The following is a 70,286-nucleotide window of genomic DNA, read 5'->3' as shown; positions in this document are numbered from 1 at the left end:
TCTTCTCTGTCAAACAAAATTGGTTTTTCTTTTTCTGAATCTTCTTTCGACGTTTTGCTGGTTTCATCGTCGGAGTTTCGTGGTGCTAAGTGTTTTTCATCGTTTTGTTTCATAGATTTATTATAGATTATTATCTTTAAAAAATTAAAAAACTTAAAATTATTTAGTGAATTATATTGCTGTAATTTAATATCAAATTTTAGTTAACAATTAAATTTAAACTCAGTAAGAAACAATTCATTGAAAATAATTATCGCTATAAATTTTAAAAAGATAAGTGTGCATATATTTTACTTTCTAAATACTAGTTAAAATATATTATTTAAGAACTTGATAACAGCAACTTCGTCGAATTTTCACAAGTCGAATGTTTAGTGTTGTCAACGCAAGCTATACAAAATTATGCAAATTTTTTCAACATAAAATTGTATGATTCTATGCACATGCCTGTGGACCAAATTCTTTCCAAATAAAAGAGGATTAACTGTATGAATACATTGAAACATCACTTTTAAATGACTTTAATCAACAAATAGCTTGTTTTTCAACATGTTTAAGTGAAAGAATTGTGAAAAACAAGCAAAAACTAAGAAAATTAGTGAAAATTCATTTTTTTGCACTTTTAAGTGAAAATGAACTATAAAATGCTTAATAAAACAATTTTTGAACATTTAAATGAACTAAAAATACACAATTACTGCTCATGTTGGCCATGGCCTGCTTTCTAGCATGTTTTTGGGTTGGGTTGAAAAATTGAAAATATCACGCTGACGTGCTAATTTGACCATTTTTTAAACTGGCCCATCAAACCAGGCTGATTCTTAATAAAACTCTTTTAAACTGTTATTGTGTAAATTTTCATCAAGCATCTTTTTAGTCAACCTTTCATTTTATAATTTCACAGTTTTTACAACTTCTTTGATTTTTCATTTTCTGTCCGCATATCATCAAATTTCGGCTCTGATTTCTCAGTTTCAGGCTGTTCACTGACATGTAAGCCAGGGTTCCGCGCAATTTCCCGCTGCGCTCGTCTCTAACGTGCTCTCCGTCTTTCGCGTAGAATGTTGAATGCCCGAAGTCAATCAGGTAGATCGTGTTTTGATCGAATAATCCTGTCATGAGGTTCTCAGATTTGATGTCGTTGTGAACGATGCCACAGCTGTGGACGTGATTCAGTATTTTCAACACTTGCAAGGCTACCTTCACCGTGGTCTTCAACGAAAACTTTTCCTTTCTCGTCTCTTCTCTTTTATCAAACAGGTCCTTTCCGAGTTTTTCCAAAACAAAACTCTGCCTTTCCTCATGAACAAATCTCGGACCGATCTTTGGAATGCCGCGAACGTTTTCCTGTTGGAGAATTTTCAGGAACTCGTACTCCCGCAAAATGTATTTGTCTTTGCTTTCAGCTAATGAAGTCTTGACAACGACATTTTTGTTTTTATAAGTGGCGTTGCACACGCAGCCGCACCCTCATTCTTGTAACAACTCTTTCACTACTAAATCTTCTCTGTCAAACAAAATTGGTTTTTCTTTTTCTGAATCTTCTTTCGACGTTTTGCTGGTTTCATCGTCGGAGTTTCGTGGTGCTAAGTGTTTTTCATCGTTTTGTTTCATAGATTTATTATAGATTATTATCTTTAAAAAATTAAAAAACTTAAAATTATTTAGTGAATTATATTGCTGTAATTTAATATCAAATTTTAGTTAACAATTAAATTTAAACTCAGTAAGAAACAATTCATTGAAAATAATTATCGCTATAAATTTTAAAAAGATAAGTGTGCATATATTTTACTTTCTAAATACTAGTTAAAATATATTATTTAAGAACTTGATAACAGCAACTTCGTCGAATTTTCACAAGTCGAATATTTAGTGTTGTCAACGCAAGCTATACAAAATTATGCAAATTTTTTCAACATAAAATTGTATGATTCTATGCACATGCCTGTGGACCAAATTTTTTCCAAATAAAAGAGGATTAACTGTATGAATACATTGAAACATCACTTTTAAATGACTTTAATCAACAAATAGCTTGTTTTTCAACATGTTTAAGTGAAAGAATTGTGAAAAACAAGCAAAAACTAAGAAAATTAGTGAAAATTCATTTTTTTGCACTTTTAAGTGAAAATGAACTATAAAATGCTTAATAAAACAATTTTTGAACATTTAAATGAACTAAAAATACACAATTACTGCTCATGTTGGCCATGGCCTGCTTTCTAGCATGTTTTTGGGTTGGGTTGAAAAATTGAAAATATCACGCTGACGTGCTAATTTGACCATTTTTTAAACTGGCCCATCAAACCAGGCTGATTCTTAATAAAACTCTTTTAAACTGTTATTGTGTAAATTTTCATCAAGCATCTTTTTAGTCAACCTTTCATTTTATAATTTCACAGTTTTTACAACTTCTTTGATTTTTCATTTTCTGTCCGCATATCATCAAATTTCGGCTCTGATTTCTCAGTTTCAGGCTGTTCACTGACATGTAAGCCAGGGTTCCGCGCAATTTCCCGCTGCGCTCGTCTCTAACGTGCTCTCCGTCTTTCGCGTAGAATGTTGAATGCCCGAAGTCAATCAGGTAGATCGTGTTTTGATCGAATAATCCTGTCATGAGGTTCTCAGATTTGATGTCGTTGTGAACGATGCCACAGCTGTGGACGTGATTCAGTATTTTCAACACTTGCAAGGCTACCTTCACCGTGGTCTTCAACGAAAACTTTTCCTTTCTCGTCTCTTCTCTTTTATCAAACAGGTCCTTTCCGAGTTTTTCCAAAACAAAACTCTGCCTTTCCTCATGAACAAATCTCGGACCGATCTTTGGAATGCCGCGAACGTTTTCCTGTTGGAGAATTTTCAGGAACTCGTACTCCCGCAAAATGTATTTGTCTTTGCTTTCAGCTAATGAAGTCTTGACAACGACATTTTTGTTTTTATAAGTGGCGTTGCACACGCAGCCGCACCCTCATTCTTGTAACAACTCTTTCACTACTAAATCTTCTCTGTCAAACAAAATTGGTTTTTCTTTTTCTGAATCTTCTTTCGACGTTTTGCTGGTTTCATCGTCGGAGTTTCGTGGTGCTAAGTGTTTTTCATCGTTTTGTTTCATAGATTTATTATAGATTATTATCTTTAAAAAATTAAAAAACTTAAAATTATTTAGTGAATTATATTGCTGTAATTTAATATCAAATTTTAGTTAACAATTAAATTTAAACTCAGTAAGAAACAATTCATTGAAAATAATTATCGCTATAAATTTTATAAAGATAAGTGTGCATATATTTTACTTTCTAAATACTAGTTAAAATATATTATTCAAGAACTTGATAACAGCAACTTCGTCGAATTTTCACAAGTCGAATGTTTAGTGTTGTCAACGCAAGCTACACAAAATTATGCAAATTTTTTCAACATAAAATTGTATGATTCTATGCACATGCCTGTGGACCAAATTTTTTCCAAATAAAAGAGGATTAACTGTATGAATACATTGAAACATCACTTTTAAATGACTTTAACCAACAAATAGCTTGTTTTTCAACATGTTTAAGTGAAAGAATTGTGAAAAACAAGCAAAAACTAAGAAAATTAGTGAAAATTCATTTTTTTGCACTTTTAAGTGAAAATGAACTATAAAATGCTTAATAAAACAATTTTTGAACATTTAAATGAACTAAAAATACACAATTACTGCTCATGTTGGCCATGGCCTGCTTTCTAGCATGTTTTTGGGTTGGGTTGAAAAATTGAAAATATCACGCTGACGTGCTAATTTGACCATTTTTTAAACTGGCCCATCAAACCAGGCTGATTCTTAATAAAACTCTTTTAAACTGTTATTGTGTAAATTTTCATCAAGCATCTTTTTAGTCAACCTTTCATTTTATAATTTCACAGTTTTTACAACTTCTTTGATTTTTCATTTTCTGTCCGCATATCATCAAATTTCGGCTCTGATTTCTCAGTTTCAGGCTGTTCACTGACATGTAAGCCAGGGTTCCGCGCAATTTCCCGCTGCGCTCGTCTCTAACGTGCTCTCCGTCTTTCGCGTAGAATGTTGAATGCCCGAAGTCAATCAGGTAGATCGTGTTTTGATCGAATAATCCTGTCATGAGGTTCTCAGATTTGATGTCGTTGTGAACGATGCCACAGCTGTGGACGTGATTCAGTATTTTCAACACTTGCAAGGCTACCTTCACCGTGGTCTTCAACGAAAACTTTTCCTTTCTCGTCTCTTCTCTTTTATCAAACAGGTCCTTTCCGAGTTTTTCCAAAACAAAACTCTGCCTTTCCTCATGAACAAATCTCGGACCGATCTTTGGAATGCCGCGAACGTTTTCCTGTTGGAGAATTTTCAGGAACTCGTACTCCCGCAAAATGTATTTGTCTTTGCTTTCAGCTAATGAAGTCTTGACAACGACATTTTTGTTTTTATAAGTGGCGTTGCACACGCAGCCGCACCCTCATTCTTGTAACAACTCTTTCACTACTAAATCTTCTCTGTCAAACAAAATTGGTTTTTCTTTTTCTGAATCTTCTTTCGACGTTTTGCTGGTTTCATCGTCGGAGTTTCGTGGTGCTAAGTGTTTTTCATCGTTTTGTTTCATAGATTTATTATAGATTATTATCTTTAAAAAATTAAAAAACTTAAAATTATTTAGTGAATTATATTGCTGTAATTTAATATCAAATTTTAGTTAACAATTAAATTTAAACTCAGTAAGAAACAATTCATTGAAAATAATTATCGCTATAAATTTTAAAAAGATAAGTGTGCATATATTTTACTTTCTAAATACTAGTTAAAATATATTATTTAAGAACTTGATAACAGCAACTTCGTCGAATTTTCACAAGTCGAATATTTAGTGTTGTCAACGCAAGCTATACAAAATTATGCAAATTTTTTCAACATAAAATTGTATGATTCTATGCACATGCCTGTGGACCAAATTTTTTCCAAATAAAAGAGGATTAACTGTATGAATACATTGAAACATCACTTTTAAATGACTTTAATCAACAAATAGCTTGTTTTTCAACATGTTTAAGTGAAAGAATTGTGAAAAACAAGCAAAAACTAAGAAAATTAGTGAAAATTCATTTTTTTGCACTTTTAAGTGAAAATGAACTATAAAATGCTTAATAAAACAATTTTTGAACATTTAAATGAACTAAAAATACACAATTACTGCTCATGTTGGCCATGGCCTGCTTTCTAGCATGTTTTTGGGTTGGGTTGAAAAATTGAAAATATCACGCTGACGTGCTAATTTGACCATTTTTTAAACTGGCCCATCAAACCAGGCTGATTCTTAATAAAACTCTTTTAAACTGTTATTGTGTAAATTTTCATCAAGCATCTTTTTAGTCAACCTTTCATTTTATAATTTCACAGTTTTTACAACTTCTTTGATTTTTCATTTTCTGTCCGCATATCATCAAATTTCGGCTCTGATTTCTCAGTTTCAGGCTGTTCACTGACATGTAAGCCAGGGTTCCGCGCAATTTCCCGCTGCGCTCGTCTCTAACGTGCTCTCCGTCTTTCGCGTAGAATGTTGAATGCCCGAAGTCAATCAGGTAGATCGTGTTTTGATCGAATAATCCTGTCATGAGGTTCTCAGATTTGATGTCGTTGTGAACGATGCCACAGCTGTGGACGTGATTCAGTATTTTCAACACTTGCAAGGCTACCTTCACCGTGGTCTTCAACGAAAACTTTTCCTTTCTCGTCTCTTCTCTTTTATCAAACAGGTCCTTTCCGAGTTTTTCCAAAACAAAACTCTGCCTTTCCTCATGAACAAATCTCGGACCGATCTTTGGAATGCCGCGAACGTTTTCCTGTTGGAGAATTTTCAGGAACTCGTACTCCCGCAAAATGTATTTGTCTTTGCTTTCAGCTAATGAAGTCTTGACAACGACATTTTTGTTTTTATAAGTGGCGTTGCACACGCAGCCGCACCCTCATTCTTGTAACAACTCTTTCACTACTAAATCTTCTCTGTCAAACAAAATTGGTTTTTCTTTTTCTGAATCTTCTTTCGACGTTTTGCTGGTTTCATCGTCGGAGTTTCGTGGTGCTAAGTGTTTTTCATCGTTTTGTTTCATAGATTTATTATAGATTATTATCTTTAAAAAATTAAAAAACTTAAAATTATTTAGTGAATTATATTGCTGTAATTTAATATCAAATTTTAGTTAACAATTAAATTTAAACTCAGTAAGAAACAATTCATTGAAAATAATTATCGCTATAAATTTTATAAAGATAAGTGTGCATATATTTTACTTTCTAAATACTAGTTAAAATATATTATTCAAGAACTTGATAACAGCAACTTCGTCGAATTTTCACAAGTCGAATGTTTAGTGTTGTCAACGCAAGCTACACAAAATTATGCAAATTTTTTCAACATAAAATTGTATGATTCTATGCACATGCCTGTGGACCAAATTTTTTCCAAATAAAAGAGGATTAACTGTATGAATACATTGAAACATCACTTTTAAATGACTTTAACCAACAAATAGCTTGTTTTTCAACATGTTTAAGTGAAAGAATTGTGAAAAACAAGCAAAAACTAAGAAAATTAGTGAAAATTCATTTTTTTGCACTTTTAAGTGAAAATGAACTATAAAATGCTTAATAAAACAATTTTTGAACATTTAAATGAACTAAAAATACACAATTACTGCTCATGTTGGCCATGGCCTGCTTTCTAGCATGTTTTTGGGTTGGGTTGAAAAATTGAAAATATCACGCTGACGTGCTAATTTGACCATTTTTTAAACTGGCCCATCCAACCAGGCTGATTCTTAATAAAACTCTTTTAAACTGTTGTTGTGTAAATTTTCATCAAGCATCTTTTTAGTCAACCTTTCATTTTATAATTTCACAGTTTTTACAACTTCTTTGATTTTTCATTTTCTGTCCGCATATCATCAAATTTCGGCTCGATTTCTCAGTTTCAGGCTGTTCACTGACATGTAAGCCAGGGTTCCGCGCAATTTCCCGCTGCGCTCGTCTCTAACGTGCTCTCCGTCTTTCACGTAGAATGTTGAATACCCGAAGTCAATCAGGTAGATCGTGTTTTGATCGAATAATCCTGTCATGAGGTTCTCAGATTTGATGTCGTTGTGAACGATGCCACAGCTGTGGACGTGATTCAGTATTTTCAACACTTGCAAGGCTACCTTCACCGTGGTCTTCAACGAAAACTTTTCCTTTCTCGTCTCTTCTCTTTTATCAAACAGGTCCTTTCCGAGTTTTTCCAAAACAAAACTCTGCCTTTCCTCATGAACAAATCTCGGACCGATCTTTGGAATGCCGCGAACGTTTTCCTGTTGGAGAATTTTCAGGAACTCGTACTCCCGCAAAATGTATTTGTCTTTGCTTTCAGCTAATGAAGTCTTGACAACGACATTTTTGTTTTTATAAGTGGCGTTGCACACGCAGCCGCACCCTCATTCTTGTAACAACTCTTTCACTACTAAATCTTCTCTGTCAAACAAAATTGGTTTTTCTTTTTCTGAATCTTCTTTCGACGTTTTGCTGGTTTCATCGTCGGAGTTTCGTGGTGCTAAGTGTTTTTCATCGTTTTGTTTCATAGATTTATTATAGATTATTATCTTTAAAAAATTAAAAAACTTAAAATTATTTAGTGAATTATATTGCTGTAATTTAATATCAAATTTTAGTTAACAATTAAATTTAAACTCAGTAAGAAACAATTCATTGAAAATAATTATCGCTATAAATTTTATAAAGATAAGTGTGCATATATTTTACTTTCTAAATACTAGTTAAAATATATTATTCAAGAACTTGATAACAGCAACTTCGTCGAATTTTCACAAGTCGAATGTTTAGTGTTGTCAACGCAAGCTACACAAAATTATGCAAATTTTTTCAACATGAAATTGTAAGATTCTATGCACATGCCTGTGGACCAAATTTTTTCCAAATAAAAGAGGATTAACTGTATAAATACATTGAAACATCACTTTTAAATGACTTTAACCAACAAATAGCTTGTTTTTCACCATGTTTAAGTGAAAGAATTGTGAAAAACAAGCAAAAACTAAGAAAATTGGTGAAAATTCATTTTTTTGCACTTTTAAGTGGAAAATGCACTATAAAATGCTTAATAAAACAATTTTTGAACATTTAAATGAACTAAAAATACACAATTTTTGCTCATGTTGGCCATGGCCTGCTTTCTAGCATGTTTTTGGGTTGGGTTGAAAAATTGAAAATATCACGCTGACGTGCTAATTTGACCATTTTTTAAACTGGCCCATCAAACCAGGCTGATTCTTAATAAAACTCTTTTAAACTGTTATTGTGTAAATTTTCATCAACCTTTCATTTGATAATTTCACAGTTTTTACAACTTCTTTGATTTTTCATTTTCTGTCCGCATATCATCAAATTTCGGCTTTGGTTTCTCAGTTTCAGGCTGTTCACTGACCTGAAAGCCAGGGTTCCGCTGTGCTCGTCTCCAACGTGCTCTCCGTCCTTCACGCAGAATGTTGAATACCCGAAGTCAATCAGGTGGATCGTGTTTTGATCGAATAATCCTGTCATGAGGTTCTCAGATTTGATGTCGTTGTGAACGATGCCACAGCTGTGGACGTGATTCAGTATTTTCAACACTTGCAAGGCTACCTTCACCGTGGTCTTCAACAAAAACTTGTTCTTTCTTGTATCTTCTCTTTTATCAAACAGGTCCTTTCCGAGTTTTTCCAAAACAAAACTCTGCCTTTCCTCATGAACAAATCTAGGACCGATCTTTGGAATGCCGCGAACGTTTTCCTGTTGGAGAATTTTAAGGAACTCGTACTCCTGCAAAATGTATTTGTCTTTGCTTTCAGCTAATGAAGTCTTGACCACGACAGGTTTGTTTTTAAAAGTGGCATTGTACACGCAGCCGCACCCTCATTCTTCTAACAACTCTTTCACTACTAAATCTTCTCTGTCAAACAAAATTGGTTTTTCCAATTCTTTTTCTGAATCTTCTTTCAACGATTTGCTGGTTTCTTCGTCGGAGTTTTGCGGTACTAAGTGTTTTTCTTTGTTTTGTTTCATAGCTTTATTATAGATTATTATCTTTAAAAAATTAAAAAACTTAAAGTCATTTAATGAATTATATTGCTGTAATTGAATATCAAACTTTAATTAACAATTAAATTTAAACTCAGTAAGAAACATTTTATTGAGAATAGCTATCGCTGTCTATTATATAAAGATAAGTGTGCATATATTTTACTTTCTAAATACTAGTTAAAATATATTATTTAAGAACTTGATAACAGCAGCTTCGTCGAATTTTCACAAGTCGAATATTTAGTGTTGTCAACGCAAGCTATACAAAATTATGCAAATTTTTTCAACATAAAATTGTAAGATTCTATGCACATGCCTGTGGACCAAATTTTTTCCAAATAAAAGAGGATTAACTGTATAAATACATTGAAACATCACTTTTAAATGACTTTAACCAACAAATAGCTTGTTTTTCACCATGTTTAAGTGAAAGAATTGTGAAAAACAAGCAAAAACTAAGAAAATTGGTGAAAATTCATTTTTTTGCACTTTTAAGTGGAAAATGCACTATAAAATGCTTAATAAAACAATTTTTGAACATTTAAATGAACTAAAAATACACAATTTTTGCTCATGTTGGCCATGGCCTGCTTTCTAGCATGTTTTTGGGTTGGGTTGAAAAATTGAAAATATCACGCTGACGTGCTAATTTGACCATTTTTTAAACTGGCCCATCAAACCAGGCTGATTCTTAATAAAACTCTTTTAAACTGTTATTGTGTAAATTTTCATCAACCTTTCATTTGATAATTTCACAGTTTTTACAACTTCTTTGATTTTTCATTTTCTGTCCGCATATCATCAAATTTCGGCTTTGGTTTCTCAGTTTCAGGCTGTTCACTGACCTGAAAGCCAGGGTTCCGCTGTGCTCGTCTCCAACGTGCTCTCCGTCCTTCACGCAGAATGTTGAATACCCGAAGTCAATCAGGTGGATCGTGTTTTGATCGAATAATCCTGTCATGAGGTTCTCAGATTTGATGTCGTTGTGAACGATGCCACAGCTGTGGACGTGATTCAGTATTTTCAACACTTGCAAGGCTACCTTCACCGTGGTCTTCAACAAAAACTTGTTCTTTCTTGTATCTTCTCTTTTATCAAACAGGTCCTTTCCGAGTTTTTCCAAAACAAAACTCTGCCTTTCCTCATGAACAAATCTAGGACCGATCTTTGGAATGCCGCGAACGTTTTCCTGTTGGAGAATTTTAAGGAACTCGTACTCCTGCAAAATGTATTTGTCTTTGCTTTCAGCTAATGAAGTCTTGACCACGACAGGTTTGTTTTTAAAAGTGGCATTGTACACGCAGCCGCACCCTCATTCTTCTAACAACTCTTTCACTACTAAATCTTCTCTGTCAAACAAAATTGGTTTTTCCAATTCTTTTTCTGAATCTTCTTTCAACGATTTGCTGGTTTCTTCGTCGGAGTTTTGCGGTACTAAGTGTTTTTCTTTGTTTTGTTTCATAGCTTTATTATAGATTATTATCTTTAAAAAATTAAAAAACTTAAAGTCATTTAATGAATTATATTGCTGTAATTGAATATCAAACTTTAATTAACAATTAAATTTAAACTCAGTAAGAAACATTTTATTGAGAATAGCTATCGCTGTCTATTATATAAAGATAAGTGTGCATATATTTTACTTTCTAAATACTAGTTAAAATATATTATTTAAGAACTTGATAACAGCAGCTTCGTCGAATTTTCACAAGTCGAATATTTAGTGTTGTCAACGCAAGCTATACAAAATTATGCAAATTTTTTCAACATAAAATTGTAAGATTCTATGCACATGCCTGTGGACCAAATTTTTTCCAAATAAAAGAGGATTAACTGTATAAATACATTGAAACATCACTTTTAAATGACTTTAACCAACAAATAGCTTGTTTTTCACCATGTTTAAGTGAAAGAATTGTGAAAAACAAGCAAAAACTAAGAAAATTGGTGAAAATTCATTTTTTTGCACTTTTAAGTGGAAAATGCACTATAAAATGCTTAATAAAACAATTTTTGAACATTTAAATGAACTAAAAATACACAATTTTTGCTCATGTTGGCCATGGCCTGCTTTCTAGCATGTTTTTGGGTTGGGTTGAAAAATTGAAAATATCACGCTGACGTGCTAATTTGACCATTTTTTAAACTGGCCCATCAAACCAGGCTGATTCTTAATAAAACTCTTTTAAACTGTTATTGTGTAAATTTTCATCAACCTTTCATTTGATAATTTCACAGTTTTTACAACTTCTTTGATTTTTCATTTTCTGTCCGCATATCATCAAATTTCGGCTTTGGTTTCTCAGTTTCAGGCTGTTCACTGACCTGAAAGCCAGGGTTCCGCTGTGCTCGTCTCCAACGTGCTCTCCGTCCTTCACGCAGAATGTTGAATACCCGAAGTCAATCAGGTGGATCGTGTTTTGATCGAATAATCCTGTCATGAGGTTCTCAGATTTGATGTCGTTGTGAACGATGCCACAGCTGTGGACGTGATTCAGTATTTTCAACACTTGCAAGGCTACCTTCACCGTGGTCTTCAACAAAAACTTGTTCTTTCTTGTATCTTCTCTTTTATCAAACAGGTCCTTTCCGAGTTTTTCCAAAACAAAACTCTGCCTTTCCTCATGAACAAATCTAGGACCGATCTTTGGAATGCCGCGAACGTTTTCCTGTTGGAGAATTTTAAGGAACTCGTACTCCTGCAAAATGTATTTGTCTTTGCTTTCAGCTAATGAAGTCTTGACCACGACAGGTTTGTTTTTAAAAGTGGCATTGTACACGCAGCCGCACCCTCATTCTTCTAACAACTCTTTCACTACTAAATCTTCTCTGTCAAACAAAATTGGTTTTTCCAATTCTTTTTCTGAATCTTCTTTCAACGATTTGCTGGTTTCTTCGTCGGAGTTTTGCGGTACTAAGTGTTTTTCTTTGTTTTGTTTCATAGCTTTATTATAGATTATTATCTTTAAAAAATTAAAAAACTTAAAGTCATTTAATGAATTATATTGCTGTAATTGAATATCAAACTTTAATTAACAATTAAATTTAAACTCAGTAAGAAACATTTTATTGAGAATAGCTATCGCTGTCTATTATATAAAGATAAGTGTGCATATATTTTACTTTCTAAATACTAGTTAAAATATATTATTTAAGAACTTGATAACAGCAGCTTCGTCGAATTTTCACAAGTCGAATATTTAGTGTTGTCAACGCAAGCTATACAAAATTATGCAAATTTTTTCAACATAAAATTGTAAGATTCTATGCACATGCCTGTGGACCAAATTTTTTCCAAATAAAAGAGGATTAACTGTATAAATACATTGAAACATCACTTTTAAATGACTTTAACCAACAAATAGCTTGTTTTTCACCATGTTTAAGTGAAAGAATTGTGAAAAACAAGCAAAAACTAAGAAAATTGGTGAAAATTCATTTTTTTGCACTTTTAAGTGGAAAATGCACTATAAAATGCTTAATAAAACAATTTTTGAACATTTAAATGAACTAAAAATACACAATTTTTGCTCATGTTGGCCATGGCCTGCTTTCTAGCATGTTTTTGGGTTGGGTTGAAAAATTGAAAATATCACGCTGACGTGCTAATTTGACCATTTTTTAAACTGGCCCATCAAACCAGGCTGATTCTTAATAAAACTCTTTTAAACTGTTATTGTGTAAATTTTCATCAACCTTTCATTTGATAATTTCACAGTTTTTACAACTTCTTTGATTTTTCATTTTCTGTCCGCATATCATCAAATTTCGGCTTTGGTTTCTCAGTTTCAGGCTGTTCACTGACCTGAAAGCCAGGGTTCCGCTGTGCTCGTCTCCAACGTGCTCTCCGTCCTTCACGCAGAATGTTGAATACCCGAAGTCAATCAGGTGGATCGTGTTTTGATCGAATAATCCTGTCATGAGGTTCTCAGATTTGATGTCGTTGTGAACGATGCCACAGCTGTGGACGTGATTCAGTATTTTCAACACTTGCAAGGCTACCTTCACCGTGGTCTTCAACAAAAACTTGTTCTTTCTTGTATCTTCTCTTTTATCAAACAGGTCCTTTCCGAGTTTTTCCAAAACAAAACTCTGCCTTTCCTCATGAACAAATCTAGGACCGATCTTTGGAATGCCGCGAACGTTTTCCTGTTGGAGAATTTTAAGGAACTCGTACTCCTGCAAAATGTATTTGTCTTTGCTTTCAGCTAATGAAGTCTTGACCACGACAGGTTTGTTTTTAAAAGTGGCATTGTACACGCAGCCGCACCCTCATTCTTCTAACAACTCTTTCACTACTAAATCTTCTCTGTCAAACAAAATTGGTTTTTCCAATTCTTTTTCTGAATCTTCTTTCAACGATTTGCTGGTTTCTTCGTCGGAGTTTTGCGGTACTAAGTGTTTTTCTTTGTTTTGTTTCATAGCTTTATTATAGATTATTATCTTTAAAAAATTAAAAAACTTAAAGTCATTTAATGAATTATATTGCTGTAATTGAATATCAAACTTTAATTAACAATTAAATTTAAACTCAGTAAGAAACATTTTATTGAGAATAGCTATCGCTGTCTATTATATAAAGATAAGTGTGCATATATTTTACTTTCTAAATACTAGTTAAAATATATTATTTAAGAACTTGATAACAGCAGCTTCGTCGAATTTTCACAAGTCGAATATTTAGTGTTGTCAACGCAAGCTATACAAAATTATGCAAATTTTTTCAACATAAAATTGTAAGATTCTATGCACATGCCTGTGGACCAAATTTTTTCCAAATAAAAGAGGATTAACTGTATAAATACATTGAAACATCACTTTTAAATGACTTTAACCAACAAATAGCTTGTTTTTCACCATGTTTAAGTGAAAGAATTGTGAAAAACAAGCAAAAACTAAGAAAATTAGTGAAAATTCATTTTTTTGCACTTTTAAGTGGAAAATGCACTATAAAATGCTTAATAAAACAATTTTTGAACATTTAAATGAACTAAAAATACACAATTTTTGCTCATGTTGGCCATGGCCTGCTTTCTAGCATGTTTTTGGGTTGGGTTGAAAAATTGAAAATATCACGCTGACGTGCTAATTTGACCATTTTTTAAACTGGCCCATCAAACCAGGCTGATTCTTAATAAAACTCTTTTAAACTGTTATTGTGTAAATTTTCATCAACCTTTCATTTGATAATTTCACAGTTTTTACAACTTCTTTGATTTTTCATTTTCTGTCCGCATATCATCAAATTTCGGCTTTGGTTTCTCAGTTTCAGGCTGTTCACTGACCTGAAAGCCAGGGTTCCGCTGTGCTCGTCTCCAACGTGCTCTCCGTCCTTCACGCAGAATGTTGAATACCCGAAGTCAATCAGGTGGATCGTGTTTTGATCGAATAATCCTGTCATGAGGTTCTCAGATTTGATGTCGTTGTGAACGATGCCACAGCTGTGGACGTGATTCAGTATTTTCAACACTTGCAAGGCTACCTTCACCGTGGTCTTCAACGAAAACTTTTCCTTTCTCGTCTCTTCTCTTTTTTCAAACAGGTCCTTTCCGAGTTTTTCCAAAACAAAACTCTGCCTTTCCTCATGAACAAATCTCGGACCGATCTTTGGAATGCCGCGAACGTTTTCCTGTTGGAGAATTTTCAGGAACTCGTACTCCTGCAAAATGTATTTGTCTTTGCTTTCAGCTGATGAAGTCTTGACCACGACATGTTTGTTTTTATAAGTGGCGTTGCACACGCAGCCGCACCCTCATTCTTGTAACAACTCTTTCACTACTAAATCTTCTCTGTAAAACAAAATTGGTTTTCCAATTCTTTTTCTGAATCTTCTTCCGACGTTTTGCTGGTTTCATCGTCGGAGTTTCGTGGTGCTAAGTGTTTTTCATCGTTTTGTTTCATAGATTTATTATAGATTATTATCTTTAAAAAATTAAAAAACTTAAAATTATTTAGTGAATTATATTGCTGTAATTGAATATCAAATTTTAATTAACAATTAATTTTAAACTCAGAAAGAAACATTTTATTGAGAAAAGCTATCGCTATCTATTATATAAAGATAAGTGTGCATATATTTTACTTTCTAAATACTAGTTAAAATATATTATTTAAGAACTTGATAACAGCAACTTCGTCGAATTTTCACAAGTCGAATGTTTAGTGTTGTCAACGCAAGCTATACAAAATTATGCAAATTTTTTCAACATAAAATTGTATGATTCTATGCACATGCCTGTGGACCAAATTTTTTCCAAATAAAAGAGGATTAACTGTATAAATACATTGAAACATTTTATTTTAAATGACTTTAACCAACAAATAGCTTGTTTTTCAACATGTTTAAGTGAAAGAATTGTGAAAAACAAGCAAAAACTAAGAAAATTAGTGAAAATTCATTTTTTTTGCACTTTTAAGTGGAAAATGCACTATAAAATGCTTAATAAAACAATTTTTGAACATTTAAATGAACTAAAAATACACAATAATTGCTCATGTTGGCCATGGCCTGCTTTCTAGCATGTTTTTGGGTTTGGTTGAAAAATTGAAAATATCACGCTGACGTGCTAATTTGACCATTTTTTAAACTGGCCCATCAAACCAGGCTGATTCTTAATAAAACTCTTTTAAACTGTCATTGTGTAAATTTTCATCAAGCATCTTTTTAGTCAACCTTTCATTTTATAATTTCACAGTTTTTACAACTTCCTTGATTTTTCATTTTCTGTCCGCATATCATCAAATTTCGGCTCTGATTTCTCAATTTCAGGCTGTTCACTGACTTGAATGCCAGGGTTTCGCGCGATTTACAGCTGTGCTCGTCTCTAACGTGCTCTCCGTCTTTCACGTAGAATGTTGAATGCCCGAAGTCAATCAGGTAGATCGTGTTTTGATCGAATAATCCTGTCATGAGGTTCTCAGATTTGACGTCGTTGTGAACGATGCCACAGCTGTGAACGTGATTCAGTATTTTCAACACTTGCAAGGCTACCTTCACCGTGGTCTTCAACGAAAACTTGTCCTTTCTCGTCTCTTCTCTTTTATCAAACAGGTCCTTTTCGAGTTTTTCGACAACAAAACTCTGTCTTTCTTCATGAACGAATCTAGGACCGATCTTTGGAATGCCGCGAACGTTTTCCTTTTGGAGAATTTTCAGGAACTCGTACTCCTGCAAAATATATTTGTCTTTGCTTTCAGCTGAAGAAGTCTTGACCACGACATGTTTGTTTTTAAAAGTGGCATTGTACACACAGCCGCACCCTCCTTCTTCTAACAACTCTTTCACTACTAAATCTTCTCTGTCAAACAAATTTGGTTTTTCCAATTCTTTTTCTGAATCTTCTTTCGACGTTTTGCTGGTTTCTTCGTCGGAGTTTCGTGGTGCTAAGTGTTTTTCATCGTTTCGTTTCATTGCTTTTATATAGAATTTTATCTTAAAAAAATTAAAAAACTTAAAATAATTTAGTGAATTATATTGCTGTAATTGAATATCAAACTTTAATTAACAATTAAATTTAAACTCAGTAAGAAACATTTTATTGAGAATAGCTATCGCTATCTATTATATAAAGATAAGTGTGCATATATTTTACTTTCTAAATACTAGTTAAAATATATTATTTAAGAACTTGATAACAGCAACTTGGTCGAATTTTCACAAGTCGAATGTTTAGTGTTGTCAACGCAAGCTATACAAAATTATGCAAATTTTTTCAACATAAAATTGTATGATTCTATGCACATGCCTGTGGACCAATTTTTTTCCAAATAAAAGAGGATTAACTGTATGAATACATTGAAACATCACTTTTAAATGACTTTAACCAACAAATAGCTTGTTTTTCACCATGTTTAAGTGAAAGAATTGTGAAAAACAAGCAAAAACTAAGAAAATTAGTGAAAATTCATTTTTTTGCACTTTTAAGTGGAAAATGCACTATAAAATGCTTAATAAAACAATTTTTGAACATTTAAATGAGCTAAAAATACACAATTATTGCTCATGTTGGCCATGGCCTGCTTTCTAGCATGTTTTTGGGTTTGGTTGAAAAATTGAAAATATCACGCTGACGTGCTAATTTGACCATTTTTTAAACTGGCCCATCAAACCAGGCTGATTCTTAATAAAACTCTTTTAAACTGTTATTAGTCAACCTTTCATTTTATAATTTCACAGTTTTTACAACTTCCTTGATTTTTCATTTTCTGTCCGCATATCATCAAATTTCGGCTCTGATTTCTCAATTTCAGGCTGTTCACTGACTTGAATGCCAGGGTTTCGCGCGATTTACAGCTGTGCTCGTCTCTAACGTGCTCTCCGTCTTTCACGTAGAATGTTGAATGCCCGAAGTCAATCAGGTAGATCGTGTTTTGATCGAATAATCCTGTCATGAGGTTCTCAGATTTGACGTCGTTGTGAACGATGCCACAGCTGTGAACGTGATTCAGTATTTTCAACACTTGCAAGGCTACCTTCACCGTGGTCTTCAACGAAAACTTGTCCTTTCTCGTCTCTTCTCTTTTATCAAACAGGTCCTTTTCGAGTTTTTCGACAACAAAACTCTGTCTTTCTTCATGAACGAATCTAGGACCGATCTTTGGAATGCCGCGAACGTTTTCCTTTTGGAGAATTTTCAGGAACTCGTACTCCTGCAAAATATATTTGTCTTTGCTTTCAGCTGAAGAAGTCTTGACCACGACATGTTTGTTTTTAAAAGTGGCATTGTACACACAGCCGCACCCTCCTTCTTCTAACAACTCTTTCACTACTAAATCTTCTCTGTCAAACAAATTTGGTTTTTCCAATTCTTTTTCTGAATCTTCTTTCGACGTTTTGCTGGTTTCTTCGTCGGAGTTTCGTGGTGCTAAGTGTTTTTCATCGTTTCGTTTCATTGCTTTTATATGGAATTTTATCTTAAAAAAATTAAAAAACTTAAAATAATTTAGTGAATTATATTGCTGTAATTGAATATCAAACTTTAATTAACAATTAAATTTAAACTCAGTAAGAAACATTTTATTGAGAATAGCTATCGCTATCTATTATATAAAGATAAGTGTGCATATATTTTACTTTCTAAATGCTAGTTAAAATATATTATTTAAGAACTTGATAACAGCAACTTCGTCGAATTTTCACAAGTCGAATGTTTAGTGTTGTCAACGCAAGCTATACAAAATTATGCAAATTTTTTCAACATAAAATTGTATGATTCTATGCACATGCCTGTGGACCAAATTTTTTCCAAATAAAAGAGGATTAACTGTATGAATACATTGAAACATCACTTTTAAATGACTTTAATCAACAAATAGCTTGTTTTTTAACATGTTTAAGTGAAAGAATTGTGAAAAACAAGCAAAAACTAAGAAAATTTGTGAAAGTTCATTTTTTTGCACTTTTAAGTGGAAAATGCACTATAATAAAACAATTTTTGAACATTTAAATGAACTAAAAATACACAATTATTGCTCATGTTGGCCATGGCCTGCTTTCTAGCATGTTTTTGGGTTGGGTTGAAAAATTGAAAACATCACGCTGACGTGCTAATTTGACCATTTTTTAAACTGGCCCATCAAACCAGGCTGATTCTTAATAAAACTCTTTTAAACTGTCATTGTGTAAATTTTCATCAAGCATCTTTTTAGTCAACCTTTCATTTTATAATTTCACAGTTTTTACAACTTCCTTAATTTTTCATTTTCTGTCCGCATATCATCAAATTTCAGTTTAAAATATAGAAGTTTAGTAATTCATTAGCTTTTCCAATAAATCCGACTATCGTTTTCGTTTTTGTTCAGTAATTTTTCAAACAATCCGCAGTACATATCGTAATCCGGCTTCTGATCAAACTTTATTGCTGTAATTGAATATTAACTTTTAATTAACAGTTAAATTTAAACTCAGTAAGAAACAATTCATTGACAATAATTTTCGCTATACATTTTATAAAGATAAGTGTGCGTATTTTGTTTTCAAAAAACTAGTAAAAATATGTTATACAAGAACTTTATATTACAGCAACTTTTATATTTTAAAACAATATGTTTATACTTCTTAGTATTATATCCGAAAATTTTATTGAAATATTAAAAATTTATATGATATAATTTATTGAGAATAGCTATCGCTATCTATTATATAAAGATAAGTGTGCATATATTTTACTTTCTAAATACTAGTTAAAATATATTATTTAAGAACTTGATAACAGCAACTTCGTCGAATTTTCACAAGTCGAATATTTAGTGTTGTCAACGCAAGCTATACAAAATTATGCAAATTTTTTCAACATAAAATTGTATGATTCTATGCACATGCCTGTGGACCAAATTTTTTCCAAATAAAAGAGGATTAACTGTATGAATACATTGAAACATCACTTTTAAATGACTTTAATCAACAAATAGCTTGTTTTTTAACATGTTTAAGTGAAAGAATTGTGAAAAACAAGCAAAAACTAAGAAAATTTGTGAAAGTTCATTTTTTTGCACTTTTAAGTGGAAAATGCACTATAATAAAACAATTTTTGAACATTTAAATGAACTAAAAATACACAATTATTGCTCATGTTGGCCATGGCCTGCTTTCTAGCATGTTTTTGGGTTTGTTTGAAAAATTGAAAACATCACGCTGACGTGCTAATTTGACCATTTTTTAAACTGGCCCATCAAACCAGGCTGATTCTTAATAAAACTCTTTTAAACTGTCATTGTGTAAATTTTCATCAAGCATCTTTTTAGTCAACCTTTCATTTTATAATTTCACAGTTTTTACAACTTCCTTAATTTTTCATTTTCTGTCCGCATATCATCAAATTTCAGTTTAAAATATAGAAGTTTAGTAATTCATTAGCTTTTCCAATAAATCCGACTATCGTTTTCGTTTTTGTTCAGTAATTTTTCAAACAATCCGCAGTACATATCGTAATCCGGCTTCTGATCAAACTTTATTGCTGTAATTGAATATTAACTTTTAATTAACAGTTAAATTTAAACTCAGTAAGAAACAATTCATTGACAATAATTTTCGCTATACATTTTATAAAGATAAGTGTGCGTATTTTGTTTTCAAAAAACTAGTAAAAATATGTTATACAAGAACTTTATATTACAGCAACTTTTATATTTTAAAACAATATGTTTATACTTCTTAGTATTATATCCGAAAATTTTATTGAAATATTAAAAATTTATATGATATAATTTATTGAGAATAGCTATCGCTATCTATTATATAAAGATAAGTGTGCATATATTTTACTTTCTAAATACTAGTTAAAATATATTATTTAAGAACTTGATAACAGCAACTTCGTCGAATTTTCACAAGTCGAATATTTAGTGTTGTCAACGCAAGCTATACAAAATTATGCAAATTTTTTCAACATAAAATTGTATGATTCTATGCACATGCCTGTGGACCAAATTTTTTTCAAATAAAAGAGGATTAACTGTATGAATACATTGAAACATCACTTTTAAATGACTTTAATCAACAAATAGCTTGTTTTTTAACATGTTTAAGTGAAAGAATTGTGAAAAACAAGCAAAAACTAAGAAAATTTGTGAAAGTTCATTTTTTTGCACTTTTAAGTGGAAAATGCACTATAATAAAACAATTTTTGAACATTTAAATGAACTAAAAATACACAATTATTGCTCATGTTGGCCATGGCCTGCTTTCTAGCATGTTTTTGGGTTTGTTTGAAAAATTGAAAACATCACGCTGACGTGCTAATTTGACCATTTTTTAAACTGGCCCATCAAACCAGGATGATTCTTAATAAAACTCTTTTAAACTGTCATTGTGTAAATTTTCATCAAGCATCTTTTTAGTCAACCTTTCATTTTATAATTTCACAGTTTTTACAACTTCCTTAATTTTTCATTTTCTGTCCGCATATCATCAAATTTCAGTTTAAAATATAGAAGTTTAGTAATTCATTAGCTTTTCCAATAAATCCGACTATCGTTTTCGTTTTTGTTCAGTAATTTTTCAAACAATCCGCAGTACATATCGTAATCCGGCTTCTGATCAAACTTTATTGCTGTAATTGAATATTAACTTTTAATTAACAGTTAAATTTAAACTCAGTAAGAAACAATTCATTGACAATAATTTTCGCTATACATTTTATAAAGATAAGTGTGCGTATTTTGTTTTCAAAAAACTAGTAAAAATATGTTATACAAGAACTTTATATTACAGCAACTTTTATATTTTAAAACAATATGTTTATACTTCTTAGTATTATATCCGAAAATTTTATTGAAATATTAAAAATTTATATGATATAATTTATTGAGAATAGCTATCGCTATCTATTATATAAAGATAAGTGTGCATATATTTTACTTTCTAAATACTAGTTAAAATATATTATTTAAGAACTTGATAACAGCAACTTCGTCGAATTTTCACAAGTCGAATATTTAGTGTTGTCAACGCAAGCTATACAAAATTATGCAAATTTTTTCAACATAAAATTGTATGATTCTATGCACATGCCTGTGGACCAAATTTTTTCCAAATAAAAGAGGATTAACTGTATGAATACATTGAAACATCACTTTTAAATGACTTTAATCAACAAATAGCTTGTTTTTTAACATGTTTAAGTGAAAGAATTGTGAAAAACAAGCAAAAACTAAGAAAATTTGTGAAAGTTCATTTTTTTGCACTTTTAAGTGGAAAATGCACTATAATAAAACAATTTTTGAACATTTAAATGAACTAAAAATACACAATTATTGCTCATGTTGGCCATGGCCTGCTTTCTAGCATGTTTTTGGGTTTGTTTGAAAAATTGAAAACATCACGCTGACGTGCTAATTTGACCATTTTTTAAACTGGCCCATCAAACCAGGATGATTCTTAATAAAACTCTTTTAAACTGTCATTGTGTAAATTTTCATCAAGCATCTTTTTAGTCAACCTTTCATTTTATAATTTCACAGTTTTTACAACTTCCTTAATTTTTCATTTTCTGTCCGCATATCATCAAATTTCAGTTTAAAATATAGAAGTTTAGTAATTCATTAGCTTTTCCAATAAATCCGACTATCGTTTTCGTTTTTGTTCAGTAATTTTTCAAACAATCCGCAGTACATATCGTAATCCGGCTTCTGATCAAACTTTATTGCTGTAATTGAATATTAACTTTTAATTAACAGTTAAATTTAAACTCAGTAAGAAACAATTCATTGACAATAATTTTCGCTATACATTTTATAAAGATAAGTGTGCGTATTTTGTTTTCAAAAAACTAGTAAAAATATGTTATACAAGAACTTTATATTACAGCAACTTTTATATTTTAAAACAATATGTTTATACTTCTTAGTATTATATCCGAAAATTTTATTGAAATATTAAAAATTTATATGATATAATTTATTGAGAATAGCTATCGCTATCTATTATATAAAGATAAGTGTGCATATATTTTACTTTCTAAATACTAGTTAAAATATATTATTTAAGAACTTGATAACAGCAACTTCGTCGAATTTTCACAAGTCGAATATTTAGTGTTGTCAACGCAAGCTATACAAAATTATGCAAATTTTTTCAACATAAAATTGTATGATTCTATGCACATGCCTGTGGACCAAATTTTTTCCAAATAAAAGAGGATTAACTGTATGAATACATTGAAACATCACTTTTAAATGACTTTAATCAACAAATAGCTTGTTTTTTAACATGTTTAAGTGAAAGAATTGTGAAAAACAAGCAAAAACTAAGAAAATTTGTGAAAGTTCATTTTTTTGCACTTTTAAGTGGAAAATGCACTATAATAAAACAATTTTTGAACATTTAAATGAACTAAAAATACACAATTATTGCTCATGTTGGCCATGGCCTGCTTTCTAGCATGTTTTTGGGTTTGTTTGAAAAATTGAAAACATCACGCTGACGTGCTAATTTGACCATTTTTTAAACTGGCCCATCAAACCAGGCTGATTCTTAATAAACTCTTTTAAACTGTTATTGTGTAAATTTTCATCAAGCATCTTTTTAGTCAACCTTTCATTTTATAATTTCACAGTTTTTACAACTTCCTTAATTTTTCATTTTCTGTCCGCATATCATCAAATTTCAGTTTAAAATATAGAAGTTTAGTAATTCATTAGCTTTTCCAATAAATCCGACTATCGTTTTCGTTTTTGTTCAGTAATTTTTCAAACAATCCGCAGTACATATCGTAATCCGGCTTCTGATCAAACTTTATTGCTGTAATTGAATATTAACTTTTAATTAACAGTTAAATTTAAACTCAGTAAGAAACAATTCATTGACAATAATTTTCGCTATACATTTTATAAAGATAAGTGTGCGTATTTTGTTTTCAAAAAACTAGTAAAAATATGTTATACAAGAACTTTATATTACAGCAACTTTTATATTTTAAAACAATATGTTTATACTTCTTAGTATTATATCCGAAAATTTTATTGAAATATTAAAAATTTATATGATATAATTTATTGAGAATAGCTATCGCTATCTATTATATAAAGATAAGTGTGCATATATTTTACTTTCTAAATACTAGTTAAAATATATTATTTAAGAACTTGATAACAGCAACTTCGTCGAATTTTCACAAGTCGAATATTTAGTGTTGTCAACGCAAGCTATACAAAATTATGCAAATTTTTTCAACATAAAATTGTATGATTCTATGCACATGCCTGTGGACCAAATTTTTTCCAAATAAAAGAGGATTAACTGTATGAATACATTGAAACATCACTTTTAAATGACTTTAATCAACAAATAGCTTGTTTTTTAACATGTTTAAGTGAAAGAATTGTGAAAAACAAGCAAAAACTAAGAAAATTTGTGAAAGTTCATTTTTTTGCACTTTTAAGTGGAAAATGCACTATAATAAAACAATTTTTGAACATTTAAATGAACTAAAAATACACAATTATTGCTCATGTTGGCCATGGCCTGCTTTCTAGCATGTTTTTGGGTTTGTTTGAAAAATTGAAAACATCACGCTGACGTGCTAATTTGACCATTTTTTAAACTGGCCCATCAAACCAGGCTGATTCTTAATAAACTCTTTTAAACTGTTATTGTGTAAATTTTCATCAAGCATCTTTTTAGTCAACCTTTCATTTTATAATTTCACAGTTTTTACAACTTCCTTAATTTTTCATTTTCTGTCCGCATATCATCAAATTTCAGTTTAAAATATAGAAGTTTAGTAATTCATTAGCTTTTCCAATAAATCCGACTATCGTTTTCGTTTTTGTTCAGTAATTTTTCAAACAATCCGCAGTACATATCGTAATCCGGCTTCTGATCAAACTTTATTGCTGTAATTGAATATTAACTTTTAATTAACAGTTAAATTTAAACTCAGTAAGAAACAATTCATTGACAATAATTTTCGCTATACATTTTATAAAGATAAGTGTGCGTATTTTGTTTTCAAAAAACTAGTAAAAATATGTTATACAAGAACTTTATATTACAGCAACTTTTATATTTTAAAACAATATGTTTATACTTCTTAGTATTATATCCGAAAATTTTATTGAAATATTAAAAATTTATATGATATAATTTATTGAGAATAGCTATCGCTATCTATTATATAAAGATAAGTGTGCATATATTTTACTTTCTAAATACTAGTTAAAATATATTATTTAAGAACTTGATAACAGCAACTTCGTCGAATTTTCACAAGTCGAATATTTAGTGTTGTCAACGCAAGCTATACAAAATTATGCAAATTTTTTCAACATAAAATTGTATGATTCTATGCACATGCCTGTGGACCAAATTTTTTCCAAATAAAAGAGGATTAACTGTATGAATACATTGAAACATCACTTTTAAATGACTTTAATCAACAAATAGCTTGTTTTTTAACATGTTTAAGTGAAAGAATTGTGAAAAACAAGCAAAAACTAAGAAAATTTGTGAAAGTTCATTTTTTTGCACTTTTAAGTGGAAAATGAACTATAAAATGCTTAATAAAACAATTTTTGAACATTTAAATGAACTAAAAATACACAATTACTGCTCATGTTGGCCATGGCCTGCTTTCTAGCATGTTTTTGGGTTGGGTTGAAAAATTGAAAATATCACGCTGACGTGCTAATTTGACCATTTTTTAAACTGGCCCATCAAACCAGGCTGATTCTTAATAAAACTCTTTTAAACTGTTATTGTGTAAATTTTCATCAAGCGTCTTTTTAGTCAACCTTTCATTTTATAATTTCACAGTTTTTACAACTTCTTTGATTTTTCATTTTCTGTCCGCATATCATCAAATTTCGGCTTTGGTTTCTCAGTTTCAGGCTGTTCACTGTAAGCCAGGGTTCCGCGCGATTTGCCGCTGTGCTCGTCTCTAACGTGCTCTCCGTCCTTCACGTAGAATGTTGAATACCCGAAATCAATCAGATAGATCGTGTTTTGATCGAATAATCCAGTCATGAGGTTCTCAGATTTGATGTCGTTGTGAACGATGCCACAGCTGTGGACGTGATTCAGTATTTTCAACACTTGCAAGGCTACCTTCACCGTGGTCTTCAACGAAAACTTGTCCTTTCTCGTCTCTTTTCTTTTATCAAACAGGTCCTTTCCGAGTTTTTCGACAACAAAACTCTGTCTTTCTTCATGAACGAATCTAGGACCGATCTTTGGAATGCCGCGAACGTTTCCCTTTTGGAGAATTTTCAAGAACTCGTACTCCTGCAAAATGTATTTGTCTTTGCTTTCAGCTGATGAAGTCTTGACAACGACAAGTTTGTTTTTATAAGTGGCATTGTACACACAGCCGCATCCTCCTTCTTGTAACAACTCTTTCACTACTAAATCTTCTTTGTCAAACAAAATTGGTTTTTCCAATTCTTTTTCTGAATCTTCTTTCAACGTTTTGCTGGTTTCTTCGTCGGAGTTTCGTGGTACTAAGTGTTTTTCATCGTTTTGTTTCATAGATTTATTATAGATTATTATCTTTAAAAAATTAAAAAACTTAAAATTATTTAGTGAATTATATTGCTGTAATTGAATATCAAATTTTAATTAACAATTAATTTTAAACTCAGAAAGAAACATTTTATTGAGAAAAGCTATCGCTATCTATTATATAAAGATAAGTGTGCATATATTTTACTTTCTAAATACTAGTTAAAATATATTATTTAAGAACTTGATAACAGCAACTTCGTCGAATTTTCACAAGTCGAATGTTTAGTGTTGTCAACGCAAGCTATACAAAATTATGCAAATTTTTTCAACATAAAATTGTATGATTCTATGCACATGCCTGTGGACCAAATTTTTTCCAAATAAAAGAGGATTAACTGTATGAATGCATTGAAACATCACTTTTAAATGACTTTAATCAACAAATAGCTTGTTTTTCAACATGTTTAAGTGAAAGAATTGTGAAAAACAAGCAAAAACTAAGAAAATTAGTGAAAATTCATTTTTTTGCACTTTTAAGTGGAAAATGAACTATAAAATGCTTAATAAAACAATTTTTGAACATTTAAATGAACTAAAAATACACAATTACTGCTCATGTTGGCCATGGCCTGCTTTCTAGCATGTTTTTGGGTTGGGTTGAAAAATTGAAAATATCACGCTGACGTGCTAATTTGACCATTTTTTAAACTGGCCCATCCAACCAGGCTGATTCTTAATAAAACTCTTTTAAACTGTTATTGTGTAAATTTTCATCAAGCGTCTTTTTAGTCAACCTTTCATTTTATAATTTCACAGTTTTTACAACTTCTTTGATTTTTCATTTTCTGTCCGCATATCATCAAATTTCGGCTTTGGTTTCTCAGTTTCAGGCTGTTCACTGTAAGCCAGGGTTCCGCGCGATTTGCCGCTGTGCTCGTCTCTAACGTGCTCTCCGTCCTTCACGTAGAATGTTGAATACCCGAAATCAATCAGATAGATCGTGTTTTGATCGAATAATCCTGTCATGAGGTTCTCAGATTTGATGTCGTTGTGAACGATGCCACAGCTGTGGACGTGATTCAGTATTTTCAACACTTGCAAGGCTACCTTCACCGTGGTCTTCAACGAAAACTTGTCCTTTCTCGTCTCTTTTCTTTTATCAAACAGGTCCTTTCCGAGTTTTTCGACAACAAAACTCTGTCTTTCTTCATGAACGAATCTAGGACCGATCTTTGGAATGCCGCGAACGTTTCCCTTTTGGAGAATTTTCAAGAACTCGTACTCCTGCAAAATGTATTTGTCTTTGCTTTCAGCTGATGAAGTCTTGACAACGACAAGTTTGTTTTTATAAGTGGCATTGTACACACAGCCGCATCCTCCTTCTTGTAACAACTCTTTCACTACTAAATCTTCTTTGTCAAACAAAATTGGTTTTTCCAATTCTTTTTCTGAATCTTCTTTCAACGTTTTGCTGGTTTCTTCGTCGGAGTTTCGTGGTACTAAGTGTTTTTCATCGTTTTGTTTCATAGATTTATTATAGATTATTATCTTTAAAAAATTAAAAAACTTAAAATTATTTAGTGAATTATATTGCTGTAATTGAATATCAAATTTTAATTAACAATTAATTTTAAACTCAGAAAGAAACATTTTATTGAGAAAAGCTATCGCTATCTATTATATAAAGATAAGTGTGCATATATTTTACTTTCTAAATACTAGTTAAAATATATTATTTAAGAACTTGATAACAGCAACTTCGTCGAATTTTCACAAGTCGAATGTTTAGTGTTGTCAACGCAAGCTATACAAAATTATGCAAATTTTTTCAACATAAAATTGTATGATTCTATGCACATGCCTGTGGACCAAATTTTTTCCAAATAAAAGAGGATTAACTGTATGAATGCATTGAAACATCACTTTTAAATGACTTTAATCAACAAATAGCTTGTTTTTCAACATGTTTAAGTGAAAGAATTGTGAAAAACAAGCAAAAACTAAGAAAATTAGTGAAAATTCATTTTTTTGCACTTTTAAGTGGAAAATGAACTATAAAATGCTTAATAAAACAATTTTTGAACATTTAAATGAACTAAAAATACACAATTACTGCTCATGTTGGCCATGGCCTGCTTTCTAGCATGTTTTTGGGTTGGGTTGAAAAATTGAAAATATCATGCTGACGTGCTAATTTGACCATTTTTTAAACTGGCCCATCAAACCAGGCTGATTCTTAATAAAACTCTTTTAAACTGTTATTGTGTAAATTTTCATCAAGCGTCTTCTTAGTCAACCTTTCATTTTATAATTTCACAGTTTTTACAACTTCTTTGATTTTTCATTTTCTGTCCGCATATCATCAAATTTCGGCTTTGGTTTCTCAGTTTCAGGCTGTTCACTGTAAGCCAGGGTTCCGCGCGATTTGCCGCTGTGCTCGTCTCTAACGTGCTCTCCGTCCTTCACGTAGAATGTTGAATACCCGAAATCAATCAGATAGATCGTGTTTTGATCGAATAATCCAGTCATGAGGTTCTCAGATTTGATGTCGTTGTGAACGATGCCACAGCTGTGGACGTGATTCAGTATTTTCAACACTTGCAAGGCTACCTTCACCGTGGTCTTCAACGAAAACTTGTCCTTTCTCGTCTCTTTTCTTTTATCAAACAGGTCCTTTCCGAGTTTTTCGACAACAAAACTCTGTCTTTCTTCATGAACGAATCTAGGACCGATCTTTGGAATGCCGCGAACGTTTCCCTTTTGGAGAATTTTCAAGAACTCGTACTCCTGCAAAATGTATTTGTCTTTGCTTTCAGCTGATGAAGTCTTGACAACGACAAGTTTGTTTTTATAAGTGGCATTGTACACACAGCCGCATCCTCCTTCTTGTAACAACTCTTTCACTACTAAATCTTCTTTGTCAAACAAAATTGGTTTTTCCAATTCTTTTTCTGAATCTTCTTTCAACGTTTTGCTGGTTTCTTCGTCGGAGTTTCGTGGTACTAAGTGTTTTTCATCGTTTTGTTTCATAGATTTATTATAGATTATTATCTTTAAAAAATTAAAAAACTTAAAATTATTTAGTGAATTATATTGCTGTAATTGAATATCAAATTTTAATTAACAATTAATTTTAAACTCAGAAAGAAACATTTTATTGAGAAAAGCTATCGCTATCTATTATATAAAGATAAGTGTGCATATATTTTACTTTCTAAATACTAGTTAAAATATATTATTTAAGAACTTGATAACAGCAACTTCGTCGAATTTTCACAAGTCGAATGTTTAGTGTTGTCAACGCAAGCTATACAAAATTATGCAAATTTTTTCAACATAAAATTGTATGATTCTATGCACATGCCTGTGGACCAAATTTTTTCCAAATAAAAGAGGATTAACTGTATGAATGCATTGAAACATCACTTTTAAATGACTTTAATCAACAAATAGCTTGTTTTTCAACATGTTTAAGTGAAAGAATTGTGAAAAACAAGCAAAAACTAAGAAAATTAGTGAAAATTCATTTTTTTGCACTTTTAAGTGGAAAATGAACTATAAAATGCTTAATAAAACAATTTTTGAACATTTAAATGAACTAAAAATACACAATTACTGCTCATGTTGGCCATGGCCTGCTTTCTAGCATGTTTTTGGGTTGGGTTGAAAAATTGAAAATATCATGCTGACGTGCTAATTTGACCATTTTTTAAACTGGCCCATCAAACCAGGCTGATTCTTAATAAAACTCTTTTAAACTGTTATTGTGTAAATTTTCATCAAGCGTCTTTTTAGTCAACCTTTCATTTTATAATTTCACAGTTTTTACAACTTCTTTGATTTTTCATTTTCTGTCCGCATATCATCAAATTTCGGCTTTGGTTTCTCAGTTTCAGGCTGTTCACTGTAAGCCAGGGTTCCGCGCGATTTGCCGCTGTGCTCGTCTCTAACGTGCTCTCCGTCCTTCACGTAGAATGTTGAATACCCGAAATCAATCAGATAGATCGTGTTTTGATCGAATAATCCAGTCATGAGGTTCTCAGATTTGATGTCGTTGTGAACGATGCCACAGCTGTGGACGTGATTCAGTATTTTCAACACTTGCAAGGCTACCTTCACCGTGGTCTTCAACGAAAACTTGTCCTTTCTCGTCTCTTTTCTTTTATCAAACAGGTCCTTTCCGAGTTTTTCGACAACAAAACTCTGTCTTTCTTCATGAACGAATCTAGGACCGATCTTTGGAATGCCGCGAACGTTTCCCTTTTGGAGAATTTTCAAGAACTCGTACTCCTGCAAAATGTATTTGTCTTTGCTTTCAGCTGATGAAGTCTTGACCACGACATGTTTGTTTTTATAAGTGGCGTTGTACACACAGCCGCATCCTCCTTCTTGTAACAACTCTTTCACTACTAAATCTTCTCTGTCAAACAAAATTGGTTTTTCCAATTCTTTTTCTGAATCTTCTTTCGACGTTTTGTTGGTTTCTTCGTCGGAGTTTCGCGGTACAAAGTGCTTTTCTTCGTTTCGTTTCATAGCTTTATTATAGATTATTATCTTTAAAAAATTAAAAAACTTAAAATAATTTAGTGAATTATATTGCTGTAATTGAATATCAAATTTTAATTAACAATTAAACTTAAACTCAGAAAGAAACAATTTATTGAGAATAGCTATCGATATCTATTATATAAAGATAAGTGTGCATATATTTTACTTTCTAAATACTAGTTAAAATATATTATTTAAGAACTTGATAACAGCAACTTCGTCGAATTTTCACAAGTCGAATGTTTAGTGTTGTCAACGCAAGCTATACAAAATTATGCAAATTTTTTCAACATGAAATTGTATGATTCTATGCACATGCCTGTGGACCAAATTTTTTCCAAATAAAAGAGGATTAACTGTATAAATACATTGAAACATCACTTTTAAATGACTTTAACCAACAAATAGCTTGTTTTTCACCATGTTTAAGTGAAAGAATTGTGAAAAACAAGCAAAACCTAAGAAAATTAGTGAAAATTCATTTTTTTGCACTTTTAAGTGAAAATGAACTATAAAATGCTTAATAAAACAATTTTTGAACATTTAAATGAACTAAAAATACACAATTATTGCTCATGTTGGCCATGGCCTGCTTTCTAGCATGTTTTTGGGTTGGGTTGAAAAATTGAAAATATCACGCTGACGTGCTAATTTGACCATTTTTTAAACTGGCCCATCAAACAAGGCTGATTCTTAATAAAACTCTTTTAAACTGTTATTGTGTAAATTTTCATCAAGCATCTTTTTAGTCAACCTTTCATTTTATAATTTCACAGTTTTTACAACTTCCTTGATTTTTCATTTTCTGTCCGCATATCATCAAATTTCGGCTCTGATTTCTCAGTTTCAGGCTGTTCACTGACTTGAAGCCAGGGTTCCGCGCGATTTACCGCTGTGCTCGTCTCTAACGTGCTCTCCGTCTTTCACGTAGAATGTTGAATGCCCGAAATCAATCAGGTGGATCGTGTTTTGATCGAATAATCCTGTCATGAGGTTCTCAGATTTGATGTCGTTGTGAACGATGCCACAGCTGTGGACGTGATTCAGTATTTTCAACACTTGCAAGGCTACCTTCACCGTGGTATTCAACGAAAACTTGTCCTTTCTCGTCTCTCCTCTTTTATCAAACAGGTCCTTTCCGAGTTTTTAGACAACGAAACTCTGCCTTTCTTCATGAACAAATCTAGGACCGATCTTTGGAATGCCGCGAACGTTTTCCTTTTGGAGAATTTTTAGGAACTCGTACTCCTGCAAAATGTATTTGTCTTTGCTTTCAGCTGATGAAGTCTTGACCACGACATGTTTGTTTTTATAAGTGGCGTTGTACACACAGCCGCATCCTCCTTCTTGTAACAACTCTTTCACTACTAAATCTTCTCTGTCAAACAAAATTGGTTTTTCCAATTCTTTTTCTGAATCTTCTTTCGACGTTTTGTTGGTTTCTTCGTCGGAGTTTCGCGGTACAAAGTGTTTTTCTTCGTTTCGTTTCATAGCTTTATTATAGATTATTATCTTTAAAAAATTAAAAAACTTAAAATAATTTAGTGAATTATATTGCTGTAATTGAATATCAAATTTTAATTAACAATTAAACTTAAACTCAGAAAGAAACAATTTATTGAGAATAGCTATCGATATCTATTATATAAAGATAAGTGTGCATATATTTTACTTTCTAAATACTAGTTAAAATATATTATTTAAGAACTTGATAACAGCAACTTCGTCGAATTTTCACAAGTCGAATGTTTAGTGTTGTCAACGCAAGCTATACAAAATTATGCAAATTTTTTCAACATGAAATTGTATGATTCTATGCACATGCCTGTGGACCAAATTTTTTCCAAATAAAAGAGGATTAACTGTATAAATACATTGAAACATCACTTTTAAATGACTTTAACCAACAAATAGCTTGTTTTTCACCATGTTTAAGTGAAAGAATTGTGAAAAACAAGCAAAACCTAAGAAAATTAGTGAAAATTCATTTTTTTGCACTTTTAAGTGAAAATGAACTATAAAATGCTTAATAAAACAATTTTTGAACATTTAAATGAACTAAAAATACACAATTATTGCTCATGTTGGCCATGGCCTGCTTTCTAGCATGTTTTTGGGTTGGGTTGAAAAATTGAAAATATCACGCTGACGTGCTAATTTGACCATTTTTTAAACTGGCCCATCAAACCAGGCTGATTCTTAATAAAACTCTTTTAAACTGTTATTGTGTAAATTTTCATCAAGCGTCTTTTTAGTCAACCTTTCATTTTATAATTTCACAGTTTTTACAACTTCTTTGATTTTTCATTTTCTGTCCGCATATCATCAAATTTCGGCTTTGGTTTCTCAGTTTCAGGCTGTTCACTGTAAGCCAGGGTTCCGCGCGATTTGCCGCTGTGCTCGTCTCTAACGTGCTCTCCGTCCTTCACGTAGAATGTTGAATACCCGAAATCAATCAGATAGATCGTGTTTTGATCGAATAATCCAGTCATGAGGTTCTCAGATTTGATGTCGTTGTGAACGATGCCACAGCTGTGGACGTGATTCAGTATTTTCAACACTTGCAAGGCTACCTTCACCGTGGTCTTCAACGAAAACTTGTCCTTTCTCGTCTCTTTTCTTTTATCAAACAGGTCCTTTCCGAGTTTTTCGACAACAAAACTCTGTCTTTCTTCATGAACGAATCTAGGACCGATCTTTGGAATGCCGCGAACGTTTCCCTTTTGGAGAATTTTCAAGAACTCGTACTCCTGCAAAATGTATTTGTCTTTGCTTTCAGCTGATGAAGTCTTGACAACGACAAGTTTGTTTTTATAAGTGGCATTGTACACACAGCCGCATCCTCCTTCTTGTAACAACTCTTTCACTACTAAATCTTCTTTGTCAAACAAAATTGGTTTTTCCAATTCTTTTTCTGAATCTTCTTTCAACGTTTTGCTGGTTTCTTCGTCGGAGTTTCGTGGTACTAAGTGTTTTTCATCGTTTTGTTTCATAGATTTATTATAGATTATTATCTTTAAAAAATTAAAAAACTTAAAATTATTTAGTGAATTATATTGCTGTAATTGAATATCAAATTTTAATTAACAATTAATTTTAAACTCAGAAAGAAACATTTTATTGAGAAAAGCTATCGCTATCTATTATATAAAGATAAGTGTGCATATATTTTACTTTCTAAATACTAGTTAAAATATATTATTTAAGAACTTGATAACAGCAACTTCGTCGAATTTTCACAAGTCGAATGTTTAGTGTTGTCAACGCAAGCTATACAAAATTATGCAAATTTTTTCAACATAAAATTGTATGATTCTATGCACATGCCTGTGGACCAAATTTTTTCCAAATAAAAGAGGATTAACTGTATGAATGCATTGAAACATCACTTTTAAATGACTTTAATCAACAAATAGCTTGTTTTTCAACATGTTTAAGTGAAAGAATTGTGAAAAACAAGCAAAAACTAAGAAAATTAGTGAAAATTCATTTTTTTGCACTTTTAAGTGGAAAATGAACTATAAAATGCTTAATAAAACAATTTTTGAACATTTAAATGAACTAAAAATACACAATTACTGCTCATGTTGGCCATGGCCTGCTTTCTAGCATGTTTTTGGGTTGGGTTGAAAAATTGAAAATATCATGCTGACGTGCTAATTTGACCATTTTTTAAACTGGCCCATCAAACCAGGCTGATTCTTAATAAAACTCTTTTAAACTGTTATTGTGTAAATTTTCATCAAGCGTCTTTTTAGTCAACCTTTCATTTTATAATTTCACAGTTTTTACAACTTCTTTGATTTTTCATTTTCTGTCCGCATATCATCAAATTTCGGCTTTGGTTTCTCAGTTTCAGGCTGTTCACTGTAAGCCAGGGTTCCGCGCGATTTGCCGCTGTGCTCGTCTCTAACGTGCTCTCCGTCCTTCACGTAGAATGTTGAATACCCGAAATCAATCAGATAGATCGTGTTTTGATCGAATAATCCAGTCATGAGGTTCTCAGATTTGATGTCGTTGTGAACGATGCCACAGCTGTGGACGTGATTCAGTATTTTCAACACTTGCAAGGCTACCTTCACCGTGGTCTTCAACGAAAACTTGTCCTTTCTCGTCTCTTTTCTTTTATCAAACAGGTCCTTTCCGAGTTTTTCGACAACAAAACTCTGTCTTTCTTCATGAACGAATCTAGGACCGATCTTTGGAATGCCGCGAACGTTTCCCTTTTGGAGAATTTTCAAGAACTCGTACTCCTGCAAAATGTATTTGTCTTTGCTTTCAGCTGATGAAGTCTTGACAACGACAAGTTTGTTTTTATAAGTGGCATTGTACACACAGCCGCATCCTCCTTCTTGTAACAACTCTTTCACTACTAAATCTTCTTTGTCAAACAAAATTGGTTTTTCCAATTCTTTTTCTGAATCTTCTTTCAACGTTTTGCTGGTTTCTTCGTCGGAGTTTCGTGGTACTAAGTGTTTTTCATCGTTTTGTTTCATAGATTTATTATAGATTATTATCTTTAAAAAATTAAAAAACTTAAAATTATTTAGTGAATTATATTGCTGTAATTGAATATCAAATTTTAATTAACAATTAATTTTAAACTCAGAAAGAAACATTTTATTGAGAAAAGCTATCGCTATCTATTATATAAAGATAAGTGTGCATATATTTTACTTTCTAAATACTAGTTAAAATATATTATTTAAGAACTTGATAACAGCAACTTCGTCGAATTTTCACAAGTCGAATGTTTAGTGTTGTCAACGCAAGCTATACAAAATTATGCAAATTTTTTCAACATAAAATTGTATGATTCTATGCACATGCCTGTGGACCAAATTTTTTCCAAATAAAAGAGGATTAACTGTATGAATGCATTGAAACATCACTTTTAAATGACTTTAATCAACAAATAGCTTGTTTTTCAACATGTTTAAGTGAAAGAATTGTGAAAAACAAGCAAAAACTAAGAAAATTAGTGAAAATTCATTTTTTTGCACTTTTAAGTGGAAAATGAACTATAAAATGCTTAATAAAACAATTTTTGAACATTTAAATGAACTAAAAATACACAATTACTGCTCATGTTGGCCATGGCCTGCTTTCTAGCATGTTTTTGGGTTTGGTTGAAAAATTGAAAATATCACGCTGACGTGCTAATTTGACCATTTTTTAAACTGGCCCATCAAACCAGGCTGATTCTTAATAAAACTCTTTTAAACTGTTATTGTGTAAATTTTCATCAAGCGTCTTTTTAGTCAACCTTTCATTTTATAATTTCACAGTTTTTACAACTTCTTTGATTTTTCATTTTCTGTCCGCATATCATCAAATTTCGGCTCTGATTTCTCAGTTTCAGGCTGTTCACTGACTTGAAGCCAGGGTTCCGCGCGATTTACCGCTGTGCTCGTCTCTAACGTGCTCTCCGTCTTTCACGTAGAATGTTGAATGCCCGAAATCAATCAGGTGGATCGTGTTTTGATCGAATAATCCTGTCATGAGGTTCTCAGATTTGATGTCGTTGTGAACGATGCCACAGCTGTGGACGTGATTCAGTATTTTCAACACTTGCAAGGCTACCTTCACCGTGGTATTCAACGAAAACTTGTCCTTTCTCGTCTCTCCTCTTTTATCAAACAGGTCCTTTCCGAGTTTTTAGACAACGAAACTCTGCCTTTCTTCATGAACAAATCTAGGACCGATCTTTGGAATGCCGCGAACGTTTTCCTTTTGGAGAATTTTTAGGAACTCGTACTCCTGCAAAATGTATTTGTCTTTGCTTTCAGCTGATGAAGTCTTGACCACGACATGTTTGTTTTTATAAGTGGCGTTGTACACACAGCCGCATCCTCCTTCTTGTAACAACTCTTTCACTACTAAATCTTCTCTGTCAAACAAAATTGGTTTTTCCAATTCTTTTTCTGAATCTTCTTTCGACGTTTTGTTGGTTTCTTCGTCGGAGTTTCGCGGTACAAAGTGTTTTTCTTCGTTTCGTTTCATAGCTTTATTATAGATTATTATCTTTAAAAAATTAAAAAACTTAAAATAATTTAGTGAATTATATTGCTGTAATTGAATATCAAATTTTAATTAACAATTAAACTTAAACTCAGAAAGAAACAATTTATTGAGAATAGCTATCGATATCTATTATATAAAGATAAGTGTGCATATATTTTACTTTCTAAATACTAGTTAAAATATATTATTTAAGAACTTGATAACAGCAACTTCGTCGAATTTTCACAAGTCGAATGTTTAGTGTTGTCAACGCAAGCTATACAAAATTATGCAAATTTTTTCAACATGAAATTGTATGATTCTATGCACATGCCTGTGGACCAAATTTTTTCCAAATAAAAGAGGATTAACTGTATAAATACATTGAAACATCACTTTTAAATGACTTTAACCAACAAATAGCTTGTTTTTCACCATGTTTAAGTGAAAGAATTGTGAAAAACAAGCAAAACCTAAGAAAATTAGTGAAAATTCATTTTTTTGCACTTTTAAGTGAAAATGAACTATAAAATGCTTAATAAAACAATTTTTGAACATTTAAATGAACTAAAAATACACAATTATTGCTCATGTTGGCCATGGCCTGCTTTCTAGCATGTTTTTGGGTTGGGTTGAAAAATTGAAAATATCACGCTGACGTGCTAATTTGACCATTTTTTAAACTGGCCCATCAAACAAGGCTGATTCTTAATAAAACTCTTTTAAACTGTTATTGTGTAAATTTTCATCAAGCATCTTTTTAGTCAACCTTTCATTTTATAATTTCACAGTTTTTACAACTTCCTTGATTTTTCATTTTCTGTCCGCATATCATCAAATTTCGGCTCTGATTTCTCAGTTTCAGGCTGTTCACTGACTTGAAGCCAGGGTTCCGCGCGATTTACCGCTGTGCTCGTCTCTAACGTGCTCTCCGTCTTTCACGTAGAATGTTGAATGCCCGAAATCAATCAGGTGGATCGTGTTTTGATCGAATAATCCTGTCATGAGGTTCTCAGATTTGATGTCGTTGTGAACGATGCCACAGCTGTGGACGTGATTCAGTATTTTCAACACTTGCAAGGCTACCTTCACCGTGGTATTCAACGAAAACTTGTCCTTTCTCGTCTCTCCTCTTTTATCAAACAGGTCCTTTCCGAGTTTTTAGACAACGAAACTCTGCCTTTCTTCATGAACAAATCTAGGACCGATCTTTGGAATGCCGCGAACGTTTTCCTTTTGGAGAATTTTTAGGAACTCGTACTCCTGCAAAATGTATTTGTCTTTGCTTTCAGCTGATGAAGTCTTGACCACGACATGTTTGTTTTTATAAGTGGCGTTGTACACACAGCCGCATCCTCCTTCTTGTAACAACTCTTTCACTACTAAATCTTCTCTGTCAAACAAAATTGGTTTTTCCAATTCTTTTTCTGAATCTTCTTTCGACGTTTTGTTGGTTTCTTCGTCGGAGTTTCGCGGTACAAAGTGTTTTTCTTCGTTTCGTTTCATAGCTTTATTATAGATTATTATCTTTAAAAAATTAAAAAACTTAAAATAATTTAGTGAATTATATTGCTGTAATTGAATATCAAATTTTAATTAACAATTAAACTTAAACTCAGAAAGAAACAATTTATTGAGAATAGCTATCGATATCTATTATATAAAGATAAGTGTGCATATATTTTACTTTCTAAATACTAGTTAAAATATATTATTTAAGAACTTGATAACAGCAACTTCGTCGAATTTTCACAAGTCGAATGTTTAGTGTTGTCAACGCAAGCTATACAAAATTATGCAAATTTTTTCAACATGAAATTGTATGATTCTATGCACATGCCTGTGGACCAAATTTTTTCCAAATAAAAGAGGATTAACTGTATAAATACATTGAAACATCACTTTTAAATGACTTTAACCAACAAATAGCTTGTTTTTCACCATGTTTAAGTGAAAGAATTGTGAAAAACAAGCAAAACCTAAGAAAATTAGTGAAAATTCATTTTTTTGCACTTTTAAGTGAAAATGAACTATAAAATGCTTAATAAAACAATTTTTGAACATTTAAATGAACTAAAAATACACAATTATTGCTCATGTTGGCCATGGCCTGCTTTCTAGCATGTTTTTGGGTTGGGTTGAAAAATTGAAAATATCACGCTGACGTGCTAATTTGACCATTTTTTAAACTGGCCCATCAAACAAGGCTGATTCTTAATAAAACTCTTTTAAACTGTTATTGTGTAAATTTTCATCAAGCATCTTTTTAGTCAACCTTTCATTTTATAATTTCACAGTTTTTACAACTTCCTTGATTTTTCATTTTCTGTCCGCATATCATCAAATTTCGGCTCTGATTTCTCAGTTTCAGGCTGTTCACTGACTTGAAGCCAGGGTTCCGCGCGATTTACCGCTGTGCTCGTCTCTAACGTGCTCTCCGTCTTTCACGTAGAATGTTGAATGCCCGAAATCAATCAGGTGGATCGTGTTTTGATCGAATAATCCTGTCATGAGGTTCTCAGATTTGATGTCGTTGTGAACGATGCCACAGCTGTGGACGTGATTCAGTATTTTCAACACTTGCAAGGCTACCTTCACCGTGGTATTCAACGAAAACTTGTCCTTTCTCGTCTCTCCTCTTTTATCAAACAGGTCCTTTCCGAGTTTTTAGACAACGAAACTCTGCCTTTCTTCATGAACAAATCTAGGACCGATCTTTGGAATGCCGCGAACGTTTTCCTTTTGGAGAATTTTTAGGAACTCGTACTCCTGCAAAATGTATTTGTCTTTGCTTTCAGCTGATGAAGTCTTGACCACGACATGTTTGTTTTTATAAGTGGCGTTGTACACACAGCCGCATCCTCCTTCTTGTAACAACTCTTTCACTACTAAATCTTCTCTGTCAAACAAAATTGGTTTTTCCAATTCTTTTTCTGAATCTTCTTTCGACGTTTTGTTGGTTTCTTCGTCGGAGTTTCGCGGTACAAAGTGTTTTTCTTCGTTTCGTTTCATAGCTTTATTATAGATTATTATCTTTAAAAAATTAAAAAACTTAAAATAATTTAGTGAATTATATTGCTGTAATTGAATATCAAATTTTAATTAACAATTAAACTTAAACTCAGAAAGAAACAATTTATTGAGAATAGCTATCGATATCTATTATATAAAGATAAGTGTGCATATATTTTACTTTCTAAATACTAGTTAAAATATATTATTTAAGAACTTGATAACAGCAACTTCGTCGAATTTTCACAAGTCGAATGTTTAGTGTTGTCAACGCAAGCTATACAAAATTATGCAAATTTTTTCAACATGAAATTGTATGATTCTATGCACATGCCTGTGGACCAAATTTTTTCCAAATAAAAGAGGATTAACTGTATAAATACATTGAAACATCACTTTTAAATGACTTTAACCAACAAATAGCTTGTTTTTCACCATGTTTAAGTGAAAGAATTGTGAAAAACAAGCAAAACCTAAGAAAATTAGTGAAAATTCATTTTTTTGCACTTTTAAGTGAAAATGAACTATAAAATGCTTAATAAAACAATTTTTGAACATTTAAATGAACTAAAAATACACAATTATTGCTCATGTTGGCCATGGCCTGCTTTCTAGCATGTTTTTGGGTTGGGTTGAAAAATTGAAAATATCACGCTGACGTGCTAATTTGACCATTTTTTAAACTGGCCCATCAAACAAGGCTGATTCTTAATAAAACTCTTTTAAACTGTTATTGTGTAAATTTTCATCAAGCATCTTTTTAGTCAACCTTTCATTTTATAATTTCACAGTTTTTACAACTTCCTTGATTTTTCATTTTCTGTCCGCATATCATCAAATTTCGGCTCTGATTTCTCAGTTTCAGGCTGTTCACTGACTTGAAGCCAGGGTTCCGCGCGATTTACCGCTGTGCTCGTCTCTAACGTGCTCTCCGTCTTTCACGTAGAATGTTGAATGCCCGAAATCAATCAGGTGGATCGTGTTTTGATCGAATAATCCTGTCATGAGGTTCTCAGATTTGATGTCGTTGTGAACGATGCCACAGCTGTGGACGTGATTCAGTATTTTCAACACTTGCAAGGCTACCTTCACCGTGGTATTCAACGAAAACTTGTCCTTTCTCGTCTCTCCTCTTTTATCAAACAGGTCCTTTCCGAGTTTTTAGACAACGAAACTCTGCCTTTCTTCATGAACAAATCTAGGACCGATCTTTGGAATGCCGCGAACGTTTTCCTTTTGGAGAATTTTTAGGAACTCGTACTCCTGCAAAATGTATTTGTCTTTGCTTTCAGCTGATGAAGTCTTGACCACGACATGTTTGTTTTTATAAGTGGCGTTGTACACACAGCCGCATCCTCCTTCTTGTAACAACTCTTTCACTACTAAATCTTCTCTGTCAAACAAAATTGGTTTTTCCAATTCTTTTTCTGAATCTTCTTTCGACGTTTTGTTGGTTTCTTCGTCGGAGTTTCGCGGTACAAAGTGTTTTTCTTCGTTTCGTTTCATAGCTTTATTATAGATTATTATCTTTAAAAAATTAAAAAACTTAAAATAATTTAGTGAATTATATTGCTGTAATTGAATATCAAATTTTAATTAACAATTAAACTTAAACTCAGAAAGAAACAATTTATTGAGAATAGCTATCGATATCTATTATATAAAGATAAGTGTGCATATATTTTACTTTCTAAATACTAGTTAAAATATATTATTTAAGAACTTGATAACAGCAACTTCGTCGAATTTTCACAAGTCGAATGTTTAGTGTTGTCAACGCAAGCTATACAAAATTATGCAAATTTTTTCAACATGAAATTGTATGATTCTATGCACATGCCTGTGGACCAAATTTTTTCCAAATAAAAGAGGATTAACTGTATAAATACATTGAAACATCACTTTTAAATGACTTTAACCAACAAATAGCTTGTTTTTCACCATGTTTAAGTGAAAGAATTGTGAAAAACAAGCAAAACCTAAGAAAATTAGTGAAAATTCATTTTTTTGCACTTTTAAGTGAAAATGAACTATAAAATGCTTAATAAAACAATTTTTGAACATTTAAATGAACTAAAAATACACAATTATTGCTCATGTTGGCCATGGCCTGCTTTCTAGCATGTTTTTGGGTTGGGTTGAAAAATTGAAAATATCACGCTGACGTGCTAATTTGACCATTTTTTAAACTGGCCCATCAAACAAGGCTGATTCTTAATAAAACTCTTTTAAACTGTTATTGTGTAAATTTTCATCAAGCATCTTTTTAGTCAACCTTTCATTTTATAATTTCACAGTTTTTACAACTTCCTTGATTTTTCATTTTCTGTCCGCATATCATCAAATTTCGGCTCTGATTTCTCAGTTTCAGGCTGTTCACTGACTTGAAGCCAGGGTTCCGCGCGATTTACCGCTGTGCTCGTCTCTAACGTGCTCTCCGTCTTTCACGTAGAATGTTGAATGCCCGAAATCAATCAGGTGGATCGTGTTTTGATCGAATAATCCTGTCATGAGGTTCTCAGATTTGATGTCGTTGTGAACGATGCCACAGCTGTGGACGTGATTCAGTATTTTCAACACTTGCAAGGCTACCTTCACCGTGGTATTCAACGAAAACTTGTCCTTTCTCGTCTCTCCTCTTTTATCAAACAGGTCCTTTCCGAGTTTTTAGACAACGAAACTCTGCCTTTCTTCATGAACAAATCTAGGACCGATCTTTGGAATGCCGCGAACGTTTTCCTTTTGGAGAATTTTTAGGAACTCGTACTCCTGCAAAATGTATTTGTCTTTGCTTTCAGCTGATGAAGTCTTGACCACGACATGTTTGTTTTTATAAGTGGCGTTGTACACACAGCCGCATCCTCCTTCTTGTAACAACTCTTTCACTACTAAATCTTCTCTGTCAAACAAAATTGGTTTTTCCAATTCTTTTTCTGAATCTTCTTTCGACGTTTTGTTGGTTTCTTCGTCGGAGTTTCGCGGTACAAAGTGTTTTTCTTCGTTTCGTTTCATAGCTTTATTATAGATTATTATCTTTAAAAAATTAAAAAACTTAAAATAATTTAGTGAATTATATTGCTGTAATTGAATATCAAATTTTAATTAACAATTAAACTTAAACTCAGAAAGAAACAATTTATTGAGAATAGCTATCGATATCTATTATATAAAGATAAGTGTGCATATATTTTACTTTCTAAATACTAGTTAAAATATATTATTTAAGAACTTGATAACAGCAACTTCGTCGAATTTTCACAAGTCGAATGTTTAGTGTTGTCAACGCAAGCTATACAAAATTATGCAAATTTTTTCAACATGAAATTGTATGATTCTATGCACATGCCTGTGGACCAAATTTTTTCCAAATAAAAGAGGATTAACTGTATAAATACATTGAAACATCACTTTTAAATGACTTTAACCAACAAATAGCTTGTTTTTCACCATGTTTAAGTGAAAGAATTGTGAAAAACAAGCAAAACCTAAGAAAATTAGTGAAAATTCATTTTTTTGCACTTTTAAGTGAAAATGCACTATAAAATGCTTAATAAAACAATTTTTGAACATTTAAATGAACTAAAAATACACAATTATTGCTCATGTTGGCCATGGCCTGCTTTCTAGCATGTTTTTGGGTTGGGTTGAAAAATTGAAAATATCACGCTGACGTGCTAATTTGACCATTTTTTAAACTGGCCCATCAAACAAGGCTGATTCTTAATAAAACTCTTTTAAACTGTTGTTGTGTAAATTTTCATCAAGCATCTTTTTAGTCAACCTTTCATTTTATAATTTCACAGTTTTTACAACTTCCTTGATTTTTCATTTTCTGTCCGCATATCATCAAATTTCGGCTCTGATTTCTCAGTTTCAGGCTGTTCACTGACCTGTAAGCCAGGGTTCCGCGCAATTTCCCGCTGCGCTCGTCTCTAACGTGCTCTCCGTCTTTCGCGTAGAATGTTGAATGCCCGAAGTCAATCAGGTAGATCGTGTTTTGATCGAACAATCCTGTCATGAGGTTCTCGGATTTGATGTCGTTGTGAACGATGCCACAGCTGTGGACGTGATTCAGTATTTTCAACACTTGCAAGGCTACCTTCACCGTGGTCTTCAACGAAAACTTTTCCTTTCTCGTCTCTTCTCTTTTATCAAACAGGTCCTTTCCGAGTTTTTCCAAAACAAAACTCTGCCTTTCCTCATGAACAAATCTCGGACCGATCTTTGGAATGCCGCGAACGTTTTCCTGTTGGAGAATTTTCAGGAACTCGTACTCCTGCAAAATGTATTTGTCTTTGCTTTCAGCTGATGAAGTCTTGACAACGACATTTTTGTTTTTATAAGTGGCGTTGCACACGCAGCCGCACCCTCATTCTTGTAACAACTCTTTCACTACTAAATCTTTTCTGTCAAACAAAATTGGTTTTCCAATTCTTTTTCTGAATCTTCTTCCGACGTTTTGCTGGTTTCATCGTCGGAGTTTCGTGGTGCTAAGTGTTTTTCATCGTTTTGTTTCATAGATTTATTATAGATTATTATCTTTAAAAAACTAAAAAACTTAAAATTATTTAGTGAATTATATTGCTGTAATTGAATATCAAATTTTAATTAACAATTAATTTTAAACTCAGAAAGAAACATTTTATTGAGAAAAGCTATCGCTATCTATTATATAAAGATAAGTGTGCATATATTTTACTTTCTAAATACTAGTTAAAATATATTATTTAAGAACTTGATAACAGCAACTTCGTCGAATTTTCACAAGTCGAATGTTTAGTGTTGTCAACGCAAGCTATACAAAATTATGCAAATTTTTTCAACATAAAATTGTATGATTCTATGCACATGCCTGTGGACCAAATTTTTTCCAAATAAAAGAGGATTAACTGTATAAATACATTGAAACATCACTTTTAAATGACTTTAACCAACAAATAGCTTGTTTTTCAACATGTTTAAGTGAAAGAATTGTGAAAAACAAGCAAAAACTAAGAAAATTAGTGAAAATTCTTTTTTTTTGCACTTTTAAGTGGAAAATGCACTATAAAATGCTTAATAAAACAATTTTTGAACATTTAAATGAACTAAAAATACACAATTACTGCTCATGTTGGCCATGGCCTGCTTTCTAGCATGTTTTTAGGTTGGGTTGAAAAATTGAAAATATCACGCTGACGTGCTAATTTGACCATTTTTTAAACTGGCCCATCAAACCAGGCTGATTCTTAATAAAACTCTTTTAAACTGTTGTTGTGTAAATTTTCATCAAGCATCTTTTTAGTCAACCTTTCATTTTATAATTTCACAGTTTTTACAACTTCTTTGATTTTTCATTTTCTGTCCGCATATCATCAAATTTCGGCTCTGATTTCTCAGTTTCAGGCTGTTCACTGACCTGTAAGTAGTGATGTACCGGACCCACAATTTCGGGTCCGACCGGACCCGGATCCGGACTTTTTTTTAAAACTAGAATCCGGCCGGAACCGGATCCGGACTTTTTTTCCAAATTAAAATCCGGCCGGAACCGGACCCGGACTTTTTTTTCAAATTAGAGTCCGGCCGGAACCGGATCCGGACTTTTTTTTCTAATTAGAATCCGGCCGGATCCGGATATCAGACAAAAATGGCAATATCTGGCCGGACCCGGATAGTGAGTCCGGTACATCACTAGAAAAAACTAGCCTGAGTCAGAATGTGGTTTTTAAAAACTGAAAAAAAAGAACTTTAATCTAATAATAAGTAGAACAGCTAGCCACAAGGTTAACAAATTTAGGTGTTATTTACAATTAAATATCTAAAATCAAGTTCTTGAACAAAATACACTAGAAAATTACAAAATATTGAAAACTGGATCAGCTCAAACTCATTCAAAATCTAAAAGAAAACTAGCTTGAGTTTTTATAAAAAAACTAAACTAGCCTGAGGCAGTCCAAGATTTTCTAAAATTCCCAAAAGTTTTTAAACTAGCAGGGTTGCCACTGTTTAAGTCAATAAAACTAGCTAGATTGAGTTTAAACAAGCCTGAGTCAGAATGAGGTTTTTAAAAACTGAAAAATTACTTTAATCTAATAATCAGTAGAACAGCTAGCAAAGGTTGACAATTTGGTAGTAAAGTTGTGGACTGATTGTGGTACACTTAACTTATTAGTACTACCCATCATAATTAAATCCTACCTTATTTAATTAATATCTAACAAGTACTAAATTCTAACTGAGACTACTTTCTATAATCAGACACGACAGTTTTGAGTGATGAATCTTTTATATAAAACACAACAAAAAATACTAGCATATACAAAATTATTAATTACTTTGGTAACACTTTAAAAACTGGAAGCTATTTAAATCTATATCAAAAGACTTAAAACAAAAAACTAAAAATTAAATAAAACTTTTGGTAAACAAGAAACTGTAAAATTTTTAATAAACTATTAAACTATAAACCTGGCTTAAATATTTAAACAATTAAACACCTGTTGAAATATTCACTTTTAAGACAAAACACTACTTACAATAAGCATTCACAAAAATGTTCAAGATATTTTGTTGCTTCAAGCTACACACCAAACTAACTAACTGCTTACATATAAACTGCCTGTCATGTTCTGATGTTTTGGTGCATCAGTATTTAGTTTGAAACATTTCGTCATATGATTCTCATTGGCTTGTACATTCAACCGTATTAACTCTAAATATTCCTTGAGCTCAACTTTAAACAATAAATAATGCAAGTATTCATTCCAAAGTTTTCAATTTTACAACATATGTAAAGAGTTGCATTTCTGAAATGTTTATTCATAGTTTAAATGTAAACAAATGTAAATTAGTCACGTGTACAAAATGAGCCAATCACGGTAGGTGTTTAATTTTAACTAACGAAAATTACTCTTATTAATTTTCACAGGGTTTGTTTTTGAAAAAATACTTTTCAGTATGCTCTTTTTTACTAACTAGATCCGGGTCCGGCCGGATCTCTGTTAGGATCCGGCCGGACCCGGACCCGGACTTTTTTTTTCAAATTAGAATCCGGCCGGAACCGGACCCGGACTTTTTTTTCAAATTAGAATCCGGCCGGAACCGGATCCGGACTTTTTTTTCAAACAAGAGTCCGGCCGGATCCGGATATCAGACAAAAATGGCAATATCCGGCCGGACCCGGACCCGGATAGTGAGTCCGGTACATCACTACCTGTAAGCCAGGGTTCCGCGCAATTTCCCGCTGCGCTCGTCTCTAACGTGCTCTCCGTCTTTCGCGTAGAATGTTGAATACCCGAAGTCAATCAGGTAGATCGTGTTTTGATCGAACAATCCTGTCATGAGGTTCTCGGATTTGATGTCGTTGTGAACGATGCCACAGCTGTGGACGTGATTCAGTATTTTCAACACTTGCAAGGCTACCTTCACCGTGGTCTTCAACGAAAACTTTTCCTTTCTCGTCTCTTCTCTTTTATCAAACAGGTCCTTTCCGAGTTTTTCCAAAACAAAACTCTGCCTTTCCTCATGAACAAATCTCGGACCGATCTTTGGAATGCCGCGAACGTTTTCCTGTTGGAGAATTTTCAGGAACTCGTACTCCTGCAAAATGTATTTGTCTTTGCTTTCAGCTGATGAAGTCTTGACAACGACATTTTTGTTTTTATAAGTGGCGTTGCACACGCAGCCGCACCCTCATTCTTGTAACAACTCTTTCACTACTAAATCTTTTCTGTCAAACAAAATTGGTTTTCCAATTCTTTTTCTGAATCTTCTTCCGACGTTTTGCTGGTTTCATCGTCGGAGTTTCGTGGTGCTAAGTGTTTTTCATCGTTTTGTTTCATAGATTTATTATAGATTATTATCTTTAAAAAACTAAAAAACTTAAAATTATTTAGTGAATTATATTGCTGTAATTGAATATCAAATTTTAATTAACAATTAATTTTAAACTCAGAAAGAAACATTTTATTGAGAAAAGCTATCGCTATCTATTATATAAAGATAAGTGTGCATATATTTTACTTTCTAAATACTAGTTAAAATATATTATTTAAGAACTTGATAACAGCAACTTCGTCGAATTTTCACAAGTCGAATGTTTAGTGTTGTCAACGCAAGCTATACAAAATTATGCAAATTTTTTCAACATGAAATTGTATGATTCTATGCACATGCCTGTGGACCAAATTTTTTCCAAATAAAAGAGGATTAACTGTATAAATACATTGAAACATCACTTTTAAATGACTTTAACCAACAAATAGCTTGTTTTTCACCATGTTTAAGTGAAAGAATTGTGAAAAACAAGCAAAACCTAAGAAAATTAGTGAAAATTCATTTTTTTGCACTTTTAAGTGAAAATGAACTATAAAATGCTTAATAAAACAATTTTTGAACATTTAAATGAACTAAAAATACACAATTATTGCTCATGTTGGCCATGGCCTGCTTTCTAGCATGTTTTTGGGTTTGGTTGAAAAATTGAAAATATCATGCTGACGTGCTAATTTGACCATTTTTTAAACTGGCCCATCAAACCAGGCTGATTCTTAATAAAACTCTTTTAAACTGTTGTTGTGTAAATTTTCATCAAGCATCTTTTTAGTCAACCTTTCATTTTATAATTTCACAGTTTTTACAACTTCTTTGATTTTTCATTTTCTGTCCGCATATCATCAAATTTCGGCTCTGATTTCTCAGTTTCAGGCTGTTCACTGACCTGTAAGTAGTGATGTACCGGACCCACAATTTCGGGTCCGACCGGACCCGGATCCGGACTTTTTTTTAAAACTAGAATCCGGCCGGAACCGGATCCGGACTTTTTTTCCAAATTAAAATCCGGCCGGAACCGGACCCGGACTTTTTTTTCAAATTAGAGTCCGGCCGGAACCGGATCCGGACTTTTTTTTCTAATTAGAATCCGGCCGGATCCGGATATCAGACAAAAATGGCAATATCTGGCCGGACCCGGATAGTGAGTCCGGTACATCACTAGAAAAAACTAGCCTGAGTCAGAATGTGGTTTTTAAAAACTGAAAAAAAAGAACTTTAATCTAATAATAAGTAGAACAGCTAGCCACAAGGTTAACAAATTTAGGTGTTATTTACAATTAAATATCTAAAATCAAGTTCTTGAACAAAATACACTAGAAAATTACAAAATATTGAAAACTGGATCAGCTCAAACTCATTCAAAATCTAAAAGAAAACTAGCTTGAGTTTTTATAAAAAAACTAAACTAGCCTGAGGCAGTCCAAGATTTTCTAAAATTCCCAAAAGTTTTTAAACTAGCAGGGTTGCCACTGTTTAAGTCAATAAAACTAGCTAGATTGAGTTTAAACAAGCCTGAGTCAGAATGAGGTTTTTAAAAACTGAAAAATTACTTTAATCTAATAATCAGTAGAACAGCTAGCAAAGGTTGACAATTTGGTAGTAAAGTTGTGGACTGATTGTGGTACACTTAACTTATTAGTACTACCCATCATAATTAAATCCTACCTTATTTAATTAATATCTAACAAGTACTAAATTCTAACTGAGACTACTTTCTATAATCAGACACGACAGTTTTGAGTGATGAATCTTTTATATAAAACACAACAAAAAATACTAGCATATACAAAATTATTAATTACTTTGGTAACACTTTAAAAACTGGAAGCTATTTAAATCTATATCAAAAGACTTAAAACAAAAAACTAAAAATTAAATAAAACTTTTGGTAAACAAGAAACTGTAAAATTTTTAATAAACTATTAAACTATAAACCTGGCTTAAATATTTAAACAATTAAACACCTGTTGAAATATTCACTTTTAAGACAAAACACTACTTACAATAAGCATTCACAAAAATGTTCAAGATATTTTGTTGCTTCAAGCTACACACCAAACTAACTAACTGCTTACATATAAACTGCCTGTCATGTTCTGATGTTTTGGTGCATCAGTATTTAGTTTGAAACATTTCGTCATATGATTCTCATTGGCTTGTACATTCAACCGTATTAACTCTAAATATTCCTTGAGCTCAACTTTAAACAATAAATAATGCAAGTATTCATTCCAAAGTTTTCAATTTTACAACATATGTAAAGAGTTGCATTTCTGAAATGTTTATTCATAGTTTAAATGTAAACAAATGTAAATTAGTCACGTGTACAAAATGAGCCAATCACGGTAGGTGTTTAATTTTAACTAACGAAAATTACTCTTATTAATTTTCACAGGGTTTGTTTTTGAAAAAATACTTTTCAGTATGCTCTTTTTTACTAACTAGATCCGGGTCCGGCCGGATCTCTGTTAGGATCCGGCCGGACCCGGACCCGGACTTTTTTTTTCAAATTAGAATCCGGCCGGAACCGGACCCGGACTTTTTTTTCAAATTAGAATCCGGCCGGAACCGGATCCGGACTTTTTTTTCAAACAAGAGTCCGGCCGGATCCGGATATCAGACAAAAATGGCAATATCCGGCCGGACCCGGACCCGGATAGTGAGTCCGGTACATCACTACCTGTAAGCCAGGGTTCCGCGCAATTTCCCGCTGCGCTCGTCTCTAACGTGCTCTCCGTCTTTCGCGTAGAATGTTGAATACCCGAAGTCAATCAGGTAGATCGTGTTTTGATCGAACAATCCTGTCATGAGGTTCTCGGATTTGATGTCGTTGTGAACGATGCCACAGCTGTGGACGTGATTCAGTATTTTCAACACTTGCAAGGCTACCTTCACCGTGGTCTTCAACGAAAACTTTTCCTTTCTCGTCTCTTCTCTTTTATCAAACAGGTCCTTTCCGAGTTTTTCCAAAACAAAACTCTGCCTTTCCTCATGAACAAATCTCGGACCGATCTTTGGAATGCCGCGAACGTTTTCCTGTTGGAGAATTTTCAGGAACTCGTACTCCTGCAAAATGTATTTGTCTTTGCTTTCAGCTGATGAAGTCTTGACAACGACATTTTTGTTTTTATAAGTGGCGTTGCACACGCAGCCGCACCCTCATTCTTGTAACAACTCTTTCACTACTAAATCTTTTCTGTCAAACAAAATTGGTTTTCCAATTCTTTTTCTGAATCTTCTTCCGACGTTTTGCTGGTTTCATCGTCGGAGTTTCGTGGTGCTAAGTGTTTTTCATCGTTTTGTTTCATAGATTTATTATAGATTATTATCTTTAAAAAACTAAAAAACTTAAAATTATTTAGTGAATTATATTGCTGTAATTGAATATCAAATTTTAATTAACAATTAATTTTAAACTCAGAAAGAAACATTTTATTGAGAAAAGCTATCGCTATCTATTATATAAAGATAAGTGTGCATATATTTTACTTTCTAAATACTAGTTAAAATATATTATTTAAGAACTTGATAACAGCAACTTCGTCGAATTTTCACAAGTCGAATGTTTAGTGTTGTCAACGCAAGCTATACAAAATTATGCAAATTTTTTCAACATGAAATTGTATGATTCTATGCACATGCCTGTGGACCAAATTTTTTCCAAATAAAAGAGGATTAACTGTATAAATACATTGAAACATCACTTTTAAATGACTTTAACCAACAAATAGCTTGTTTTTCACCATGTTTAAGTGAAAGAATTGTGAAAAACAAGCAAAACCTAAGAAAATTAGTGAAAATTCATTTTTTTGCACTTTTAAGTGAAAATGAACTATAAAATGCTTAATAAAACAATTTTTGAACATTTAAATGAACTAAAAATACACAATTATTGCTCATGTTGGCCATGGCCTGCTTTCTAGCATGTTTTTGGGTTTGGTTGAAAAATTGAAAATATCATGCTGACGTGCTAATTTGACCATTTTTTAAACTGGCCCATCAAACCAGGCTGATTCTTAATAAAACTCTTTTAAACTGTTGTTGTGTAAATTTTCATCAAGCATCTTTTTAGTCAACCTTTCATTTTATAATTTCACAGTTTTTACAACTTCCTTAATTTTTCATTTTCTGTCCGCATATCATCAAATTTCAGTTTAAAATATAGAAGTTTAGTAATTCATTAGCTTTTCCAATAAATCCGACTATCGTTTTCGTTTTTGTTCAGTAATTTTTCAAACAATCCGCAGTACATATCGTAATCCGGCTTCTGATCAAACGTTAAACTTCTGACTTCTTTGAGGAAAAGTGCAAACTCTTTTGGCATTCCTTTGCAAATTTCCTCTGCGGGCTTCTCTTTGCATTCTATCAACAGCTTCTCTTTTTCCTCCTTGCTTATTTTGTTATTCCTTTCAACTGCATCCCAAGGCAATTTACCAGTCAACAGTTCCACGAGGTTGTAGGCCAAAGACTCGAGATCGTCCTTTCGACTTTGGTTTCTCAGTTTCAGGCTGTTCACTGACCTGAAAGCCAGGGTTCCGCGCGATTTACCGCTGTGCTCGTCTCTAACGTGCTCTCCGTCTTTCACGTAGAATGTTGAATAACCGAAATCAATCAGGTAGATCGTGTTTTGATCGAATAATCCTGTCATGAGGTTCTCAGATTTGATGTCGTTGTGAACGATGCCACAGCTGTGGACGTGATTCAGTATTTTCAACACTTGCAAGGCTACCTTCACCGTGGTCTTCAACGAAAACTTGTCCTTTTCGTCTCTTCTCTTTTATCAAACAGGTCCTTTCCGAGTTTTTCCAAAACAAAACTCTGCCTTTCCTCATGAACGAATCTAGGACCGATCTTTGGAATGCCGCGAACGTTTTCCTGTTGGAGAATTTTCAGGAACTCGTACTCCTGCAAAATGTATTTATCTTTGCTTTCGGCTGATGAAGTCTTGACCACGACATGTTTGTTTTTATAAGTGGCGTTGTACACGCAGCCGCACCCTCATTCTTCTAACAACTCTTTCACTACTAAATCTTCTCTGTCAAACAAAATTGGTTTTTCCAATTCTTTTTCTGAATCTTCTTTCGACGTTTTGCTGGTCTCTTCGTCGGAGTTTCGTGGTACTAAGTATTTTTATTCGTTTTGTTTCATAGCTTTATTATAGATAATTATGTTTAAAAAAATTAAAAACTTTAAGTTATTTAGTGAATTATATTGCTGTAATTGAATATCAAATTTTAATTAACAATTAAATTTAAACTCAGTAAGAAACATTTTATTGAGAATAGCTATCGCTATCTATTATATAAAGATAAGTGTGCATATATTTTACTTTCTAAATACTAGTTAAAATATATTATTTAAGAACTTGATAACAGCAACTTCGTCGAATTTTCACAAGTCGAATGTTTAGTGTTGTCAACGCAAGCTATACAAAATTATGCAAATTTTTTCAACATAAAATTGTATGATTCTATGCACATGCCTGTGGACCAAATTTTTTCCAAATAAAAGAGGATTAACTGTATGAATACATTGAAACATCACTTTTAAATGACTTTAACCAACAAATAGCTTGTTTTTCACCATGTTTAAGTGAAAGAATTGTGAAAAACAAGCAAAAACTAAGAAAACTAGTGAAAATTCATTTTTTTGCACTTTTAAGTGGAAAATGCACTATAAAATGCTTAATAAAACAATTTTTGAACATTTAAATGAACTAAAAATACACAATTATTGCTCATGTTGGCCATGGCCTGCTTTCTAGCATGTTTTTGGGTTTGGTTGAAAAATTGAAAATATCACGCTGACGTGCTAATTTGACCATTTTTTAAACTGGCCCATCAAACCATTCTTAATAAAAGGTCTCTTTTAAACTGTTATTGTGTAAATTTTCATCAAGCATCTTTTTAGTCAACCTTTCATTTTATAATTTCACAGTTTTTACAACTTCCTTAATTTTTCATTTTCTGTCCGCATATCATCAAATTTCAGTTTAAAATATAGAAGTTTAGTAATTCATTAGCTTTTCCAATAAATCCGACTATCGTTTTCGTTTTTGTTCAGTAATTTTTCAAACAATCCGCAGTACATATCGTAATCCGGCTTCTGATCAAACGTTAAACTTCTGACTTCTTTGAGGAAAAGTGCAAACTCTTTTGGCATTCCTTTGCAAATTTCCTCTGCGGGCTTCTCTTTGCATTCTATCAACAGCTTCTCTTTTTCCTCCTTGCTTATTTTGTTATTCCTTTCAACTGCATCCCAAGGCAATTTACCAGTCAACAGTTCCACGAGGTTGTAGGCCAAAGACTCGAGATCGTCCTTTCGACTTTGGTTTCTCAGTTTCAGGCTGTTCACTGACCTGAAAGCCAGGGTTCCGCGCGATTTACCGCTGTGCTCGTCTCTAACGTGCTCTCCGTCTTTCACGTAGAATGTTGAATAACCGAAATCAATCAGGTAGATCGTGTTTTGATCGAATAATCCTGTCATGAGGTTCTCAGATTTGATGTCGTTGTGAACGATGCCACAGCTGTGGACGTGATTCAGTATTTTCAACACTTGCAAGGCTACCTTCACCGTGGTCTTCAACGAAAACTTGTCCTTTTCGTCTCTTCTCTTTTATCAAACAGGTCCTTTCCGAGTTTTTCCAAAACAAAACTCTGCCTTTCCTCATGAACGAATCTAGGACCGATCTTTGGAATGCCGCGAACGTTTTCCTGTTGGAGAATTTTCAGGAACTCGTACTCCTGCAAAATGTATTTATCTTTGCTTTCGGCTGATGAAGTCTTGACCACGACATGTTTGTTTTTATAAGTGGCGTTGTACACGCAGCCGCACCCTCATTCTTCTAACAACTCTTTCACTACTAAATCTTCTCTGTCAAACAAAATTGGTTTTTCCAATTCTTTTTCTGAATCTTCTTTCGACGTTTTGCTGGTCTCTTCGTCGGAGTTTCGTGGTACTAAGTATTTTTATTCGTTTTGTTTCATAGCTTTATTATAGATAATTATGTTTAAAAAAATTAAAAACTTTAAGTTATTTAGTGAATTATATTGCTGTAATTGAATATCAAATTTTAATTAACAATTAAATTTAAACTCAGTAAGAAACATTTTATTGAGAATAGCTATCGCTATCTATTATATAAAGATAAGTGTGCATATATTTTACTTTCTAAATACTAGTTAAAATATATTATTTAAGAACTTGATAACAGCAACTTCGTCGAATTTTCACAAGTCGAATGTTTAGTGTTGTCAACGCAAGCTATACAAAATTATGCAAATTTTTTCAACATAAAATTGTATGATTCTATGCACATGCCTGTGGACCAAATTTTTTCCAAATAAAAGAGGATTAACTGTATGAATACATTGAAACATCACTTTTAAATGACTTTAACCAACAAATAGCTTGTTTTTCACCATGTTTAAGTGAAAGAATTGTGAAAAACAAGCAAAAACTAAGAAAACTAGTGAAAATTCATTTTTTTGCACTTTTAAGTGGAAAATGCACTATAAAATGCTTAATAAAACAATTTTTGAACATTTAAATGAACTAAAAATACACAATTATTGCTCATGTTGGCCATGGCCTGCTTTCTAGCATGTTTTTGGGTTTGGTTGAAAAATTGAAAATATCATGCTGACGTGCTAATTTGACCATTTTTTAAACTGGCCCATCAAACCATTCTTAATAAAAGGTCTCTTTTAAACTGTTATTGTGTAAATTTTCATCAAGCATCTTTTTAGTCAACCTTTCATTTTATAATTTCACAGTTTTTACAACTTCCTTAATTTTTCATTTTCTGTCCGCATATCATCAAATTTCAGTTTAAAATATAGAAGTTTAGTAATTCATTAGCTTTTCCAATAAATCCGACTATCGTTTTCGTTTTTGTTCAGTAATTTTTCAAACAATCCGCAGTACATATCGTAATCCGGCTTCTGATCAAACGTTAAACTTCTGACTTCTTTGAGGAAAAGTGCAAACTCTTTTGGCATTCCTTTGCAAATTTCCTCTGCGGGCTTCTCTTTGCATTCTATCAACAGCTTCTCTTTTTCCTCCTTGCTTATTTTGTTATTCCTTTCAACTGCATCCCAAGGCAATTTACCAGTCAACAGTTCCACGAGGTTGTAGGCCAAAGACTCGAGATCGTCCTTTCGACTTTGGTTTCTCAGTTTCAGGCTGTTCACTGACCTGAAAGCCAGGGTTCCGCGCGATTTACCGCTGTGCTCGTCTCTAACGTGCTCTCCGTCTTTCACGTAGAATGTTGAATAACCGAAATCAATCAGGTAGATCGTGTTTTGATCGAATAATCCTGTCATGAGGTTCTCAGATTTGATGTCGTTGTGAACGATGCCACAGCTGTGGACGTGATTCAGTATTTTCAACACTTGCAAGGCTACCTTCACCGTGGTCTTCAACGAAAACTTGTCCTTTTCGTCTCTTCTCTTTTATCAAACAGGTCCTTTCCGAGTTTTTCCAAAACAAAACTCTGCCTTTCCTCATGAACGAATCTAGGACCGATCTTTGGAATGCCGCGAACGTTTTCCTGTTGGAGAATTTTCAGGAACTCGTACTCCTGCAAAATGTATTTATCTTTGCTTTCGGCTGATGAAGTCTTGACCACGACATGTTTGTTTTTATAAGTGGCGTTGTACACGCAGCCGCACCCTCATTCTTCTAACAACTCTTTCACTACTAAATCTTCTCTGTCAAACAAAATTGGTTTTTCCAATTCTTTTTCTGAATCTTCTTTCGACGTTTTGCTGGTCTCTTCGTCGGAGTTTCGTGGTACTAAGTATTTTTATTCGTTTTGTTTCATAGCTTTATTATAGATAATTATGTTTAAAAAAATTAAAAACTTTAAGTTATTTAGTGAATTATATTGCTGTAATTGAATATCAAATTTTAATTAACAATTAAATTTAAACTCAGTAAGAAACATTTTATTGAGAATAGCTATCGCTATCTATTATATAAAGATAAGTGTGCATATATTTTACTTTCTAAATACTAGTTAAAATATATTATTTAAGAACTTGATAACAGCAACTTCGTCGAATTTTCACAAGTCGAATGTTTAGTGTTGTCAACGCAAGCTATACAAAATTATGCAAATTTTTTCAACATAAAATTGTATGATTCTATGCACATGCCTGTGGACCAAATTTTTTCCAAATAAAAGAGGATTAACTGTATGAATACATTGAAACATCACTTTTAAATGACTTTAACCAACAAATAGCTTGTTTTTCACCATGTTTAAGTGAAAGAATTGTGAAAAACAAGCAAAAACTAAGAAAACTAGTGAAAATTCATTTTTTTGCACTTTTAAGTGGAAAATGCACTATAAAATGCTTAATAAAACAATTTTTGAACATTTAAATGAACTAAAAATACACAATTATTGCTCATGTTGGCCATGGCCTGCTTTCTAGCATGTTTTTGGGTTTGGTTGAAAAATTGAAAATATCATGCTGACGTGCTAATTTGACCATTTTTTAAACTGGCCCATCAAACCATTCTTAATAAAAGGTCTCTTTTAAACTGTTATTGTGTAAATTTTCATCAAGCATCTTTTTAGTCAACCTTTCATTTTATAATTTCACAGTTTTTACAACTTCCTTAATTTTTCATTTTCTGTCCGCATATCATCAAATTTCAGTTTAAAATATAGAAGTTTAGTAATTCATTAGCTTTTCCAATAAATCCGACTATCGTTTTCGTTTTTGTTCAGTAATTTTTCAAACAATCCGCAGTACATATCGTAATCCGGCTTCTGATCAAACGTTAAACTTCTGACTTCTTTGAGGAAAAGTGCAAACTCTTTTGGCATTCCTTTGCAAATTTCCTCTGCGGGCTTCTCTTTGCATTCTATCAACAGCTTCTCTTTTTCCTCCTTGCTTATTTTGTTATTCCTTTCAACTGCATCCCAAGGCAATTTACCAGTCAACAGTTCCACGAGGTTGTAGGCCAAAGACTCGAGATCGTCCTTTCGACTTTGGTTTCTCAGTTTCAGGCTGTTCACTGACCTGAAAGCCAGGGTTCCGCGCGATTTACCGCTGTGCTCGTCTCTAACGTGCTCTCCGTCTTTCACGTAGAATGTTGAATAACCGAAATCAATCAGGTAGATCGTGTTTTGATCGAATAATCCTGTCATGAGGTTCTCAGATTTGATGTCGTTGTGAACGATGCCACAGCTGTGGACGTGATTCAGTATTTTCAACACTTGCAAGGCTACCTTCACCGTGGTCTTCAACGAAAACTTGTCCTTTTCGTCTCTTCTCTTTTATCAAACAGGTCCTTTCCGAGTTTTTCCAAAACAAAACTCTGCCTTTCCTCATGAACGAATCTAGGACCGATCTTTGGAATGCCGCGAACGTTTTCCTGTTGGAGAATTTTCAGGAACTCGTACTCCTGCAAAATGTATTTATCTTTGCTTTCGGCTGATGAAGTCTTGACCACGACATGTTTGTTTTTATAAGTGGCGTTGTACACGCAGCCGCACCCTCATTCTTCTAACAACTCTTTCACTACTAAATCTTCTCTGTCAAACAAAATTGGTTTTTCCAATTCTTTTTCTGAATCTTCTTTCGACGTTTTGCTGGTCTCTTCGTCGGAGTTTCGTGGTACTAAGTATTTTTATTCGTTTTGTTTCATAGCTTTATTATAGATAATTATGTTTAAAAAAATTAAAAACTTTAAGTTATTTAGTGAATTATATTGCTGTAATTGAATATCAAATTTTAATTAACAATTAAATTTAAACTCAGTAAGAAACATTTTATTGAGAATAGCTATCGCTATCTATTATATAAAGATAAGTGTGCATATATTTTACTTTCTAAATACTAGTTAAAATATATTATTTAAGAACTTGATAACAGCAACTTCGTCGAATTTTCACAAGTCGAATGTTTAGTGTTGTCAACGCAAGCTATACAAAATTATGCAAATTTTTTCAACATAAAATTGTATGATTCTATGCACATGCCTGTGGACCAAATTTTTTCCAAATAAAAGAGGATTAACTGTATGAATACATTGAAACATCACTTTTAAATGACTTTAACCAACAAATAGCTTGTTTTTCACCATGTTTAAGTGAAAGAATTGTGAAAAACAAGCAAAAACTAAGAAAACTAGTGAAAATTCATTTTTTTGCACTTTTAAGTGGAAAATGCACTATAAAATGCTTAATAAAACAATTTTTGAACATTTAAATGAACTAAAAATACACAATTATTGCTCATGTTGGCCATGGCCTGCTTTCTAGCATGTTTTTGGGTTTGGTTGAAAAATTGAAAATATCATGCTGACGTGCTAATTTGACCATTTTTTAAACTGGCCCATCAAACCATTCTTAATAAAAGGTCTCTTTTAAACTGTTATTGTGTAAATTTTCATCAAGCATCTTTTTAGTCAACCTTTCATTTTATAATTTCACAGTTTTTACAACTTCCTTAATTTTTCATTTTCTGTCCGCATATCATCAAATTTCAGTTTAAAATATAGAAGTTTAGTAATTCATTAGCTTTTCCAATAAATCCGACTATCGTTTTCGTTTTTGTTCAGTAATTTTTCAAACAATCCGCAGTACATATCGTAATCCGGCTTCTGATCAAACGTTAAACTTCTGACTTCTTTGAGGAAAAGTGCAAACTCTTTTGGCATTCCTTTGCAAATTTCCTCTGCGGGCTTCTCTTTGCATTCTATCAACAGCTTCTCTTTTTCCTCCTTGCTTATTTTGTTATTCCTTTCAACTGCATCCCAAGGCAATTTACCAGTCAACAGTTCCACGAGGTTGTAGGCCAAAGACTCGAGATCGTCCTTTCGACTTTGGTTTCTCAGTTTCAGGCTGTTCACTGACCTGAAAGCCAGGGTTCCGCGCGATTTACCGCTGTGCTCGTCTCTAACGTGCTCTCCGTCTTTCACGTAGAATGTTGAATAACCGAAATCAATCAGGTAGATCGTGTTTTGATCGAATAATCCTGTCATGAGGTTCTCAGATTTGATGTCGTTGTGAACGATGCCACAGCTGTGGACGTGATTCAGTATTTTCAACACTTGCAAGGCTACCTTCACCGTGGTCTTCAACGAAAACTTGTCCTTTTCGTCTCTTCTCTTTTATCAAACAGGTCCTTTCCGAGTTTTTCCAAAACAAAACTCTGCCTTTCCTCATGAACGAATCTAGGACCGATCTTTGGAATGCCGCGAACGTTTTCCTGTTGGAGAATTTTCAGGAACTCGTACTCCTGCAAAATGTATTTATCTTTGCTTTCGGCTGATGAAGTCTTGACCACGACATGTTTGTTTTTATAAGTGGCGTTGTACACGCAGCCGCACCCTCATTCTTCTAACAACTCTTTCACTACTAAATCTTCTCTGTCAAACAAAATTGGTTTTTCCAATTCTTTTTCTGAATCTTCTTTCGACGTTTTGCTGGTCTCTTCGTCGGAGTTTCGTGGTACTAAGTATTTTTATTCGTTTTGTTTCATAGCTTTATTATAGATAATTATGTTTAAAAAAATTAAAAACTTTAAGTTATTTAGTGAATTATATTGCTGTAATTGAATATCAAATTTTAATTAACAATTAAATTTAAACTCAGTAAGAAACATTTTATTGAGAAAAGCTATCGCTATCTATTATATAAAGATAAGTGTGCATATATTTTACTTTCTAAATACTAGTTAAAATATATTATTTAAGAACTTGATAACAGCAACTTCGTCGAATTTTCACAAGTCGAATGTTTAGTGTTGTCAACGCAAGCTATACAAAATTATGCAAATTTTTTCAACATAAAATTGTATGATTCTATGCACATGCCTGTGGACCAAATTTTTTCCAAATAAAAGAGGATTAACTGTATGAATACATTGAAACATCACTTTTAAATGACTTTAACCAACAAATAGCTTGTTTTTCACCATGTTTAAGTGAAAGAATTGTGAAAAACAAGCAAAAACTAAGAAAACTAGTGAAAATTCATTTTTTTGCACTTTTAAGTGGAAAATGCACTATAAAATGCTTAATAAAACAATTTTTGAACATTTAAATGAACTAAAAATACACAATTATTGCTCATGTTGGCCATGGCCTGCTTTCTAGCATGTTTTTGGGTTTGGTTGAAAAATTGAAAATATCACGCTGACGTGCTAATTTGACCATTTTTTAAACTGGCCCATCAAACCATTCTTAATAAAAGGTCTCTTTTAAACTGTTATTGTGTAAATTTTCATCAAGCATCTTTTTAGTCAACCTTTCATTTTATAATTTCACAGTTTTTACAACTTCCTTAATTTTTCATTTTCTGTCCGCATATCATCAAATTTCAGTTTAAAATATAGAAGTTTAGTAATTCATTAGCTTTTCCAATAAATCCGACTATCGTTTTCGTTTTTGTTCAGTAATTTTTCAAACAATCCGCAGTACATATCGTAATCCGGCTTCTGATCAAACGTTAAACTTCTGACTTCTTTGAGGAAAAGTGCAAACTCTTTTGGCATTCCTTTGCAAATTTCCTCTGCGGGCTTCTCTTTGCATTCTATCAACAGCTTCTCTTTTTCCTCCTTGCTTATTTTGTTATTCCTTTCAACTGCATCCCAAGGCAATTTACCAGTCAACAGTTCCACGAGGTTGTAGGCCAAAGACTCGAGATCGTCCTTTCGACTTTGGTTTCTCAGTTTCAGGCTGTTCACTGACCTGAAAGCCAGGGTTCCGCGCGATTTACCGCTGTGCTCGTCTCTAACGTGCTCTCCGTCTTTCACGTAGAATGTTGAATAACCGAAATCAATCAGGTAGATCGTGTTTTGATCGAATAATCCTGTCATGAGGTTCTCAGATTTGATGTCGTTGTGAACGATGCCACAGCTGTGGACGTGATTCAGTATTTTCAACACTTGCAAGGCTACCTTCACCGTGGTCTTCAACGAAAACTTGTCCTTTCTCGTCTCTTCTCTTTTATCAAACAGGTCCTTTCCGAGTTTTTCCAAAACAAAACTCTGCCTTTCCTCATGAACGAATCTAGGACCGATCTTTGGAATGCCGCGAACGTTTTCCTGTTGGAGAATTTTCAGGAACTCGTACTCCTGCAAAATGTATTTATCTTTGCTTTCGGCTGATGAAGTCTTGACCACGACATGTTTGTTTTTATAAGTGGCGTTGTACACGCAGCCGCACCCTCATTCTTCTAACAACTCTTTCACTACTAAATCTTCTCTGTCAAACAAAATTGGTTTTTCCAATTCTTTTTCTGAATCTTCTTTCGACGTTTTGCTGGTCTCTTCGTCGGAGTTTCGTGGTACTAAGTATTTTTATTCGTTTTGTTTCATAGCTTTATTATAGATAATTATGTTTAAAAAAATTAAAAACTTTAAGTTATTTAGTGAATTATATTGCTGTAATTGAATATCAAATTTTAATTAACAATTAAATTTAAACTCAGTAAGAAACATTTTATTGAGAATAGCTATCGCTATCTATTATATAAAGATAAGTGTGCATATATTTTACTTTCTAAATACTAGTTAAAATATATTATTTAAGAACTTGATAACAGCAACTTCGTCGAATTTTCACAAGTCGAATGTTTAGTGTTGTCAACGCAAGCTATACAAAATTATGCAAATTTTTTCAACATAAAATTGTATGATTCTATGCACATGCCTGTGGACCAAATTTTTTCCAAATAAAAGAGGATTAACTGTATGAATACATTGAAACATCACTTTTAAATGACTTTAACCAACAAATAGCTTGTTTTTCACCATGTTTAAGTGAAAGAATTGTGAAAAACAAGCAAAAACTAAGAAAACTAGTGAAAATTCATTTTTTTGCACTTTTAAGTGGAAAATGCACTATAAAATGCTTAATAAAACAATTTTTGAACATTTAAATGAACTAAAAATACACAATTATTGCTCATGTTGGCCATGGCCTGCTTTCTAGCATGTTTTTGGGTTTGGTTGAAAAATTGAAAATATCATGCTGACGTGCTAATTTGACCATTTTTTAAACTGGCCCATCAAACCATTCTTAATAAAAGGTCTCTTTTAAACTGTTATTGTGTAAATTTTCATCAAGCATCTTTTTAGTCAACCTTTCATTTTATAATTTCACAGTTTTTACAACTTCCTTAATTTTTCATTTTCTGTCCGCATATCATCAAATTTCAGTTTAAAATATAGAAGTTTAGTAATTCATTAGCTTTTCCAATAAATCCGACTATCGTTTTCGTTTTTGTTCAGTAATTTTTCAAACAATCCGCAGTACATATCGTAATCCGGCTTCTGATCAAACGTTAAACTTCTGACTTCTTTGAGGAAAAGTGCAAACTCTTTTGGCATTCCTTTGCAAATTTCCTCTGCGGGCTTCTCTTTGCATTCTATCAACAGCTTCTCTTTTTCCTCCTTGCTTATTTTGTTATTCCTTTCAACTGCATCCCAAGGCAATTTACCAGTCAACAGTTCCACGAGGTTGTAGGCCAAAGACTCGAGATCGTCCTTTCGACTTTGGTTTCTCAGTTTCAGGCTGTTCACTGACCTGAAAGCCAGGGTTCCGCGCGATTTACCGCTGTGCTCGTCTCTAACGTGCTCTCCGTCTTTCACGTAGAATGTTGAATAACCGAAATCAATCAGGTAGATCGTGTTTTGATCGAATAATCCTGTCATGAGGTTCTCAGATTTGATGTCGTTGTGAACGATGCCACAGCTGTGGACGTGATTCAGTATTTTCAACACTTGCAAGGCTACCTTCACCGTGGTCTTCAACGAAAACTTGTCCTTTTCGTCTCTTCTCTTTTATCAAACAGGTCCTTTCCGAGTTTTTCCAAAACAAAACTCTGCCTTTCCTCATGAACGAATCTAGGACCGATCTTTGGAATGCCGCGAACGTTTTCCTGTTGGAGAATTTTCAGGAACTCGTACTCCTGCAAAATGTATTTATCTTTGCTTTCGGCTGATGAAGTCTTGACCACGACATGTTTGTTTTTATAAGTGGCGTTGTACACGCAGCCGCACCCTCATTCTTCTAACAACTCTTTCACTACTAAATCTTCTCTGTCAAACAAAATTGGTTTTTCCAATTCTTTTTCTGAATCTTCTTTCGACGTTTTGCTGGTCTCTTCGTCGGAGTTTCGTGGTACTAAGTATTTTTATTCGTTTTGTTTCATAGCTTTATTATAGATAATTATGTTTAAAAAAATTAAAAACTTTAAGTTATTTAGTGAATTATATTGCTGTAATTGAATATCAAATTTTAATTAACAATTAAATTTAAACTCAGTAAGAAACATTTTATTGAGAATAGCTATCGCTATCTATTATATAAAGATAAGTGTGCATATATTTTACTTTCTAAATACTAGTTAAAATATATTATTTAAGAACTTGATAACAGCAACTTCGTCGAATTTTCACAAGTCGAATGTTTAGTGTTGTCAACGCAAGCTATACAAAATTATGCAAATTTTTTCAACATAAAATTGTATGATTCTATGCACATGCCTGTGGACCAAATTTTTTCCAAATAAAAGAGGATTAACTGTATGAATACATTGAAACATCACTTTTAAATGACTTTAACCAACAAATAGCTTGTTTTTCACCATGTTTAAGTGAAAGAATTGTGAAAAACAAGCAAAAACTAAGAAAACTAGTGAAAATTCATTTTTTTGCACTTTTAAGTGGAAAATGCACTATAAAATGCTTAATAAAACAATTTTTGAACATTTAAATGAACTAAAAATACACAATTATTGCTCATGTTGGCCATGGCCTGCTTTCTAGCATGTTTTTGGGTTTGGTTGAAAAATTGAAAATATCACGCTGACGTGCTAATTTGACCATTTTTTAAACTGGCCCATCAAACCATTCTTAATAAAAGGTCTCTTTTAAACTGTTATTGTGTAAATTTTCATCAAGCATCTTTTTAGTCAACCTTTCATTTTATAATTTCACAGTTTTTACAACTTCCTTAATTTTTCATTTTCTGTCCGCATATCATCAAATTTCAGTTTAAAATATAGAAGTTTAGTAATTCATTAGCTTTTCCAATAAATCCGACTATCGTTTTCGTTTTTGTTCAGTAATTTTTCAAACAATCCGCAGTACATATCGTAATCCGGCTTCTGATCAAACGTTAAACTTCTGACTTCTTTGAGGAAAAGTGCAAACTCTTTTGGCATTCCTTTGCAAATTTCCTCTGCGGGCTTCTCTTTGCATTCTATCAACAGCTTCTCTTTTTCCTCCTTGCTTATTTTGTTATTCCTTTCAACTGCATCCCAAGGCAATTTACCAGTCAACAGTTCCACGAGGTTGTAGGCCAAAGACTCGAGATCGTCCTTTCGACTTTGGTTTCTCAGTTTCAGGCTGTTCACTGACCTGAAAGCCAGGGTTCCGCGCGATTTACCGCTGTGCTCGTCTCTAACGTGCTCTCCGTCTTTCACGTAGAATGTTGAATAACCGAAATCAATCAGGTAGATCGTGTTTTGATCGAATAATCCTGTCATGAGGTTCTCAGATTTGATGTCGTTGTGAACGATGCCACAGCTGTGGACGTGATTCAGTATTTTCAACACTTGCAAGGCTACCTTCACCGTGGTCTTCAACGAAAACTTGTCCTTTTCGTCTCTTCTCTTTTATCAAACAGGTCCTTTCCGAGTTTTTCCAAAACAAAACTCTGCCTTTCCTCATGAACGAATCTAGGACCGATCTTTGGAATGCCGCGAACGTTTTCCTGTTGGAGAATTTTCAGGAACTCGTACTCCTGCAAAATGTATTTATCTTTGCTTTCGGCTGATGAAGTCTTGACCACGACATGTTTGTTTTTATAAGTGGCGTTGTACACGCAGCCGCACCCTCATTCTTCTAACAACTCTTTCACTACTAAATCTTCTCTGTCAAACAAAATTGGTTTTTCCAATTCTTTTTCTGAATCTTCTTTCGACGTTTTGCTGGTCTCTTCGTCGGAGTTTCGTGGTACTAAGTATTTTTATTCGTTTTGTTTCATAGCTTTATTATAGATAATTATGTTTAAAAAAATTAAAAACTTTAAGTTATTTAGTGAATTATATTGCTGTAATTGAATATCAAATTTTAATTAACAATTAAATTTAAACTCAGTAAGAAACATTTTATTGAGAATAGCTATCGCTATCTATTATATAAAGATAAGTGTGCATATATTTTACTTTCTAAATACTAGTTAAAATATATTATTTAAGAACTTGATAACAGCAACTTCGTCGAATTTTCACAAGTCGAATGTTTAGTGTTGTCAACGCAAGCTATACAAAATTATGCAAATTTTTTCAACATAAAATTGTATGATTCTATGCACATGCCTGTGGACCAAATTTTTTCCAAATAAAAGAGGATTAACTGTATGAATACATTGAAACATCACTTTTAAATGACTTTAACCAACAAATAGCTTGTTTTTCACCATGTTTAAGTGAAAGAATTGTGAAAAACAAGCAAAAACTAAGAAAACTAGTGAAAATTCATTTTTTTGCACTTTTAAGTGGAAAATGCACTATAAAATGCTTAATAAAACAATTTTTGAACATTTAAATGAACTAAAAATACACAATTATTGCTCATGTTGGCCATGGCCTGCTTTCTAGCATGTTTTTGGGTTTGGTTGAAAAATTGAAAATATCACGCTGACGTGCTAATTTGACCATTTTTTAAACTGGCCCATCAAACCATTCTTAATAAAAGGTCTCTTTTAAACTGTTATTGTGTAAATTTTCATCAAGCATCTTTTTAGTCAACCTTTCATTTTATAATTTCACAGTTTTTACAACTTCCTTAATTTTTCATTTTCTGTCCGCATATCATCAAATTTCAGTTTAAAATATAGAAGTTTAGTAATTCATTAGCTTTTCCAATAAATCCGACTATCGTTTTCGTTTTTGTTCAGTAATTTTTCAAACAATCCGCAGTACATATCGTAATCCGGCTTCTGATCAAACGTTAAACTTCTGACTTCTTTGAGGAAAAGTGCAAACTCTTTTGGCATTCCTTTGCAAATTTCCTCTGCGGGCTTCTCTTTGCATTCTATCAACAGCTTCTCTTTTTCCTCCTTGCTTATTTTGTTATTCCTTTCAACTGCATCCCAAGGCAATTTACCAGTCAACAGTTCCACGAGGTTGTAGGCCAAAGACTCGAGATCGTCCTTTCGACTTTGGTTTCTCAGTTTCAGGCTGTTCACTGACCTGAAAGCCAGGGTTCCGCGCGATTTACCGCTGTGCTCGTCTCTAACGTGCTCTCCGTCTTTCACGTAGAATGTTGAATAACCGAAATCAATCAGGTAGATCGTGTTTTGATCGAATAATCCTGTCATGAGGTTCTCAGATTTGATGTCGTTGTGAACGATGCCACAGCTGTGGACGTGATTCAGTATTTTCAACACTTGCAAGGCTACCTTCACCGTGGTCTTCAACGAAAACTTGTCCTTTTCGTCTCTTCTCTTTTATCAAACAGGTCCTTTCCGAGTTTTTCCAAAACAAAACTCTGCCTTTCCTCATGAACGAATCTAGGACCGATCTTTGGAATGCCGCGAACGTTTTCCTGTTGGAGAATTTTCAGGAACTCGTACTCCTGCAAAATGTATTTATCTTTGCTTTCGGCTGATGAAGTCTTGACCACGACATGTTTGTTTTTATAAGTGGCGTTGTACACGCAGCCGCACCCTCATTCTTCTAACAACTCTTTCACTACTAAATCTTCTCTGTCAAACAAAATTGGTTTTTCCAATTCTTTTTCTGAATCTTCTTTCGACGTTTTGCTGGTCTCTTCGTCGGAGTTTCGTGGTACTAAGTATTTTTATTCGTTTTGTTTCATAGCTTTATTATAGATAATTATGTTTAAAAAAATTAAAAACTTTAAGTTATTTAGTGAATTATATTGCTGTAATTGAATATCAAATTTTAATTAACAATTAAATTTAAACTCAGTAAGAAACATTTTATTGAGAATAGCTATCGCTATCTATTATATAAAGATAAGTGTGCATATATTTTACTTTCTAAATACTAGTTAAAATATATTATTTAAGAACTTGATAACAGCAACTTCGTCGAATTTTCACAAGTCGAATGTTTAGTGTTGTCAACGCAAGCTATACAAAATTATGCAAATTTTTTCAACATAAAATTGTATGATTCTATGCACATGCCTGTGGACCAAATTTTTTCCAAATAAAAGAGGATTAACTGTATGAATACATTGAAACATCACTTTTAAATGACTTTAACCAACAAATAGCTTGTTTTTCACCATGTTTAAGTGAAAGAATTGTGAAAAACAAGCAAAAACTAAGAAAACTAGTGAAAATTCATTTTTTTGCACTTTTAAGTGGAAAATGCACTATAAAATGCTTAATAAAACAATTTTTGAACATTTAAATGAACTAAAAATACACAATTATTGCTCATGTTGGCCATGGCCTGCTTTCTAGCATGTTTTTGGGTTTGGTTGAAAAATTGAAAATATCACGCTGACGTGCTAATTTGACCATTTTTTAAACTGGCCCATCAAACCATTCTTAATAAAAGGTCTCTTTTAAACTGTTATTGTGTAAATTTTCATCAAGCATCTTTTTAGTCAACCTTTCATTTTATAATTTCACAGTTTTTACAACTTCCTTAATTTTTCATTTTCTGTCCGCATATCATCAAATTTCAGTTTAAAATATAGAAGTTTAGTAATTCATTAGCTTTTCCAATAAATCCGACTATCGTTTTCGTTTTTGTTCAGTAATTTTTCAAACAATCCGCAGTACATATCGTAATCCGGCTTCTGATCAAACGTTAAACTTCTGACTTCTTTGAGGAAAAGTGCAAACTCTTTTGGCATTCCTTTGCAAATTTCCTCTGCGGGCTTCTCTTTGCATTCTATCAACAGCTTCTCTTTTTCCTCCTTGCTTATTTTGTTATTCCTTTCAACTGCATCCCAAGGCAATTTACCAGTCAACAGTTCCACGAGGTTGTAGGCCAAAGACTCGAGATCGTCCTTTCGACTTTGGTTTCTCAGTTTCAGGCTGTTCACTGACCTGAAAGCCAGGGTTCCGCGCGATTTACCGCTGTGCTCGTCTCTAACGTGCTCTCCGTCTTTCACGTAGAATGTTGAATACCCGAAATCAATCAGGTAGATCGTGTTTTGATCGAATAATCCTGTCATGAGGTTCTCAGATTTGATGTCGTTGTGAACGATGCCACAGCTGTGGACGTGATTCAGTATTTTCAACACTTGCAAGGCTACCTTCACCGTGGTCTTCAACGAAAACTTGTCCTTTCTCGTCTCTTCTCTTTTATCAAACAGGTCCTTTCCGAGTTTTTCCAAAACAAAACTCTGCCTTTCCTCATGAACGAATCTAGGACCGATCTTTGGAATGCCGCGAACGTTTTCCTGTTGGAGAATTTTCAGGAACTCGTACTCCTGCAAAATGTATTTATCTTTGCTTTCGGCTGATGAAGTCTTGACCACGACATGTTTGTTTTTATAAGTGGCGTTGTACACGCAGCCGCACCCTCATTCTTCTAACAACTCTTTCACTACTAAATCTTCTCTGTCAAACAAAATTGGTTTTTCCAATTCTTTTTCTGAATCTTCTTTCGACGTTTTGCTGGTCTCTTCGTCGGAGTTTCGTGGTACTAAGTATTTTTATTCGTTTTGTTTCATAGCTTTATTATAGATAATTATGTTTAAAAAAATTAAAAACTTTAAGTTATTTAGTGAATTATATTGCTGTAATTGAATATCAAATTTTAATTAACAATTAAATTTAAACTCAGTAAGAAACATTTTATTGAGAATAGCTATCGCTATCTATTATATAAAGATAAGTGTGCATATATTTTACTTTCTAAATACTAGTTAAAATATATTATTTAAGAACTTGATAACAGCAACTTCGTCGAATTTTCACAAGTCGAATGTTTAGTGTTGTCAACGCAAGCTATACAAAATTATGCAAATTTTTTCAACATAAAATTGTATGATTCTATGCACATGCCTGTGGACCAAATTTTTTCCAAATAAAAGAGGATTAACTGTATGAATACATTGAAACATCACTTTTAAATGACTTTAACCAACAAATAGCTTGTTTTTCACCATGTTTAAGTGAAAGAATTGTGAAAAACAAGCAAAAACTAAGAAAACTAGTGAAAATTCATTTTTTTGCACTTTTAAGTGGAAAATGCACTATAAAATGCTTAATAAAACAATTTTTGAACATTTAAATGAACTAAAAATACACAATTATTGCTCATGTTGGCCATGGCCTGCTTTCTAGCATGTTTTTGGGTTTGGTTGAAAAATTGAAAATATCACGCTGACGTGCTAATTTGACCATTTTTTAAACTGGCCCATCAAACCATTCTTAATAAAAGGTCTCTTTTAAACTGTTATTGTGTAAATTTTCATCAAGCATCTTTTTAGTCAACCTTTCATTTTATAATTTCACAGTTTTTACAACTTCCTTAATTTTTCATTTTCTGTCCGCATATCATCAAATTTCAGTTTAAAATATAGAAGTTTAGTAATTCATTAGCTTTTCCAATAAATCCGACTATCGTTTTCGTTTTTGTTCAGTAATTTTTCAAACAATCCGCAGTACATATCGTAATCCGGCTTCTGATCAAACGTTAAACTTCTGACTTCTTTGAGGAAAAGTGCAAACTCTTTTGGCATTCCTTTGCAAATTTCCTCTGCGGGCTTCTCTTTGCATTCTATCAACAGCTTCTCTTTTTCCTCCTTGCTTATTTTGTTATTCCTTTCAACTGCATCCCAAGGCAATTTACCAGTCAACAGTTCCACGAGGTTGTAGGCCAAAGACTCGAGA

At 32.7% G+C, this 70,286-nt stretch overlaps 12 protein-coding genes across 12 annotated transcripts; all 12 read right to left on the bottom strand.

Annotated features, from left to right (window-relative positions):
- Window positions 1-25,370: 25,370 nt before the first annotated feature.
- Window positions 25,371-26,078, bottom strand: LOC145843308 (casein kinase I gamma-like). The gene has a single exon (XM_082950770.1). The coding sequence runs from the start codon at window positions 26,076-26,078 to the stop codon at window positions 25,371-25,373; it is 708 nt and encodes a 235-aa protein (XP_082806896.1).
- A 795-nt stretch (window positions 26,079-26,873) lies between these two features.
- Window positions 26,874-27,581, bottom strand: LOC145843307 (casein kinase I gamma-like). Its single transcript, XM_082950769.1, has one exon. The coding sequence runs from the start codon at window positions 27,579-27,581 to the stop codon at window positions 26,874-26,876; it is 708 nt and encodes a 235-aa protein (XP_082806895.1).
- Window positions 27,582-28,376: 795 nt separating this feature from the next.
- LOC145843304 (casein kinase I gamma-like) lies at window positions 28,377-29,084 on the bottom strand. The gene has a single exon (XM_082950768.1). The coding sequence runs from the start codon at window positions 29,082-29,084 to the stop codon at window positions 28,377-28,379; it is 708 nt and encodes a 235-aa protein (XP_082806894.1).
- Window positions 29,085-29,879: 795 nt separating this feature from the next.
- LOC145843303 (casein kinase I gamma-like) lies at window positions 29,880-30,587 on the bottom strand. The gene has a single exon (XM_082950767.1). It carries the CDS (start codon window positions 30,585-30,587, stop codon window positions 29,880-29,882), a length of 708 nt encoding a protein of 235 aa, XP_082806893.1.
- An 870-nt stretch (window positions 30,588-31,457) lies between these two features.
- Window positions 31,458-32,093, bottom strand: LOC145843302 (casein kinase I gamma-like). The gene is made up of 2 exons (XM_082950766.1): window positions 31,815-32,093; window positions 31,458-31,736 (listed from the first exon to the last, which is right to left on the bottom strand). Exons 1-2 carry the CDS (start codon window positions 32,091-32,093, stop codon window positions 31,458-31,460), a joined length of 558 nt encoding a protein of 185 aa, XP_082806892.1.
- Window positions 32,094-32,887: 794 nt separating this feature from the next.
- Window positions 32,888-33,595, bottom strand: LOC145843301 (casein kinase I gamma-like). Its single transcript, XM_082950765.1, has one exon. It carries the CDS (start codon window positions 33,593-33,595, stop codon window positions 32,888-32,890), a length of 708 nt encoding a protein of 235 aa, XP_082806891.1.
- A 3,880-nt stretch (window positions 33,596-37,475) lies between these two features.
- Window positions 37,476-38,111, bottom strand: LOC145843300 (casein kinase I gamma-like). The gene is made up of 2 exons (XM_082950764.1): window positions 37,833-38,111; window positions 37,476-37,754 (listed from the first exon to the last, which is right to left on the bottom strand). The coding sequence occupies exons 1-2, from the start codon at window positions 38,109-38,111 to the stop codon at window positions 37,476-37,478; spliced, it is 558 nt and encodes a 185-aa protein (XP_082806890.1).
- Window positions 38,112-38,981: 870 nt separating this feature from the next.
- LOC145843299 (casein kinase I gamma-like) lies at window positions 38,982-39,617 on the bottom strand. The gene is made up of 2 exons (XM_082950763.1): window positions 39,339-39,617; window positions 38,982-39,260 (listed from the first exon to the last, which is right to left on the bottom strand). Exons 1-2 carry the CDS (start codon window positions 39,615-39,617, stop codon window positions 38,982-38,984), a joined length of 558 nt encoding a protein of 185 aa, XP_082806889.1.
- Window positions 39,618-40,487: 870 nt separating this feature from the next.
- LOC145843298 (casein kinase I gamma-like) lies at window positions 40,488-41,123 on the bottom strand. Its single transcript, XM_082950762.1, has 2 exons — window positions 40,845-41,123; window positions 40,488-40,766 (listed from the first exon to the last, which is right to left on the bottom strand). Exons 1-2 carry the CDS (start codon window positions 41,121-41,123, stop codon window positions 40,488-40,490), a joined length of 558 nt encoding a protein of 185 aa, XP_082806888.1.
- Window positions 41,124-41,993: 870 nt separating this feature from the next.
- On the bottom strand, window positions 41,994-42,629 carry LOC145843297 (casein kinase I gamma-like). The gene is made up of 2 exons (XM_082950760.1): window positions 42,351-42,629; window positions 41,994-42,272 (listed from the first exon to the last, which is right to left on the bottom strand). Exons 1-2 carry the CDS (start codon window positions 42,627-42,629, stop codon window positions 41,994-41,996), a joined length of 558 nt encoding a protein of 185 aa, XP_082806886.1.
- Window positions 42,630-43,401: 772 nt separating this feature from the next.
- Window positions 43,402-44,135, bottom strand: LOC145843296 (casein kinase I gamma-like). The gene is made up of 2 exons (XM_082950759.1): window positions 44,033-44,135; window positions 43,402-43,985 (listed from the first exon to the last, which is right to left on the bottom strand). Exons 1-2 carry the CDS (start codon window positions 44,133-44,135, stop codon window positions 43,402-43,404), a joined length of 687 nt encoding a protein of 228 aa, XP_082806885.1.
- Window positions 44,136-46,805: 2,670 nt separating this feature from the next.
- LOC145843295 (casein kinase I gamma-like) lies at window positions 46,806-47,437 on the bottom strand. Its single transcript, XM_082950758.1, has 2 exons — window positions 47,335-47,437; window positions 46,806-47,287 (listed from the first exon to the last, which is right to left on the bottom strand). Exons 1-2 carry the CDS (start codon window positions 47,435-47,437, stop codon window positions 46,806-46,808), a joined length of 585 nt encoding a protein of 194 aa, XP_082806884.1.
- Between the last annotated feature and the right edge of the window lie 22,849 nt (window positions 47,438-70,286).

Source organism: Thalia democratica, chromosome 8, assembly GCF_965202585.1.
Source record: "Thalia democratica chromosome 8, ktThaDemo2.hap1.1, whole genome shotgun sequence".
Lineage (NCBI taxonomy): Eukaryota > Metazoa > Chordata > Thaliacea > Salpida > Salpidae > Thalia > Thalia democratica.
Note: the sequence above shows the minus strand (reverse complement) of the source record. Positions and strands in the feature narration are given on the sequence as shown.

Excerpts from the sequence above, each read along its gene's own strand:
- LOC145843308 (XM_082950770.1), bottom strand. The coding sequence starts at position 26,078 with ATGAAACAAAACGATGAAAAACACTTAGTACCACGAAACTCCGACGAA.
- LOC145843307 (XM_082950769.1), bottom strand. The coding sequence starts at position 27,581 with ATGAAACAAAACGATGAAAAACACTTAGTACCACGAAACTCCGACGAA.
- LOC145843304 (XM_082950768.1), bottom strand. The coding sequence starts at position 29,084 with ATGAAACAAAACGATGAAAAACACTTAGTACCACGAAACTCCGACGAA.
- LOC145843303 (XM_082950767.1), bottom strand. The coding sequence starts at position 30,587 with ATGAAACGAAACGAAGAAAAGCACTTTGTACCGCGAAACTCCGACGAA.
- LOC145843302 (XM_082950766.1), bottom strand. The coding sequence starts at position 32,093 with ATGAAACGAAACGAAGAAAAACACTTTGTACCGCGAAACTCCGACGAA. Across the intron at positions 31,737-31,814 it reads AAATTCTCCAAAAGGAAAAC|GACCTGTTTGATAAAAGAGG; the intron begins GTTCGCGGCATT and ends AAACTCGGAAAG.
- LOC145843301 (XM_082950765.1), bottom strand. The coding sequence starts at position 33,595 with ATGAAACAAAACGATGAAAAACACTTAGTACCACGAAACTCCGACGAA.
- LOC145843300 (XM_082950764.1), bottom strand. The coding sequence starts at position 38,111 with ATGAAACGAAACGAAGAAAAACACTTTGTACCGCGAAACTCCGACGAA. Across the intron at positions 37,755-37,832 it reads AAATTCTCCAAAAGGAAAAC|GACCTGTTTGATAAAAGAGG; the intron begins GTTCGCGGCATT and ends AAACTCGGAAAG.
- LOC145843299 (XM_082950763.1), bottom strand. The coding sequence starts at position 39,617 with ATGAAACGAAACGAAGAAAAACACTTTGTACCGCGAAACTCCGACGAA. Across the intron at positions 39,261-39,338 it reads AAATTCTCCAAAAGGAAAAC|GACCTGTTTGATAAAAGAGG; the intron begins GTTCGCGGCATT and ends AAACTCGGAAAG.
- LOC145843298 (XM_082950762.1), bottom strand. The coding sequence starts at position 41,123 with ATGAAACGAAACGAAGAAAAACACTTTGTACCGCGAAACTCCGACGAA. Across the intron at positions 40,767-40,844 it reads AAATTCTCCAAAAGGAAAAC|GACCTGTTTGATAAAAGAGG; the intron begins GTTCGCGGCATT and ends AAACTCGGAAAG.
- LOC145843297 (XM_082950760.1), bottom strand. The coding sequence starts at position 42,629 with ATGAAACGAAACGAAGAAAAACACTTTGTACCGCGAAACTCCGACGAA. Across the intron at positions 42,273-42,350 it reads AAATTCTCCAAAAGGAAAAC|GACCTGTTTGATAAAAGAGG; the intron begins GTTCGCGGCATT and ends AAACTCGGAAAG.
- LOC145843296 (XM_082950759.1), bottom strand. The coding sequence starts at position 44,135 with ATGAAACAAAACGATGAAAAACACTTAGCACCACGAAACTCCGACGAT. Across the intron at positions 43,986-44,032 it reads AGAATTGGAAAACCAATTTT|GGTGCGGCTGCGTGTGCAAC; the intron begins GTTTGACAGAAA and ends TACAAGAATGAG.
- LOC145843295 (XM_082950758.1), bottom strand. The coding sequence starts at position 47,437 with ATGAAACAAAACGATGAAAAACACTTAGCACCACGAAACTCCGACGAT. Across the intron at positions 47,288-47,334 it reads AGAATTGGAAAACCAATTTT|GGTGCGGCTGCGTGTGCAAC; the intron begins GTTTGACAGAAA and ends TACAAGAATGAG.